This window comes from Alosa pseudoharengus, unplaced genomic scaffold (assembly GCF_046254945.1).
Source record: "Alosa pseudoharengus isolate Yale_2024_CS ecotype anadromous, Long Island Sound unplaced genomic scaffold, YU_APseudo_1.1 YU_APseudo_1.1_scf_8, whole genome shotgun sequence".
Classification (NCBI taxonomy): Eukaryota; Metazoa; Chordata; class Actinopteri; order Clupeiformes; family Clupeidae; genus Alosa; species Alosa pseudoharengus.
Window position 1 is genome coordinate 23,960,713 of NW_027468870.1, and position 72,089 is coordinate 24,032,801.

At 41.3% G+C, this 72,089-nt stretch overlaps 1 protein-coding gene across 2 annotated transcripts; it reads right to left on the reverse strand.

Annotated features, from left to right (window-relative positions):
- Positions 1-16,231: 16,231 nt before the first annotated feature.
- jakmip2 (janus kinase and microtubule interacting protein 2) lies at positions 16,232-44,162 on the reverse strand. Of its 2 annotated transcripts, XM_076273642.1 has the most exons (20): positions 44,034-44,162; positions 43,245-43,742; positions 41,202-41,411; positions 38,755-38,853; positions 38,246-38,392; positions 37,777-37,917; positions 35,854-35,910; positions 35,619-35,741; positions 35,369-35,497; positions 34,942-35,025; positions 29,634-29,696; positions 29,342-29,440; positions 29,047-29,145; positions 27,341-27,394; positions 27,154-27,219; positions 25,322-25,390; positions 20,807-20,884; positions 19,449-19,652; positions 17,008-17,073; positions 16,232-16,282 (listed from the first exon to the last, which is right to left on the reverse strand). In XM_076273642.1, exons 1-20 carry the CDS (start codon positions 44,160-44,162, stop codon positions 16,232-16,234), a joined length of 2,466 nt encoding a protein of 821 aa, XP_076129757.1. The 2 variants fall into 2 exon arrangements, with proteins under 2 accessions (XP_076129757.1, XP_076129758.1); XM_076273643.1 differs by lacking the exon at positions 29,634-29,696.
- Positions 44,163-72,089: the final 27,927 nt, after the last annotated feature.

A 72,089-nucleotide genomic window follows, 5' to 3' on the forward strand; every position in this document is an offset into this window, starting at 1 on the left:
TATTATTATTATTATTATTCCGCCATGGAAGTCAATGGCAGCCCATAGAACCGTCTGGTGAAAAGTTGTGAAATTTGGCACACTGATTAGGGACAGTCCCATGATTAATGTCACCAAGTTTCATGATGGCACCTCAAGCACTCTAGCGCCACCAACAGGCCAAAGTTGGACATGCGTTCACATACGTAACTTTTGACCCGTATGGCCGATTGTGAAAAATGAGGTATCGTTGGAATCCTTGGACCAAGCCGAGTTCAACGCACTCTATGACGTCAATTTCCGCCATGATGGATTTTCCGCCATTTTGGATTTAATCAAAAACACTAAAAAGTTTTCACATGTCACAAATTTTGTCCAATTGACACCAAACCTGACACACATGATCTTCAGACCAAGCCACACAAAAGATACTCCTTTTCGTCTTCGGAACTAAAACCGTTCGCCCGTAACAGCCAATCAAAATTTGCGGCGAAGCCGCCAAACAGGAAGTGAGCTCATATCTCAGCAACCCATTGATCTATCATAACCAAACTTTGTACATGGACTCAGGACCCAATCAGGGGGACGCTCAAGAAATCTGGTGACCTTTGACCTCTAGGGGGCGCTGTAATTTAGAAACATGTCTTTTGGCCTGTAGCTGCTGTTGTGCTTAGAATTAAAATGCACTTGTGGTGTCTGTAATACTGTTGGAGGTCCTTAGGCCGACCCAAACCAACTTGTGATGTCATCGTTATTGATTCGGCCGCCATATTGGATTTAATCAAAAACACGTACAAGTTTTCGCAGATCACAAATTTCAGCGGATCCTCACCAAAATTGGCAGAGACCATCTTCAGACCATGCCTTATCAGTGCATTGCTTTCTGGAACAATTGACAGTAGTATTCGGCTGTAACAGCCAATCGAAACTTGCGGCGAAGCCGCCAAACAGGAAGTGAGGTCATATCTCAGCAATCCTTGCATGTATCAAAGCGAAGCTTGGTACACCTATTAAGGACCCCATCAGGAGGACTCTTAAAAAATATGGTGACCTTTGACCTCTAGGGGGCGCTGATATTGCCAAAAATGCATTTTGGCCTGTAGTTGTTGATGTGTTTTATTGATCTTTTATTTTTTGATGTGAAACTGATGACAACATGTTCCATCCAGTTCATTCTAAAGCATGCGTGCAACGGCAGGGCGGGACGGGGTGGGACGGGCAGGGGTGATTAGGTGGGGGAGGGGCTGGCTGGGGGAGGCAGCAGCAATACTCAGCCCTGTTTCAGCCCTACAAAATCAGTTATGTTTTGATGTTACACTAGTTGAAAGGGTTGATCGCGGATGTCTGCTGAGTTCTATCTTGTCGCCATGGCTACTCCGGCCTATTCTGCTTGGCCCCCTCATTGCTGCTTGCAGCTATATTTGGGGGCCTAGCAGCGAAGCTGCGAAGGCACCCATTGAGTTAGTAGTTTTTCCTATTATTATTATTATTGGGGGCCAAGCAGCGAAGCTGCGAAGGCACCCATTGTGTTTCTATTTGTTCTTATTATTATTATTATTCCGCCATGGAAGTCAATGGCAGCCCATAGAACCGTCTGGTGAAAAGTTGTGAAATTTGGCACACTGATTAGGGACAGTCCCATGATTAATGTCACCAGGTTTCATGATGGCACCTCAAGCGCTCTAGCGCCACCAACGGGCCAAAGTTGGACGTGCGTTCACGCACGTAACTTTTGACCCGTATGGCCGATTGTCAAAAACGAGGTATCGTTGGAATCCTTGGACCAAGCCGAGTTCAACGCACCCTATGACGTCATTTTCCGCCATGATGGTTTTTCCGCCATTTTGGATTTCATCAAAAACACTAAAAAGTTTTCACAGGTCACAAATTTTGTCCAATCGACACCAAACCTGACACACATGATCTTCAGACCAAGCCTCACAAAAGATACTCCTTTTCGTCTTCGGAACTAAAACCGTTCGCCCGTAACAGCCAATCAAAATTTGCGGCGAAGCCGCCAAACAGGAAGTGAGCTCATATCTCAGCAACCCATTGATCTATCATAACCAAACTTTGTACATGGACTCAGGACCCAATCAGAGGGACGCTCAAGAAATCTGGTGACCTTTGACCTCTAGGGGGCGCTGTAATTTAGAAACATGTCTTTTGGCCTGTAGCTGCAGTTGTGGTTAGAATTAAAATGCACTAGTGGTGTCTGGTAATACTGTTGGAGGTCCTTAGGCCGACCCAAGCCAACTTGTGATGTCATCGTACTTGATTCGGCCGCCATATTGGATTTAATCAAAAACACGTACAAGTTTTCGCAGGTCACAAATTTCAGCGGATCCTCACCAAAATTGGCAGAGACCATCTTCAGACCATGCCTTATCAGTGCGTTGCTTTCTGGAACAATTGACAGAAGCGTTCGGCTGTAACAGCCAATCGAAATTTGCGGCGAAGCCGCCAAACAGGAAGTGAGCTCATATCTCAGCAACCCTTGCATGTATCAAAGCCAAACTGGGTGCATGGACTCAACACCCAATCAGGGGGACACTCAAGAAATCTGGTGACCTTTGACCTCTAGGGGGCGCTGTAATTAAGAAACATGCCTTTTGGCCTGTAGCTGCTGTTGTGCTTAGAATTAAAATGCACTAGTGGTTTCAGGTAATACTGTTGGACGTCCTTAGGCCAACCCAGGCCAACTTGTGATGTCATCATAATTGATTCGGCCGCCATATTGGATTTAATCAAAAACATCAAAACGTTTTCACAGGTCACAAATTTCATCTGATCTTCACCAAAATTGGCACAGACTATCTTCAGACCATAACTTATCAATATGTTGCTTTCTGGAACAATTGACAAAAGCATTCTTCCATAACAGCCAATCAAAAATGATGGCGAAGCCGCCAAACAGGAAGTGAGCTCATATCTCAGCAACCCTGCCATGTATCATAACCAAACTTACTACATAGATTCATGACCCCATTAGGAGGACGCACAAAACATTTGGTGACCTTTGACCTGTAGAGGTTGCTGCAATTTTGCATTTTGATCTGTAGTTGCTGATGTGTTTCATCGATCCTTTATTTTTTGATGTGAAACTGATGACAACATGTTCCATCCAGTTCATTCTAATGCGTGCGTGCAAGGGCGGGGAGGGGCAGGACGGGGTGGGATGGGCAGGGGTGATTAGATGGGGGGCTGGCTGGCGGAGGCGGTGGCAATTCTCAGCCCTGTTTCAGCCCTACAAAATCAGTTATGTTTTGATGTGACACTAGTTGAAAGTGTTGATCGCGGATGTCTGCTGAGTTCTATCTTGTCGCCGTGGCTACTCCAGCCTATTCTGCTTGGCCCCCTCATTGCTGCTTGCAGCTATATTTTTAATTATTTTGCTTTTGTTGGATACAATGTCTAAGATGTTTGCTGGGAGAAGAATTACAATGTGTTCATCTCTGTGCATCCACAAATGACTTACTTTGAATTTCAAATAAGCAGTGACAGTGGAGTGTCCTCATTGCCTATATAATATGGCTTTGCAAGGTCATACAATAAGCTAAGATGTTACATTCTGAGACATTACATATTCCCTGCAGCCCACCGGTTGTCTTTACTGTATCCAATAGCCCACATCCTCTCAGGTGAGAGGAGCGGTAACCAAGTGGATAGAGGCTTTACATTCGGAACAACCATGATGTCAGAGAGTAGAGAACACATGATGTGGCCATTTACACTTAGACTTAAGTGCTATATCCACCATAACCTGCAGATGGCTTCCATTGATTTTCAATGGAATACACGGGACTATGGCTCTTTCCCCCTAGGGTGCAGTTGAGTCAGGCACAAAAGAACAGAGTACTGCAAACATGCGGTTGGAGGTATGCACAGACAAGTCAGAACCTCTCCTTGTCCTCAACTACTGCACAGGGTCTGTTACACCTTGAAGTACATAAAAGACATCATCTTAAATCATCTTAATGTAATGCCATGATCAGTTGCATAATACATTTTAACACCAAGACTTTAGACATTGGTGTATACATTAAAGCAGAATCATAACAGAATGTTGGGTTAGAATGCGACAACAGTGCCAATCTGCTCAAATATATGTTTGCCTATGTCTATATCTTTATTTGTGTGTATCCCATTGAAACAAACTCTTTTAAACAAACTCACTGCAGAATTGCAAACTATGGCTGTTTTTCTGTCTTTGGGGAATGTATTGTCACGTATGCCTTCTTTCACTTGCTCTGAAGTCTGCATGCAATTAGCAAATCACACCAGTATATTTGAGTAAATTCACAATTAACAACAAGCTTTTACACTGCAACTTTATGCAGATAATTTTAGATCTCATATTTTCAATGATTTACAGAGATGAAGACCAAAGACCTTACAATAAATGATGTATACTCACATGGGTGCATACTGTTTGGCTCTCAGATACTGCAGAGACTTACATTCACCATTTCTATTGTATCAATAAAAACCTGAGATGGAAGGGAGGAGTTTTTCATAAAGTTTTAAACGGTTTATGGTAAGCTATTTTTTTCATTATGTGTCAGACTTTTTAATTATTCATTACACAGCTGCTTACAGTACATTACTGGCATGTCAGCAGTTTTAGAAATTTGGCAGAAGTATGGATTTGGGATTATAAAAAACATAATGTAGTGCAACACATATGGAGGATAGAAAGGAAAATATTTTACCACAGGCTGTATCAATCAATCTTGTGTTTCAAGAAGAGAGTTTTTCCAATGGATTATCAAGACCAAATGGTTTAATGACTTATATGTATGACTGCATCATTTGTTATCAGATTATTTTGTGGTTTCTCTACATTGTTAAGTTGTTTCTAGTCATATGTGTTTATTGTGTAATGACCACTAAACATAGAAAAGGATGCGTCGGTTCAACAGTGGTTGACAGTTACTTAATTGATATTTCAGTCTTAATGAATAAAAAAACAGAGCCATTCGCGGTAAAATGAGGACACTGACAGTAGCTTAAACTACTATCTTCATTATTGAAATAGATTTATTATTGAGGTGTCGGACTAATTTTGGACAAATGATTTATTCATGTTAACCTACTCCATTGTGCCACTTCAGTCCATAATGTAATCAATCACTCAAACAGCATTAATCTGCCCCGCCGATACCTTGGCAGCCTGGCCGTGCTTGCCTGCAACTTCCTGTTCTCCCTCACACATTCCCTATATTTACACTGTCGCCTCAGATTTGGAAAATGCTCTCAAGCCAATGTAACAGTCAATGACACTGCGCTTTTGTGCACACCCCAACCCTGAAGCTATGTTATTCACTTGTTCAGCACCCACCCTGTATTATACAGAACTCGCCAATGTCTAGAGGGACATGATTGCCCTCTATTGGCAGCATCTTGGTGGTACAAGTTGACATATGGAACCAATGCCCAATTAGCTGTAGCCTACTAATGCTGTAGAGTCCAAATAGATTGCATTGCAATTCCTCAAGGCTCATGTGATGCTATAGTAACATGTTCACTTTTCACTTAGATAGTTAACGTAATATGGTAAAATCTAAAATATACAAACAATTTAATATAAATAGAGACAAGTACGGTGGTTTTAGGTACTAAAGCCCCTCTCTGGCCACATTAGGGCCATTGAGTGTCTATTACACCGATACAAAAAAGAAAGACAGAAATGGGCGATGTGAGCAGAAAAGGGTTTGTGCAAGTTCGGTGATGTGTGGTTTTCAAGGTTACAGTTATATGGGGGTTATACTGTACATCTGGATGTCTACATGATGGGGGAATTGCAAAGTCTGGTTAACACCAGACCACTTCTTAAATCTCAATTCAGATTGAGAGGTTGTCTGGAAAGGTTTCATTGACTTACAACTGAAATTAAACTTAAATTGGTGCATTTGATTCTTACCAAATTGTTTCAGAAGTGCAGCAATCAAGTCTTTATTGTAAACTTTTTCAAATGCAGTGGTTTACTCACTTCCAAAAAAACAATACACATCCATATCCATACCCTATCTATCGCCACCAGCGCAGCCATTGGCTGTGTTGAATGCACTGCTCTATCTGTCATCATATAAAGACCGCCCCATGCCGGTTTCGTCTGGGTTCTCCTAGGCTATTACACTGTAGATGCATCCTACAAGTAAACCTTTACGTCCAATGACAAACATGCAGTTACAGCTATGGTTAACCATAGAGCTTGCAGGCAACAGTTGTTGGTGTAGCTGCAGGTGTGTGTTCTCAAAATGGCTGTCTATGTCCTTGTGCTTGTCCCATCAGTTTGCAAACAAGGATGTTTTGCTGTTGTTTGCGTGCCACAAGGAGCAGCCAGATAATCATGGCTGTGTGTCAGTGTTGTTGTGCGCTCCAGTACGGCACACACAATCATACTGAGGTTAGGGCCTGGAGCCCTGTAGAGGACAGACTCCATTGTCACACCAAGACATTTCCAAATGAAAACACAAACAGATGATTAGCCTCCATCTGCATTCTGATGAGTGGTGCTTACGGCCTGGAGCCTGGATTTAACAATGTGCTCTCATTTGTCTGGGAGCTCGACCAATTCCTATACAGAAAACTCCATTCTGCTTTGTTAGTGCAGTCTACCCCTCAGGTATGCTGATGAGAACCGCAGTGAAGCACTTTTGGAAATAAAGTACTGGCCATATTAACATAGCATTATTCAGCAACAATTGCTTTGTTTAAAGGACATAGTCCAAGTTAACTTTTGGTGAAACCTGACTAAATGCAAATTAGTAGTTAAAAAAAGTATGAGGTCATATGCTGAAATTACTGTCCAAAACATAGTATCATGCATGTTGTCAAACATTTCGAAAGAATTCGAGACATTGTGTAAACTTGGCCTACTGCCAACGTAATAACCCAATTTCCCACCAACGTAATAATTATTACGTTTGCAGGATGTTGGTGAGAAGGTTAAAAAAATACATTAACTTCCCACCAATGTAATAAATCACTGATTTAGTGATATTATATCTGTTTTTATCAGTTGTAAGGGTATAGTTTTCAATAATTGTCACCATCTAAACCATCTCATGACCATAAAACTTTATATCCCTCCCCATCCTTTACTTATACCTCAACCTATTATTCATCACCTTTACTAGGAGCCAAGCAAAGCTACATGGACACCCCTTGTGATCTTTTGTTATTATTTCATTTAAATAAATGTCAGAATTGCAGTCTGTGGCAGCCCTAGAACCATATAGTAAATTATTTTTAAATGTAGTATATTTATAGGGACAGGTCCCAGACTCTTCATGCAAAGTTAATTTGTCATCCATTGTGTTTTTGCCTTACACAACACCTTTAGTGGGGGCCAAGCAGTTTACTGCATAGGATATCATTGTCTTTCTACCTTTAGTTATTTTCATCATCTTTTTACTGGGGGCCAAGCAGAACCCATTGTGTTTCTGCCTTCTCTTACTAGGGGCCAAGAAGTAAAGCTAGAGTGTTTCTACTCTACTGACTTATGTTTTGTTAATAAATCGAGGTGTCCCAATATACAGAATTAATGGACAAGGCGGAGACTGAGGCAGAGCAGATCTTCTTGACTTTAAGGAGATAGGTAATTTACCCCCAGAGCTTGAAAGGCTAGATGATGGACATTAAGTAGAGAGGGTGAAGGGAATGGGGGGTTGGCTATGGCCTCCAGATTTCTTTTTGTGAGGGCCACCAAGTACCGCTAATAACTGTCGCTATACAATGTCCAAGTGGCAAGTTACAGGAACATAAAAAAAGAAGCCATTTTGACCTCATGATAAGTTGTGATTGTTGGTAGATGAAATGCTGAGATGGTGGGAGTCAGCTACAGTGCTTTGAATGGCAGGCACTGAAAAGAAGTTGCTGCAGTGGTCTTTGACCGCGCTTACAAAGTGGCGGTCACATAGGTTTAGTCAGAGGTTTTTTTTCTTACAGATTTTTTTCCCCTTAAATGAATGAATTTCTGTCAACGATTTCCGGGACACTTTGATTCGTTGCCCACCCGCTGTATCGGCCCCCCCAATAGGAGGTAAGCCCGACACAGTTTTCTGTGAATTTTCTGATTTTCTTAACATGTATTCTTTTGTATTCCTGATGTGAGGCACCCACTGATGTGAATGTAAGCCTAAAAGGTACCATGCAAAATAGTTGCCATTACACAAGTGCAAAAAGATTATGTTGCCAGCCTCCATTCACCATGTCATGAAGAACAATAAATAGGATTTAGCAATAAAATTAAACAGTATTGCCTCAGTACCTACTGTATGCTTGCCCTGTGATGAAGTAGTGTTGTCTTTTGAGACCCACCTTAATAATAACGGACTAGTAGGCCTACTGTCACCTACAACACACAATGCTAAGCTAGACATGAATCATTCACATGGTCAGCCAGTGCCTCATTAAAACCACAAAATTAGTTTTCTTTTTTTAAGTTAATGTATCAGCAGTGCTTGTTGGCAGACTGGGTATTTTGGGTTATTTGCTTCTATGGTAACAAACCTCTTTAAGCCTGTCAGAGTTTACTAATCTTTTTTTATTTATATTTTTTTGGCTTTTATGCCTTTATTGCGGACAGGACAGTGGAGAATGACAGGAAGTGAGTGGGAGAGAGAGAGTCGGGGTGGGATCCGGAAAGGACAACGGGGCGGGAATCGAACCCAGGACGCCGGCGTACGGTGCAGGTGCCCCAGCCAGTTGCGCCACGGCTGGGGCCCAGAGTTTACTAATCTAATGCATCTCCTTTTAAAAGATTTGCTGTCATAAGAGTAAATTTGTCATTATGGATTAATTTAAACTTGCATAATATGTTGATTGATTTTAATACACATACTATTCTGTCATGCACTTCCTTAATTCTCCAAATGTATTTGGTTCACAGGAGATATTGATCTTGTGGTATAATAATCTTGACCAATACAGACAATGAATTTAAATGCACTTGACATTTTTTATGCTTTGTATTGGCTAAAAAGATAGTGTAATAACCACAGTGATTTTAGAGGATACGTTTTAGAATGCTAGAATCTAAAATTGCCCTTTGCTGGAATTCTATGATTGTTTTCATAGAAGTAATTACTCAATAATCAACACAATTGTTATGTTAATCTAATTCATATCTCACCACATTAGGCCTACAATAAACAACCATTGATAAATTCACAATATATTTATTTAAAAGCCTTTGAAAACAGACCATGCCAAACATAATGCCCTTGGCATGTCTGAGCAGGGGTGTGCTGTTTCGGGGGATGGGGGGGTTAGGAAGATTCTGAGGGCCCAGCACTGACAGGGAGCCCCAAGAGAGCCCCCCGATAATACTATATTATCAGGGAGCCAAGAATTATTGTCTGTCATAGGGCCCAAATGATCTAGCAGCGCCCCTGTGTCTGAGACTGACCTCTCCTTCCCCGCACAAAGTGGACTCTACAGCTACAGACTCCCCTTTCATCTCACGATTGTGGCCTGTGGCAAATCCAATCCATGTCTGGATTCTCTATCCTAGCACAAAAGAACAGAAAGGAATATGTAGTATAGTGGCATTAGTGCTGGCCTGCCTTTTGTCTTCCCACAGGATAGCAAAAGTAACAAAGAGTATATCACGTCTGAAAAAAAGTGCCTCAACATTCTGTCTGTAATTATTTGTGCGCATTTATGTGGAATTACAAGTGGCTCTGGAAACAAATAAAGTCCAAACAGAATGAGGCTACAGCATTAATGTAGTACCATTGGATTAAACATACTTTAATCATTACTAGGCCACTAGATGGCACCAGCCATCCCCGGTGTTAGGCTGAATTTTTAACTTGACTCACTCCATCTGCCCACCTAATCATGTAATCAAGTATTTTCCCCATCATTCCCATTTAGCAGTTTGACATTTTCTTATCTTTCATGCCATGTCATGCTATGCCTTTCCAGGCCATGCTTGCCTTTTAAAGCAAGTTATTCAAGAGGCATGGCATCTGTAACTTATGGGCATGGCTAGGCACTATGTCATCATATCCAAAAAGCCACTTCCGTGTCCAACGCTAATATTCTAACGGTTATGGTGTCCCGTGTTGTAACAACAGAAACGATGTCAACAGCACCGCAACACTTTATACGCTTTTGACAAACTGATAAAACTGGCCATGGCAGCAACAAACATTTTGTTGAATATTTTTAAAAGCACATAATGCCACATAATAATTCTAATCATTCCATCATTTCCGTTTTGCTATTTGATTCTTTCCTGTCTTGGCTTTGCAATGGCATATTCATGTTCTCCAGTGGCCATCGCTTCGTCACCATCACCAAGGTCCAATCCGCCGCCTGCCCCGTCCTTGCCTACTCCCGAGTCCGATCCGTATCCTAGTTGATCCGGATGCCATTCCCGAGCCCAGTCCGAGTCGGGAACGCAGTCCCTAGTCCAGGCTGGATCCCAGCCCCAAGTCCAGTTTGGATCACTGTCCTACTCTGCTGCCAGGCAGCAACATCTCTGGTCAGCCCTGTCGCCCCGGCCATCCTCCTGAGCTGCCCCGATGGTCTGGCCTGCATTCCAGCCATCCTCTCAAGCCACCCAAATGTTCTGGCCGCGAACGACCAGAACAACCCAGAGGGTCTTGCCTACATCAGGTCTGTCCACCCGAGACACTACGACAGGTTGCCCCCTTGATGGGCCTCACCTCCAGACCCCCCAGGAGAGAATGGGGGCCTAGAATAATAGGGGTGAAGTTGGGATGGGAAGAACGGCAGGGTGTAAAAGGGCAAGAGGAAACGCTTTCGTTGCTTACCACAGTGAACACACCTGAGGTTCATGAAGTTGACCAGCTCAGGCTTTCATCACGTATGGCCATACCACACAGGGCAAAACCACTCCGGTCTGATCTCGGAAAGGGGGTAGAATGGTAGGGCCTAGAATTAGGGATATGGAGAGTGGAAGGCACTGCACAATACCCCAACATTTTGAGATTTCGCATGGATACTTCAAACTTTGACCCATGTACAATCCGTGTTGGACATCGCAGACCACGGCTGATGTAAAAACGTCATATCTGGAGCTGTCTGATCTCTGGATTGGGACCACTTTAAATCTGGAATTAATATATTTTTCCTACATGGCTGATGCTGTATTTTGAATAGCTTGTATGTCACTAACAACATACAATATGTAAACAGCATTGAAAGAACACTGTGAAGCATGACCAGAATTAAGACTTTATGATTAAATTTATTTATGCATCCACTTCTCTATGTGTGTGTGTGTGTGTGTGTGTTCAAGGATTCCACATTTGAGTGTCCAGTTCAGTTCTGTACTCTGGGTTCCATGGTTCAGTGTTGATTATGAATATAACCTGGAATTTAAAAGATGTTAGTCATTTTGCAAACTGTTATCCCGTTAAAAAAGTGTCTGACAGATTAGTGTCTCTGACACTATTTCAGCCAATCAACATGCTGCTTCAGGAGCAAGGATAGGGAGGGAAGTCATTTGATTGGCTGCTGAGTTAAAATATCAACAATCCTTTACCTCCATCACAAACTAATGACTATCCCATTAAATGCACTTCATGTGCACCTCACAAACAGACATTTGATTTGATTTCCTCAATTTGTATTACTACTAATTGAAATGAAATTGTGGATATATACAACTGGAATTCTTCCTGCATTAAAGATAAAAACTTGAGTTGACTGATAATTAATTTGCAGATATCTGCCATGAGATATTTTATTAGTTACAATTTTAATTATTGATGAAACCGTGGAATTTGGTGATGGCAATGTATGACTAATCAAAATGAAATTATGGATGCCTTCTATTTTAATTATGACCTCTCAAATTTAAATTGTCGATATTTTGGATATAACTTATAACTTGCATTGCAGATATCTTAAATTAGAATTGTTAGTAAAACTACACTATAGTAAGTAAAGGTCATTGTATTGTAGGATAAAACAGCTCGCCATATTGCTAAGGGACGGCATTAATGGACGAGGAGTTGTAAAGTATTGCTATGGGGTAGCAACACTGTTGGGAATGTCTTGACAGAAGTCAGAGAGAGAAATGTCTGTTGCATCCAAGATTGTTGGGGTGTAAAAGTTAACAAATCAAGTCAGGTCATGCCTGTAGAGTGTAGAGGTATTTGTAAAGTGTTTGTGTCAGGTTAGTTTGCTGAACCTAAAAAGACAACATACAAAGCCCAGACGTATTTACAAGACGGGACTGAGCTTTAAAGGGGCTTGAGCATTCAGTACAAACCAATCAGAGGAACCTCTAATGGCAGGCTACAGAACATTTCTTCATCAGTAACAAGTAGAAGTGTGTGTGTGTGTGTGTGTGTGTGTGTGTGTGTGTGTGTGTGTGTGTGTGTGTTGGGGGGGGGGGCATTGAGTTGGCATTGAGTTGGGCCATTACGGCCCATAGAGGAACTGGGGAAGAAAAGTAAGTTTGCAGCTGTCACCACAATAAATAGGGCAATTTATACTATAGACGGGTATAAACTGCTTTGCAATTCTATTGTTCAAGCTGCAGACAGAAGATCAGTACTCACAGAAATAAAGTCAAATAGAGGAAGATTTCAGACATGTACATATCAACAAACATAATTACATGTAATTTATATATGTATACATATATATAAATTACAAACCAATTGAGAGGGTATAAGTCTCAAATATTGAAATATTTCTACGCAATGATTTCCTGGGGTTGTCTTTTAAAAAAAAAAAAAAAAAAAAAACATCCATCAGATCTATTTGATTTCTTTAAAAAATAAAAGGACATGGGTGGTTCTCTGAAGCACCCTGTAGGCTCGGCTCGGTGGGTGTAGAGTTTGTTGTCCGACCACCCCTCTCCACCCCCCTGTCCCATCTGGCATGCTTCCCTGGCAGGCTGAGAGGCCTCCGCTCTGTCCTGTCTCTGGGGATGAAATGGGTGGTGGGGCGGAGGACCTGAGTCTGAGGGGGGGCCCCTGGACATTATTAGGGCTGGAGGGGTTGCATCGGTGTCTGTATGTGTCTTTTCCTCTATTTAGGGAGAGAGAGAGTGCATGGGAGAAATATGAGTAGAAGAGAGAGAAAGGAAGGGAGCAAGGAAGAAAGGAAGAAGAAGAAAGAAAGAATAAAGGAGGAAGAGAGAGAGGATCCAGTGTATTGGTCTGGTGTTGTATAACCTTCAACCTCTTTTCAGGTGGCAATGGTGTTCCCCTGCATGGCAGAGACTTTGGTTTCTGACTCTGTGTGAGCATTTGTGTGTGTGGTCATGTGTGTTTGTGTGTGTGTGTGTGTGTGTGTGTGTGTGTGTGTGTGTGTGTGTGTGTGTGTGTGTGTGTGTGTGTGTGCGCCTGTCTGTCTGTCTGTATGTCTATAAATATCAAACAGAGAGTGAGATAGAGAAAAAGAAAGAGGTTGAGAGGCTTCAAGCTGAAGGTCTGTTTCCAATAATTCCACAGTAGTTGCAGAAAAGTCCAGCACAGTCACACAGTGGAATCTCGTAGAAGGGTCCCAAATAAAAAATATCTCAGAGGGTCCAGGCTGAGTCCATTTGAACATACGCCACCTCCATCCACACACAATATTAAGAGTCATGAGTAAGGCCTGGGTCTTCACCGTGGAGATGCTGCTGCAAACATGATCTACGGGATGCCTGTTTGACTGTGAAAAGAAAAGACCTGGTGTAAGTTCTACCGGACAGTCAAAACACAAGACAACACCCACATCCAATGATGCACAAATGTTTCTATGTGTCAACATGCATGAATGAGCAGAGCTGATGTCATCAAGTGATGCAGTGTTCATCTAGCCTAGTTTCACCACACCCATACACCCCTTTTACCACACCTGTGAATAGACCCTTTCAAGAGAGTTCCATTATCAGCATCATAGCAGAGAATGTCTAATAAGGGGAGAACTGCCACTCTCGGAAAACTTCCGGTTTCTGAACTGGTTGCAGTTCCTTCTGTGGTTCCACATGAGGGCGCTCGTCCACGAGTGCAGAATGCATGGAGGTCTATGGAGCTGTACCCCTCAAAATCCACTTTTCTAGGGATATAATTTTTTTTTCAAGTAATTTGAGTATTGTATTCGAAAGGGGGGGCAAAGAAAATACACTTGGTTGAGTATTATATTTTTTAAAGTCACTTAATTGTTCTAAAAAGCCTTTCAAATGTGTCAATGACGTCATTCATTAGCACAATGCTAGCGTGTTATGTGCAACAACAACCCAACCTGTAAGAAATCAAAAGGACATAAGTACTCGTTCATTCAACTTTTGACCTATAACCCATGTTGAAGTTATACAAACTACAATCAAATCTGAGATTTGTCAACGACAATCAGGTGAAAGAGACAAATTTAGCCGTCTAGCTCCATTGACTCCCATTCATTCTGCACTCATGGCGATCGCCCCCAGTGGAACTCTGGTGGAAATGCATCCAACATTCGGTACAATGGGACTTAATACGGAGTGGCAAGGCTCTCCATAGACGGGCTCTGATCATAGTTGGCCCCACAAGGCTTCCGTTTTAACATTCCATATGTTATCTTAATGCAGAGGAAGTAGATTGGGAACCAAATAGAACGTTCAAGCATTGTTTTTGTTTTGATTGTTGAAAGGGTCTATAGGTTCTAGGAACCACATAGCCTGACGAGCCAGACCCACATCAAGATGTAGGGTCTGGGGCCTCACCATTCGCAGTGCTCAGTCCGAGGGGCGGGATAATCGGTTGTCTTTCAAATTCCCTCTGCACGCAATAGGATAGTGCTACAACTCATGAGTCTGATGCGTTTTCCCACCAGCGGAGCTAGTTGGCTAGTTCAAACTTTTGCCAACTTAAAAAAAAGCTTAACTCGTGTTACGCTGTTCGCCAACAGCAACATCCATCTTCTTTGTTTTCAAGTAGGGAATTCACGCCAAACCGTTGCAACCCTGCCATTAATCATTATGTTAAGCCCGCCTACCGACTCTATACACGATGTGATTGGCCTTATCGCAGTGGAATTTTTCCAGCTCGCAAGCCAACGGAGAGTTGCTAGACTACCCTCGCTAGGGTGCGTCTAGATTTCTAGGCTAGGAACCACAGCGGAATGTTTCCAATCGTAGCATCCTAATGGGCGTAAACTTAACCTTAACTTTGAAATCATTGGACCAGCCTAACCAATCGGAATGATCAGGGATTTCTAACATTACTTTGTACTTCAACACTAACCTTTTCAAACTGATAATAAACTGGCAGTTTTGGCAGTAAAGACACAATGTCTTTACATTTGCAATGTAGCCGGCTGCAATTCTTTCTTCCAGGTGGCTGCTGGCATCGCTACTACCGTTTCACTGCTTCATCTAGCTCTGCCACAGCCCCTTGTCATTTCAAAACTGTAACATCATCTCATCTGGTAACTGATTGGTTTACTATCTCAGCATCTGACGGAAACGACAACGAAACGTTGATAGGAAGAGCATTTCTAGACTGATATCTCAGTGGGAAATTGAACTGAGATGCCGGTGGGGAGATGAGCAGAGAGTAAGCAGACCACACAACTGAGCCAACATGAGTGTGTCTCTATTTAGGTTTGTCTCTGAAGAAGACGCATTGACGTCGAAACGTCATTTTGCACTAACAAAATTCACTAAAAGTTTGTGTGCTCCGGTCCCGCTCCCTGGTCCTAGATAGACCGTGGGTCTCCTTATTGACTGCTGCGTCCTGTTTCGTGAGCACTAACCAGGCTGAAGCGCAAGTGACCCCCTGCTACCTCTATTGTTTTAAATAGAACCCCACACACCCGAGCCAAACCCTTTCACTGCCATCGTGCTGATTGCCATTCATTTTCATTTTTGTTGGTGCTGCTCAATAAAATCCATTGTTTATTGAATGCTTGTCATTTGAAGATTTCGGCGATGGTGTGCGGGGCCAAGTGACAGAATTGGCGCACTCACTCATGTCGGCAGCGGAGCGTGGTCCACTTAAACTTAATGATGGTGTGTTTGTAATGTGGTGATGCAACAACGATGAAATGTCAGACACCAACTGTCATGATAACTAATAACAGGACAGGGCATCTGCTATTACATATTTATGAACTGGTTTTCTTGGTCCTATGAGACAGGGTTCAAGTCAAGTGTTCATACATTCATACTGTAGCTAGTGAGATTACTGAAAGAGTGAAAGACCAGTGACACAAAAGAACAGATAGAGTGGTGATACGGTTTAGATGTTCAGGAGATGTTTAGAGCGCATCTCAGAACTTACCTGAGCAGACATCAAGGCCAAAGGATAAAGGCAAGAGAAAAGAATAAAAACAAAAATAAAAACTGAAGAGAGAGAGGAAGCAGAAGAAGGGAAACAGAGATGGAAAGACAGATGAGAGAAAACAAGGAGGGGAAATAACACAGATGTGTTACACATTTGAAAGAGACACAGATATTACACATAATTAGTTAGGGGAAGAATAGTTTGAAGCAGTTATTAGCAGTGATACATTATTATTCCCTATTTACTTGAAATACGTTGTGTTTTTTTACAGTATTAAAGGAGAAATCCGGCAAGTTTTTGAGCTAGGTAAAACTGTTTTTTTTTCGTACCGACAGTTTTTGGTGACCTCGAGAAATGGAGAAATGGATCTATGTGAAAACTCGCTGGACTGCTCCTTTAATTCTAACAAACATTGGAATTTGATCCGTATATTCTCATAGTGGAGAGATGAGGTTGAATTAGATCACATAAACAATTAGAAAGCTAATCTATTCTTTTCTATTTCAGAATTCTATTGCAGAAAGTAGTTCAAATGCAGTTACTGTAGTTATGTACAACTTATTATGGGATCAACTAAAGTATGTTTAATGGTTTATATGGCGATCCTTATTCTTCCTATGGCAAATCTAGGCAAATTCCTAGGAGTGCTCATTGCTGCTATCAAGTGATCTTCACTGACTGGGAGTGAGTTCTTTGACAGTAATACCACTACTAACACTTCCCACTTCCTTCTACAGAAAGGAAGGACGCAGCAGGTGAGACCACTATCACTCCACCTTCTTACCTTTTCCTCAAGGTCTTTGATCTGTCTCCTCTGGATGTCTGTTTTATCCTCCAGATCACGTATCCTCTGTGAAAATTAGAGACATGGTATGCAACCTCAACTTGTCCATTGGCATGCATTATTTACATGTCAGTCCTTTCTACAGATGCTGTATGAGCTGGCTGGGTAGCAACCGCACTTTTCTTTGCAATATCTGTTGGAACTAGCTGTTTGGGAAGTATGTTGAGGCGCACAATACAATTTTATTCTTAGAATGATTTATTGTCATTCCTTTTTTATTTTTTCATCTAGTATTGAAAATGGTAAATGGAATGTATTTAGAGCGCTTTTTTCGACTCCTCCGAGCACCCAAAGCACATTACATTTGCTTTACATGCTTTACATTCACCCATTCACACACTCACACACTGATGTAGAATGCATAGTTTCTTAATCATAACCATAATCATGATATTCATAAATAGTTAAGAAATAATGCAAGGATCAACATCTCTGGTAAGGTTAAGATAGCACACTTATGAAGATCATAACAAGGGCTGTCAAACGATAAAAAAAAAAAAGTAATTAATGTCACATTTTGAAATATGGAACAGTAATAGAACAGCACAGCACTTGTTTTCACTTACACTTTACAGTAGCTCGCACACAGTGCACCACTGTCCATCTAACTCAAATGTATGATCCAATTAGCAATTAGGAAGTAATGTTCAGTGCAGTTGCAGCAAAATTTCCGCTCTGTCTATTGCAAATGACAGAGCTGTCATTCATCTTTTAGGCCTATTAGGGTATAGGGGTATACGTGTTTTGATAAACCGATTGTATATTCACTTGCAACTATATTAAACTAGGATATTCAGTGAATTTTGCTAGTTTTGACAGGAAATATCCTTAAAAGTTTGGGCATGATGGGAGAGAGAAAGGCTGGCGGCTGCAGGACAGGTTTCGCGTCTTCCGCGTCACGTCAGCCCTCCACAAAGGAGGTAGGTAAACAAAATGCGCTAGTTGTGTTAATATCTTTTAAAGCGCTGTGTATTTCAAAATGAATTGCTGCGATTAGCGTAATAAAACCGTAACTAACAGCCGCGGTTTATACATTGATTTTGCAAAATTTCTTCAGCTATGAGGTTAATACACAGGGGCAGTTCATATGGTATTAACATGGTTTTGTTTTTTTAACTAGCATAAAACACTGTTCTGCTGTTTATACACAATGCGGGTAATACACAGGAAATTACTGTAACTGTAATTTTGACAGCCCTAATCATAACACATCATAAAATGTGAAATGGTCAGACTGCTGAGGTTTAGGTAATCAATTTAGGTGATCAAATCCATATTAGTGGATTAACTGATTCTCTCAAACCGCCTACTTGCACACTTCAAATACTTAGTTTAAGAATTTAGTGCAGATATTGGGACAAAACTAACCATCAAAAAGTGGACCCTATGGAAGTAAGCGCTCAGTGCACACTAGCAGTGTCCTGACAGAAGTATGCGGTTTGAGACACAACCACACTCTCTCTCTCCTCTGTGTGACTCAGACACAATGGGTGAGTTAGGACGCCCTCTGTTGACAAATTAAAGAACTGCATTATTTGAGCATCGGATTTTTTTACACCAGTGTATCTAGCTTACAGCAGGGCTGCCTCATTATTACTTTCAGCTATTGTTTGAGTGTAGCAGAGGAGTTTTTTTTGGAACACAGTGCCTAATATAAAGTCACCTGACCATTTAGTAGCCAACATTAGTCGTGCTTGTCTTCAATCATACATGCTAGTCACTCTCTACAGTGATGGAATTGTGTATGTTTGTTTCGGTGACCTGGTTACCTAGCTACTGACTAGCTATTTAAAGCCATGGCGTACTGTAGCTTTAATGGAGAAAAGGTTTGGCATGGTAAGACTGGCCTGCTTGTGAGCCTACCAGTGCCTCCATGTTTCAGCCTTAGAACACCAGTTGGGATTTCCTTCGCGTTTAGGTCTGTTTTTGTTGGTTTTTGTTTTGGAGTTTTCCCCCACATTTTGTGAACACTGGAGATATGAGATTCACATGTGGGCTGGTCGTCCTGAGGAAACGACATCCAAGCACGAGTCCAGGACTTGGAGGTAAGCTGGTGTCCTCTTCCATTCCATCCACTATTAGTTTGCTCCTGAATTCCACGTTATCGCACACACCTAGGTTAGGGACTTGGGTCTGGGCAACACATTATGTCCCTAGACTTGTTGTGAGCTTGATGCCGGGCCTAACATAGTGCAGTGTCAGCAGGCTTCAACTTATATTTCTTTCGAATTAATATTCTTTCAATATGGATATTCCATAAACCGCATTTCTGAACTGAAGTGTCATGGCGACCCCCCATGTTTAGCTCAGCTCATACTGAGTGAATACATGTCTGAGAGCGTGTTTGTCTATGTGTGCCTATGTGTGTGTGTACTGTATACCTGATGTGCCTGGTGCAGCAGCTCCATGCGTTCCTGCAGCACCTGGCAGTCATACTCTCGGCTCTTGCGGAGCATCTGCCTGCGGAGCTTTTCCACGGCCGTGCGCAGCTCGTCCTTCTGCGTGTCCGTCAGCGGCTCGCCGTACTTGATCACCTTGTCCTGCTGCAGGGCATTGTACAGGGTGGCCTCCAGCTCCTGGATTTGCTTTGGGAGACAGGAACAGACAGGCAGGGTCAGCAGCACACACACACACACATATACACACACACACTGCACACACACGCACACCTGAGTACATCCACTGCACACACACGCACACCTGAGTAGCCTACATCCACTGCACACACACACACCTGAGTACATCCACTGCACACACATACACACACACACACAGGCACACTGCACACACAATGCACACACACGCACACCTGAGTAAATCCACTGCACACAGACCTGAGTAGCCTACATCCACTGCACACACACGCACACCTGAGTACATCCACTGCACACACATACACACACAGACACATGCGTACTCTACACACACATATGCACAAACACACAAATGAAAGATATAATGGATGGCACAGGATTCGGTGAGCAGAAGTTAATGCAGGTCAGGCAGAAAGCGTTACTACTCGAAGTGCAATTACCTTCTGCTACCCAAATGGCATGAAGTCCATTATCTCACTTATACCAATGTTGTAACACTTGAGCTGTGTTCATCTCTACATTTCGATAGCTAAAACTGTCTTGTTTGTAAAACTACTTTCTGCCACTTTCTTCCATGTATTTATCACATTCAGGCTAAATTACTGTAACTATGTTGGGGTAAGCAAGGCCTCTCTCTCGCCTGTAATTTGTCCAAAATGCTGCAGGTTTTCTTTTAAATGGTACCCATAAGCATGAGCACATCTTCCTCATTCTAGCCTCCCTTCACGGGCCCCTGGTACATTATAGGACTAACTTCAAGATCTTACTGTTAACTTTTGTATCAAGGCCAAACCTCTCATATCTGTTACAAAGCTATACCTCAGCAAGATCCCTCAGATCCTCAGATCAATTTCTGTTGATTGTCCCCAAATATCAAGGATATTGTATTTTTTTTTCAACTGTAGCCTCCAAACTTTGGAAGATTCTGCACCTCCATGTATCAGGTTGGCCCCTACTGAGACTCATAAACAAAGACACACATTTGACTCACACTGAACTTATGCAAACACACAAACACACACAGACACACAAAACCCCCCACTATATTTAATCGTATTCCAGTGTACCCCAAATCATCACTGAAGGGTTGAACATCCAGATAAAGAAGTGATACAAAGAGCGTATGGGGAAATGCACTGGTATACCATGTAAGCTTGGTCCAGAGCCTGCTTTCGGTAATCCAGCTCCTCTTCAAGGTAACCTTTCTGCTTGCAGAACATTTCCTAGGAAAGAACATCATTGTAAGTAAAAGCCCACCTACCCACTTCCCCCCAACCCTATGGCAAACACTATGTCATGCCTCAAGTGTCACCATTCCCAGCAAAACTATGTTATTCATGGACAGGTTTGCAAATTATTAGCAAGACACAACCCAGCCGCTGTGCATTCAGTGTGTGTTTATTCTACAACACATAACCCACATAATACGTTAACCCACATAATATGTTAAAGACTGATTCCTTCTTTCTCATTTCAGGAATCAGGATCTATCTGACCTGGTCGGCTCTTTGTACAGTGCTGCAGCTGACACGTCAATTAAACAATTTATTTTTAATTTGTATTTATTTTATTTATTAATTTGTTTCTTGTATGTCTTGTATGTCTTGGTGTCACGGGTACGCTGGCGACTACGCCGCTCCGTCCGGCATCTTTTGTGTTTGTTATTTCTTAAATGTATGTCTTGGTGTCACGGGTACGCTGGCGACTACGCCGCTCCGTCCGGCATCTATTGTCTTTGTTAGTCTATGTGTCAATGACAATGTCTTATATGTGAAGCGCTTTGGGTTGCACTCTGTGCATGTTAAATGCGCTATACAAATAAATCTGACTTGACTTGACTTGACGTCTTTATCAAGAATACGCCCACCCCCAAGTACTCAGAATTGGTTCAGTACCCTTATGGTGGTCAGAAAGGACTGTAGTTTGAATTTGCATACTGAGGCTGTGATTGGTGGACTGTAGATCCAAAGCCATGAAACTGACTGCTTATATTTCGCTCATGATATGTCTGGTAAAACATAGTACACATCGTACTGACATGTTAACAAGGTTAAAATAACTTGATTTTCTCTGAAGGTGGTCTCTAATGCAATGCTTGGTTGTTAGTAGGGAAACCTAAATAGTAGCAGTCTGGCAGAAGAACTGATCACCATCAAGCCCTCTTTTTCCCTGGTCAGCCTTTAACATAAGTGGAAAATGGACATATACACTGTAGGTTCAAAAGGTTACTGCGCCTCTGGAGTCTAACCCTTTGGAGTCAACAACAATAAGCTGTGAGGCTTTTCCTCACACTTTTCAAAAGTTTGCACATTTCAGACATTGAGGTTTGCAACAGCATCCGTAGGACAGCATAAAGACTCATCCTCTTATAGGTTCTACTAACATGGTACTTAGTTTACATTCATATGATCCTTAGTTTCAGTTTTTATAAACAGTGCATTCAAAACTTGAGGCTGTCAGGGCAACTTTAACATAAATGCACACCCCCTTTCCAGCAAATAAATGTCTTATTTGACCATTTCTGAAAGAATTGTGAATCAGAATAAATCCTGTGCGTGTTTCTTATTGTTCCTTGCTCTAGCACTCAGACCACCTAGAGCCAGGAAGCAAAGTGAGGTGTGAGAAACACTACATTTGTAGAATCAGTATGAGGCCAGGCCTCTGAGAAACATCCCAAGCAATGGGGAGTTCTAATTTAAAGAACAATAAAAGGTGACCAGACATATATAGTGTTGGAGGGTCAGCCCTTCCACCTATAAATCTTCAAACAGAGGTATAACAAGAGGCCACGTCCCCAGCCCCCTTTTGTTTGTAACATACTTAGGTCAAGACATTCCCGTTTCATTAGAGATACGAGTTAATCCTCTTGGTGAAGCTTGTGTCTCTCCCTTAATGCGCATCATTTAAAGAATAAAGCCTGTTTCCTGATTGACCATCATCCTGACTGATTTTTCAGATAACTGTGGGACTAGGAATATTACCATTAAATCTTTCAATTTTTTTCCACCATTTTAGAAGAATTTCAAGGTTCAAATTCATGTTAAAAAAAGGTGGATGGAAACCCAGCTATAGATATGAGTACAAAAATAAGAGAGAGAACATTTTATACCAAAGGCCATTCTGCCTATCAGACATAAACAAATAAAACAGTCAGTCAGAGGTTTTCCATTCAACACCTTTGCATACAGTATGTTAGGTGCATTCATGAAAAAATGGAAGTGCAAGTGTCTGTGCATTTCTACCTGCTGTGTCATGAAAATCAAAAAGCTCTCTCCTAATCAAAGAGGCAGTTATGTGGGTGCAGTGCATTCAAAACTTAACCACATTAATCTCAATAGAAATTTCAAGTTTTTGCCTGAAATTGCACTGTGCCTATTTACAAGGGCATTGTTCCCACCTCTTTTGGGGCCTAGTATCAAATGTTGGACCTCTATAGAAAGCTGAGAACCTGTAGTTTTCGTAGGAAACAGTCGAAATAACTTTGTGATGTAGTACAGGTACCGGGCCGCAGGACATTCCTAACCGGGCCGTAGCCTACGACATGAGTTTAAAAAAAAAATGCATGCAAACTAAACTAAATTTAATTCGCAATAATGTCACGTTTTTACATGGCATAGGCCTATATGCAGTTGTTTGATTGCACACATGTTTGCATTTTGCAAGGTCTATTTTCTTACGTCTGTCTGTCCCGCCTTCAACACTTTTACATACAGTATTGCCTTCAGCGCTGCGCAGCCTCAGGTCAGCTCACTTCACTTGATCAGTTCTTGGCGAACGGTAGTGTCACATGAAGTTAGCTAAACTGCTAGAATGAGCAACAAAAAAACAAGCATCTTTAGCAGGTCACTGGCCAGAGTGTTTGAGTTGCGAGAGCCGCTGCAGAGATTTCTTACAGAAAAAAAGTCACCGTTAGCTGCACATTTTAGTTATGAGGACTGGGTGTCAAAACTCGCTTACCTGTGTGACATATTCGGGTTGCTTAATGACCTCAACCTGTCACTCCAGGGGAGAATGACGACTGTCTTTAAACTGGCAGATAAAGTCGCTGCATTTAAAGCCAAGCTTAATTTGTGGGGACGACGAGTGGACCGGGGTGTATTTGATATGTTCCAAACAGTAGTGGGGGTTTTGGGAGAGACTGAGGTAGGGCCCTTTCTCTCGCAGCTGGTGCGCGATCACCTTGTTGCGCTTTCAAATGAGTTTGAGCGTTACTTCCCATCCTCCAAAGATCCACGGCAAACCAATGAGTGGGTCCGCAACCCATTTGTCAATATCCCGAATAGTCCTAACTTGTCAGCGCAGGAGGAAGAGCAGTTGATCGAAATTGCAAATGACGGTGGTCTTAAGAGTGTGTATAAGGAAACCCGTCTGGCGGGTTTTTGGATCAAAACCAAAGCAGAATATCCCGAGATAGCCGTAAAAGCGCTGAAAACGTTTCCCACCACGTATCTATGCGAGGCCGGGTTTTCGGCAATGACTGCAACTAAGACCAAATTGCACACTGAGGGTGTCCCTGTCTTCCATCACCCCCAGATGGAAGCTTCTTGTTGCAGGGCTCCCACTGATTATATTCGTAATGCACGTTTTTGTTCCCATATGTTGTTATGCATGTTCACACTTACAGATGTAGCTTCAAGTTGTTCAATATTCATAGTTCATATTGTTAAATTTTCACTTCTTCAAGTTCACGTTTTTCACAAGAGATCGTTACCTTCACTGTTCATACATAACTGGAGCTAGTTCTTTTCAAGTAATGCATGCACAACACATATGGAACATGGAACCCCCGAACCCCCCCCCCCCCACCCCCCCCACCCCCCGCCGGTCAGTGAAAAAAAAATAGGAATCAAACCGGTCCATTGTACATAAAAGGTTGGGGACCCCTGCTCTAGGTCACTTGATATCCCTTAGAAGCATAATCCTGGTCTCAAATGGAAGGTAACACTTTGAGGTTTCTTCTGGATTATTTAGATTGTATGTCAGGTGTTCTGATATAGACTGACTACACACAATATGGAATAATTACAAAAAAGTCTCTATTTTTGCATTTACTTTGTTAGTTCAATGAGTGTGTATGAGAGACTATACATGTGTAAAACTAATATTAGATAATACAACATGAAGATTCAATTTCTATGGATTCTTGTGAATATTTCAGTACCCAATATACTGCATCTACTTATTGTGCTGCAGCTACACTGCAGCCATTAGTCAGGGTAGCACCAAAAGCGGTGGAGGGGGAGGGGGGCATTTTAGATTCAAATTCAATTGAGACATAATAAGATTAATCTGAGAATGTAAAGCACTATACAGATTGTACATGAAAAAAGTCATTTTTGGATTCCCAAGAGCCAATGAGCCTTTGAAATGGTGTGTAACATTACTATGCTACATAGCAATATGGTGCATACAATTGATTTAGAATGTTGGGGGGAGGTGTGTGTGTGTGTGTGTGTGTGGGGGGGGGGGACTGTCCCGCCGGCGGGATACTGAAAGTTATTAAGGTGGTCCAGGTAGTCCATTATCTCTACCTACTGTTTGTGAATATTCCACAATGCCTGAAATAATGCTTCATTCATCGGCCTGCCATTCTGGGTAGTAAGTGGGCCACACTAAACTGAGTCAGTGAGTTTTAGAGACAACCCCAGAGCATGACTCACCATCTCCAGCTCCAAGTCCATCATTTTCTGGTGTAGTGCTGCCTCCGTTCCCTCAATCTGCTGTATCCACTAGGGGGCGACAGAGATTTAGTGTGAGAGAGGTTACAGTATGTGCTGATCATAGGCGTGCATACATAGACACTAGGTGGTGCTAAAGCACTAGGAAGTTTGCCCTTTATCAATGAAAATGCCCTTTTGAAACTTGTTTTTTTTTTTTTTAATTATTAATATTATTAAGAATTTACTGAGGTCGGTTTTGAAATGATCTTTTGAAAACCTGAGCCATTAAAAACGACTGAAACAATGCCCCAAAATGAGCCACCTCCTTGCGCACACCCGACCAGCCTATCTCTCTTCCTTTGTCACGTGAACTCGCGCGGTCGCGCGCAGGGCACGTCAGATGCGCAGCACCATAGAAGTTCAGTAAGCGTCTTCAGATAGCAGGCATGGTCGCTGACAGGCTGCTTCTCCCGTGCCCCATCAGCCAGGTAACATACAGATCAAGCAAAATCTTACAGTTTGCCCTCTAAGCCCAACATGTAATAATTTTGTTGTGCAGTAAAATGTTAACCTGGCCCTAGCCAGATGAATGTCGTTCCGCTTAGCTCCGCCTAGCTTCACTCACATCCATCTGGAACCTCTTCCATTGAGAGTGATTTCTCCAACCAACTTTATGGTTTAGCCAATCAGGACGCAGGGCGGAAGTTTCATAGATGTGACATAGCGTAGAAGCGACTGTGAGACTGTTATCAGCGTCACGGGTTGGCTTCGATGTGAGTGGTTGAAGTAGCACGTCAATAGATGACGGACAAGTGGCTTATTCAATCATATGCAAGCATTTTTTGATTAGGTCCAGCCTTCTGAAGCAACACTTCAATGGATCGGTTCCAGATGGATGAGTGGAGCTAGGCGGAGCGAAATTCATCTGGCTAGGGCCAGGTTAGTAAAATGTGTCATTCAGCACCAAACAAGCATTTTTGCCGACTGGTCACCTGATAAACTAGTCAGATGAAGCTAGATAAAGTTTTACGCTGTAGCCCAAATCAATGACAGATAACGTGACGACCACATACAAATAATTTCGTAGATTTTGCAAATGTATGTGTTAAGAAGAACGTTTTCTGTTGTAGGCCTATATGTTTTGTTAGGCAACATATTAACACATTCATTTGTCACAGAAGAAACGGAAAGTTCCCCATTACCTGTGAAAAATGCTTATCTGCATTCATGTAACAGTAACCCACTGCATCAGTCAGTAACCCACTGTAACTCCTCGTACTGTTTGGTCTCTATTGTCTTACAGATCGAGTAAAATCGTAGTTTGCCCTCTAAGCCCAACGTGTAATAATTTTGTTGTGCAGTAAAATGTCTCATACAGCATCAAACAACTAAGCATTTTTAGCCAACTGGTCACCTGATAAAGTTTTACGCTGTAGCCCAAGTCAATGACGGATAACGTGAGGACGACCACATAGGCTACAAATAATTTCGGTAGAGTTTGCAATTCCAAATCTATGTGTTAAGACGAACGTTTTCTGTTGTATAGGTTTTGTTAGGCAACATAAATTAACACATTTTGGTCTCTTTATTGTCTTAATTGTATATTGATTTACTAATTGCAGCACAAGTCAAATTTCATTCAACATGTGCGTGTAATTTTTTTTTATAATTAAGTGTTCCACGTGCGCTAAAAAGTGCCCCCCCTTCCCCCTCCTGAGCACCTGCCCCCCAAAATGTCTGTGCACGCCACTGGTGCTGATTGTCAGTAGTCTTACTCAATCTGTATGTTACACTTTAGACATACCCCCCCCCCCACTCACTCACTCACTCACCTTTTCAGCAAGAGAAAGCACCGTGCTTGCTTGAATAATGGCTACTTGCTCTTCATTTCGTAAGTTCTGAAAAGAACACACAAAAAACAATGCTAGAAAAACAATGGTCAAAAAAATCGTATTTATTAAATATAAAGTGAAAGAAACACAACTGTATGAAATATACTACAGTAATGTTCTGATTTACCCCATTGTCTCCCAGTATGTCTAGAAGTTTAATGAGATCAGGTATACACACATCCTGAAAAAGAAAAGAAGGACTTGAATCATGACCTGACAGACTGCAGATTAATAGCAATGCTTTCCGGAACATCTTTTTCGGGGATAGATGTTCACCTATAAATCTAAATTCAGCACACACAGTACATTTTCTTGAAAAGAACTGAGCACATCACTCCCCTACTTTAGTCCCTGCACTGGCTTCCAGTGAGTCACAGAATTGACTTTGAAGCACTACTGCTTGTTCATAAATCATTAAATGGGAGATGACATAACTAGCTATCAGACATACTTCAGCAGTTCAGGCATTCCAGATCTCTCAGGTCACAGGAACATATTTGTATGTAAGACCTGCTGTAAGAATTAAACATGGTGAAGGACCTTTTAGTTGCTATGTGGTTCAGATTTGGAACCAACTTTGGGATGAAAATGTTCCAACTGTTGCTAGTGTCAACTACTGTAGCTTTAACACATCAAAGGCACCCTCTGTTTATCACAAGCACTCTGTTTTATGACTTTTAATTAAATTAATTTAATTCAATTGTATGTACTTTACTTTTTGACCTATTCTTAAGCTCTTGACCTTTTATGTTTTTATTTACTATTACCATTCTTTGCTTGTGTAAACACATTGCATTGCCCCTGCGTATATATAATTGCCCCTGCGCTATTAGGGCTGTCAAAATAATGTGTTAATTCGATCGATTATTTACAGACAAAATAAAGTGTTAAAAAAGTTAACGCTGATTAATCACATTTCGTAGTGACTTTTGACCCAGTGCAGTCTGGCTACAGTGACTGAAGGAGGCAGACGAGAAAGCACTGCTTTGTCCTCCCTTAAAGAAATTTCAGGTTTCTGGCGAAGTTGACGCAAATTTGCGGCAAGGTCATATTTTCACATGCAAATTAGGTTTCTGGCAAACAGTTGCGGTTAACTTTTGGTAATGTCTCAGCAAATTTGCAGCAATGTCATTATGCAAATTAGGTTTGTCACCAGAAGTTCACTGGAAGTTTGCCATTATTGGCTAAGTGTGATGGAAAATCACTGGCGAACACATTTGCCACCAGTGGCAAACTTCGCATTGTTGCCAGAACTTTGCTGGAAGTTTGCCTTTAGCGGCCAACACTGGCAAACTTCTGGCGATATTTTCTAGTGAACTCATTTGTTTCCCACAAATCACCCACAAGTTTGCTGCAAATCTGCCGCAAACATTACATTTTTGTAAGGGCTGTGAATGAAACATTTAGCCTACATTTAAACAAACACCCAGACCAAACCTGTTGACAGGAGCATCATTCTCTACTATTTCTGCAGTAAGGAATTTCTGTTGCCTACCATAAGAGTTCGTCAAGTCTGAAGCATGACCTCAAAGCAAAGCAATCCGGAGGTACAAGTTAGCACAGCTGTTGATGATAATAATGCTAGCCGCCAGCCTTGTCAAAGTTAACTTGGCAAACTTTGTTTAGGCCTACTTAGCCTACCCTGGTCTACCCTTATTTCCATTCCAATAACTTCACACATTACATTTCCGTTCTTGTTTGTAGAACTACTTCTTTCTGCCACATATCAACTAATTTCTCAGCTTGCAGGACAAACTGCCGTTACCAGTTCTAAATGGATGGTTGCTATGACCAAAGGCCAGTCTTTAGTTCCATCTCTCCAAGGTGCTTTACCTTCACCCCCTCTTTCATACAGTAGATCTGGAGAGCGCTGACTCCTTCAGAGAATGGGTGGATCCGGAGGTTAAAAGGAGGAGACCTCCTCTCTCGTTCCTTTAATAAATAAATAAATACTAATTTCATCACCTTCAAATATCCATCAGATTACAAAGATGACCACCTCTCAGATTATATTATATTTAAACCTCATGTGCTTATAAATTCAGTAAAAAAGTGCAATGTCTCATGTTTAGTTATAAATTTAGTAAAAAAAGTATAATGTCTCATGTTTAGCTGGCAGAAAAAGCACCTCTAGCTCCAAGATACGGAACTCCAGGAGCTCATTCTGGTCTTTGGAGTCTTGCAGTTCCTGATGAAGTCGCCCAATCTCATTGTCTTGCTTTTCCACCTAAGGGGAAAACAGGTGTCGTAGCAATAGAATTACTAAAGCAGCACTTTTCACCTGTCTGAATGAAATCAAGAGATCAACTTGACAATTTCCCCCCATCTTGGGAAAGTAAAGGTTGTTTTGCAGAGTAAAGCTATTATATTAAATTAAGCCAACTAGGGGAGGTTAAAATATGCACATGAATTAGACAAACCTTTTCCAAGAGTTCTTGGTTCCGTCGCAGAAAGAGCTGTTTCTCTTCCACCCATTTTGAGTCCTGTGAATGGAAAACAGCAGATCATGGAAACTGGAGTCACAGAAACCCAACAGTGTCCCAACGGATAGGCATATCAAGGCATATCAAATCACATGTATGTGTGTGTACATATATATATGTATGTATGTACACACACATACATGTGTCATATGTTTATATATGCCTGTGTATATACACACATATATTGCATCATGTTTTACTTTCTCGTGTATCGCCAATAATATCAGTTCTTCAACAGCAACATTTTCTCAATGTTAGTGTAACGGTAGCCAGTATGCAGCTGTGCAGTAAGTATGCTGTGTAAACCTCCCTCTCGATGCCTTAAGAGTCGTGTTAGTGACAGAGCTAGCAGCCTGGGCTTTTATCTCAAATGCTAGCCTGCTCGACTCCTAATCCGAGGTGCAGCTGTTTGCGGTTCGAGACCGGGCGAGTGCAGGGCTGAGTCATGTGGTAAACACAACGCCGGTTACATTATCTTAGCGTAAACAATAGGGTCATTCCACATAAATTTAACCAGAGCCCACGCACTTAGGTCTCAAAAAATTCTGAAGAAATTACCTTTGTTACTCAGGAGACACACTGTAAAATTACTTTTTTTTTATTTTTATTTATTTATTTATTTATTTTTATTGGAATTTGTAAAATAGGTACATACAAAATTGTATTTGTAAAACAAATATATACAAAATATATGATTAAAGAGTTTATCTGCCCACCCCTCACCCAGCCCCCCCCCCCACATGCACCCACACCCCTATCTCCGTCCCCATCTGCCCATCATTATCCACCCACCCCAATACATCCACACCAATCCTCAGTCTCACCCATTCTGCTACACACACAAAAAGAAAGCAAACATATAAAATAGGACATATAACAACAAAAACAGATAGAATGAAAAAATATATATATATAGAGTAGTAGTGATAATAATAAAAAATTAAAAAAGAGGGGGGAGTGTGGGGGGGGGGGTAGTCTCATGTTATTGAGCGTAACTCTGCCAGATCAACTGTTTTCAGGCTGTACTGTTAAAGTTTCCATGTGAGTCAAGATTGGTGACCAGGTTTTGTGGAAGGTGCCAAGGGAACCTGCTAGGGAGAACCGCATTTTTTCAAGTTTAATGCATTGGAGTATCTCTTGGATCCACCTGTCGTGTGTTGGTGGGGAGGAATGTTTCCACTTCAGGAGAATGAGTCGCCTAGCTAAAAGTGTGGCAAAGGCCACAACCCGCTCTATAGGCAGTTCTGGCCTTGAAGGTATTCCGAAAAGGGCTGTAAGGGGGTGTGGGTCCACCTGGGACTTGAGAGCCTTACCAAGGGTGCTAAATATCTCTGTCCAAAACTCTGACAGTCTTGGACAGGACCAGAACATATGAACAAGGTCAGCTGGTGAGCTTTTACACCGATTGCAAGCATCACTTCTGTCTGGGTATATCCTTGCCAATTTTACATTTGTGAAGTGCGTCCTGTGCAGGATTTTACATTGTAATAAGCCATGCCTTGCGCATATAGAAGACGAATGAACCAGGCCTAGAATGTGTTCCCATTGTGTATCAGAAATTGTGGTTCCTAGGTCTTGCTCCCAAGTCTGTCTTAACGATATGGTTGGGTCTTGATGGGAGTCCACTGAGTTACAGATGGTTGAGATAAGACCTCTCCGATTGACATTCAAGGACAGTATAGAGTCTAGTTCTGAGTCAGGGGGACGTGTTGGAAACTGGGGAAAGTGGTTTTGCACATAATGTCTGATTTGGAAATACCTAAAAAGATGAGATTTTGGAAGATCAAATTTTGTTGATAAGTCAATAAAGGAGAAAAAAATGCCTTTGCTATACAGATCATTGATGGTGGTGAGACCTTTTTGCGGCCCACACATTGAATACCTTATCTGAGCAAGATGGTGGGAATAGATGGTTGTTCAAAATAGGTGCCACCGTAGAAGATCCCACCAAACCAAACTGTTTTCGAAATTGTGTCCATATTTTGATGGTATTCAGGACAATTAGATTTTTGGAGATATTTTTCGCAAGGGGTAGCTGGGAGGAGACCACTGAGTGTAGAGAGCAGCTGGTAGAGGACAGTTCTAAATGGACCCAGGGGATGTTAGTAATCTCTGGGCAAGCATTAACCCAATAGAGTAACTTATTTATGTTGCATGCCCAATAGTACCAGCAGAAATTTGGCAGTCCAAGGCCTCCTTTGGACTTCGGGAGCTGCAAAATTGACTTTTTAATGCGAGCAGGTTTATTACTCCACAGAAAGGAGACAATATGTTGGTCTAAGGCACGAACGAAGGATTTATTGACAATTACTGGGAGGTGTTGGAAAAGATAAAGGAATATGGGCAAAACTACCATTTTGACTAGGTTCACCCGGCCCATCATAGATATGGGAAGATTGGACCACCTACTGAAATCAGATTTACAAACGTCCATTAAAGAGAGTACGTTTTTAGAGAACATTGTGCTGAGTGAGGTAGTAATGAATACCCCCAGGTATACAAAACCATCAGGTACTGTTTTAAAAGGGAAATGTGAGGTGGGAAGCCTCTTAGCTATATCATTGATCAGGAATAGTTCACTCTTGTGAAGGTTTAGTTTGTACCCTGAGAGTTTACCTTACAATTCTAAAATGTTAAGAATAATCGGAATGGAGGATGTGGGATTGGAGATATATAATAAGAGATCGTCAGCAAAGAGGGAGAGTGTTTCTACTTCTCTTAATAAAAAATAAATCAAGAGCCTATGTTAAGTACAAATATGTCTTCTGAAGGCTTAAACAGAGCCAAGCCAAAAACTCAAATAACAGCTATGAACATGCAGGATCATCCAGACCAAACGTGACAATTTTGCTATATACTATTCCTATTTATGTACCAGAATGCAAAATTGGAGCCTCCTACATGGTTTAGTTCTTGCGCTATGGGCTTGTGAACTTTGACAAAAAAAAAAAGCCGAACAAAATCAACACCCCCCTCCCCCTGTAAAACTGGCTGTATCTTGGGTATCTTGGATCTTACATAAAAGTAATTTTACAGTGTGTCTCCTGGGTAACATAGGTACACCTGGTATTTTTTTCAGAATTTTTTGAGACCTAAGTGCGTGGGCTCTGGTTGAATTGACGTGGAATGACCCAATACTCATTCACTTATATGGGGTGCAGCTCTCAGTTGTCTCAGAAAACAATAATTTCTCTAATTTTATATCTTAGCAGAGGCTGTTATAATTAGCTAAGCTGTGGAAAACATAAAATAGGTAGGTAGTCTTATTGTTAAAACAAACCATTTTTGGAAAGAGTTTGCTTATGTTACTACTTGCCCACTTCTCTCAAAGGATTCCATTCAAACAACAGCCTCTGGTCTCTCTTCATAGACCCCATGGCCAATGTGCAAATGAATGATTATTTTCTTTTCAAAAAGCACACAGCTACAATACTGCTTAAAGTGCAGTACTGAAATACTGAGTTATGAATTCTCATGTGGCCTTTTTACTGTGAAATGCAAATAAACTGAACAATACAGTTTTCTTTTATTTTTTCAGAAACATACCTCAGAATTTATTGGATAAATATGTAAATATCAAAGAAAAGAAATTATGTAAATATAAATATAATACACTGTTTTCACATCTGCTGCCTTGGTATGAGCAGCAAAAGATTACAATGCATAATTTTGTAGGAGCCATTCGTAAGTATAGCTACTTAAGCAGTGTCCTGTTGGAACACATTCTTCAATCAAGAACAACAATTAGATTATCCAATTTTACCTGATATGTTACAACCTTTTGACTTGGTGTGTTACAATGTCCACTGACTGTTTCTGGAGTTAAAGAAATATGTTATCATAATCATGTCTGCTAGAATTGGAGGAAAATGCATCCCCCCTGCAGTCATATATGAAAGATTACATATTTAATGATAACCGTGTGAACAGTGTGGCTATTCACACATATTCTCTTATAAAACACCCTTGACTAATTGTAAATTTTTCCCCCCTTGCACAACACGGTTTGATGTTGTAGCTATTAAAGACCTTTCCTAGAAATTAAATTGTTCATGCTTGGCCTTTAAGACTTATATGAGACAGAAAGAGCCCAACAAAATTCTCTTCTCAGCTGGCCATGCCTAACCTGACTCTCGCCAGATGAATTTCGTTCCGCCTAGCTCATAGCCCACTCATCCATCTGGGACCAATCCATTGGAGTGTTGCTTCAGAAGGCTGGGCCTAATCAAAAAATGCTTGCATATGATTGAATAAGCCACTTGTCCGTCATCTATTGACGTGCTACTTCAACCACTCACATCGAAGCCAACCCGTGACGCTGATAAAAGTCTCACAGTCGCTTCTACGCTATGTCACATCTATGAAACTCCCGCCCTGCGTCCTGATTGGCTGTACCATAAAAAATCACTCTCAATAGAAGAGGTCCCAGATGAGAGTGAAGCTAGGCGGAGCTAAGCGGAACGAAATTCATCTGGTGAGAGTCAGGATCTTAAACACTACTTCCAGGCTATGGAACAGTTTTGGAACGCACATCTTACAAGCATGAATCACATTCATGTTCTCAGAAATTCATTAGGAAGAGATCAGCTAAACCTGCTCTTTGTGGTATAACTAAGTAAGGGATAATGTATAGAACGGCAGTAATTATTGGGAAAATAAGACCCGACAGGGCGAACCGGTCCCCGATGCGCAGCGGAGGGGTCTTGTTCCGCCCTGAAGGGACTTATTTTCCCAATAATGACCAGCGTTCTATACATTATCCCGCTTATTACATGGCTACTTGCCAAAACAAAATAATAAACTCCCCACGATATGACTTTAGCCTACATAGCCTAGCCTATTTGTTTGTTCATCGTGGCATTTGCTGAAACAAATAGTTCGCAACAACACACGCTGAACTTGAATCAAACATTCTTTAGAACACAGCTGATCAACCGTCTGCTTTCACTTTTGAATGAAGTTCCAGTCCTTGCGTAGTGATATGAAATACCTGAATTAGAAGCACAAACTCCGTTGCCATTGACAGCGGTCATTATTTTTTTCAGAGGTCCTTTCCTCGGAAATAATAACCGCTAGAACTTTGGGAAATCCCATTCAAGTCAATGGAGCGTTCTACTTGCCTTGTGAAGAGCCATGTAATAACGGCTGTTATGTGACCACCCTCCCTTCTTCCAACCCTTCTTTCTTGGTCACATGTCCCCGTCTCAGAGCCACAAGACAATAACACAAACGGTCTGGCCCTTACCTGTCCTTTGAGTGTGAGCTCCTTCTGCAGGTCCTCGATTTTGGCCTGGTAACGCTGCACATCTGCCTGAAGCTGCTCCTGAGCCTGAGAGAGACAGAGAGAGTGAGAGACACACAGAGAGAAAGGCTACCAATATTATACTACTGTATATTACATAATACAGACACAGAGCTTGTGATAGAAAAGTGTTTGAGATGAACTCCAGATGAAATGATTTAGTTCCACTACTTGCAGTAGCAGCCCAGAAGTGCTAGTATCCATGATTCTGAATCAGTAGAAGCAGACAGGTCTTATCATTCAAACCTTGACAGACTGGAACGGTACTGGAAGCCCGATTATTTACTATTCTTTGACAGTATTACAAAAGTGTCTTTTCTAGGCTGCAGTGTGTCTCAAGTGCGGGTGATGGATCAGGCTCTGTGTGTACCTTGGCCTCCATCTCCGCATCCAGCATGCCTCCCTTCTGCTCCTGCAGGAGAGCGTATGCGCGCTGAAGAGCCTGGTACTCCCGCGTCAGCTGACGGAAGCGCAACTCTGCCTCCTCACGAGCCAGACCCTGCACACACACACAAAGAGGGTAAGAACAATCACACCCTCGGAACAATTTAGGCTTAAAGAGGCAGGTTACATTTGTACACAACAGAAGAGATCCACAAGGCATTTGAACATATTCTAACCTCGTCCAAATCCTCGTCTGGAGTAGCAGGAGTCCTATCCATTCTCAAGGAAGCTACTGACGAGGTCTCTGAATCCATTGACTCCTCATCGTACCCAAAGAAGGTGTCCACAACAATGTGCCTCTGCATCGCAGAATCATTAAGTGAGGAAAGGCCCTTCTGACAGCAACAACAGCCTTACAAAAACATTTCACATTGGAGACATTTCACTGCCTTCTATTGCAATAACAGTTACCTTGATGGGTCTGGAACTTCGTTTATGTCTCTTTTTCCTCAGCAATTTCTCTCGGTCCTGTGAGACAGGGTGAATCAGTCAGACAAGGACAAAACATTACAAACATCACACAACACAATACTCAAAAGTACAGATGTAGCCTGTATGTACTGTTAATATGTAAAAAAATTAGATACGATTATGTTATCTGGCAGGCAATGATGATATCTGTCTTGGATATGAAAACTGCATGCTTTTGTACCAAATGTGCAAACTTACAGGACACTAGATATACCGTGGTGTGGTGCATACTGATTCAAGCAGTGAAAGAGTACCATTTGAATCCTTTACATTTTAAGAAAGGATTTGAAGAGGAGACAGAGGAAACATCTTTTGTTGTAGTGATCAATTGAGGGTGATTTGTTTTAAATTGGGGATATCGCTTTTACATTCCATTATGAATGAGCTGACAATGTTTCATGAAGATGGGCCATTTGTATTAGCTTAGCTACTGAATTTTATTGGCCAAATTTAGCCCAGAGATGATTCCAAAAGGGTAGATTACAATCTTAGCTGTTTTCCCGTTGAGAGAGAGAGAGTGCAAAACAGCATTATGTCCAATATTCCAATATGTGGTTTAATGTTATATTTTATACATTTTTTGCTATATTTTTCATTAGTACAGTAGGTCACTTTGACCCTGAAGTAGCGCTCCTACTGGTCTCTATATGATATCTGTACTGTGTGTTCCCAATCAGGGACAATGTAATTGTCATTACTGATTGCTTGTATGGAGTCAAATGCCATGTACTGTACATCATAGATTAGGGTAGCCTGGATGTCGTCTGACTCTGCCACAGTCCCAACGTCTTGGGGGATGCATTGGGGGGCTGGGCCCGTCCTGGCCGAGCTTGGCTGCACCAACCAACCCACCCCACTTCCCCAATCCCATGGTAGTTTCTGGGTTTGTTTGATTGCGCTAACGTTTCCTGTTTTTTTTTTTTCAGACCTAGTCGGAGAACATAGGGGAACTTCATGTTAACGCACCAGGGCCGAAGTTATCCGTAACTTTGGGATCTAACTCCCTTTTCCCTCTATCTGAAAATGGTTAGCAAATGAACGAGGACTTCGGTTTTGTCTGCAGAGTTATTTTTTGCATTTTTTTCAATATGACTCACTCAACAGCACGTCTCAACAGCACGTCTACTTTCTGCATATGCATCTCAGTTCTTAACACACATACCTCTCGCTTTCTCTCTCCATCCCTGCCTGCGCACGGGGCTCTCTCAAAGGAGCTGCACCAATTTACAACAGTAGGTTATGTTGTGTAGATACAGTTAAGCTACTTGGGTTTAAGTATGCAAATGACCGTGATTTCCTTCTCCCTAGGGGGTTATAAGATCTACACTCTATAGGCTACTCCAAACATCTAGATTTTCATATTAGAATGTTTTGTCAAGTGTAAGTTTGTAATTGTCTTTCTCATTGGTTTAAAGGATGTTACGCCCAAAGCACACCCATGACAGATTAAGAAACATAAGAACTACCCTATTGCACCCGGAACCCAGCTTTTGATCACAAAATCACGTCATTAAAATAATGATTGTGGACTAGCCATGCCTTTAATGTCTATAAACTTTGCACCCCTGACCATCCGTTTCTGATCGCCAATATAGGGCCCTACATTTTTACCAACACCATTCACAAAAAAGTAATGGCTAACTAGCTGTAGCTTGAATCATATGATTCACTTAGAATCAACCTTGTTTCATGTGAATTAGTTACCAAAAATTACCAACAATAGGTGAAAAAGAGATAAAATAACAAAAATGTTGACATACACCAGCAGTAGTGTAGCAGCAGTAATACAAGTCATATGACCTGCAATCAAATCACATCAAGAGTTCAAATTGTGCATAAAACACATTAAAAGCTTTCACTTACTCTTGTCAGTTCATCTATCATAGTCTGTTGTTCGAGAACCTGAAGCTTAAGGAACTCAATCTCCTGGTCATCGTGAGCCTGGTCAAGGTCGTTTAATGACTTCAGCTTCTTTAGTGGAGGATGAGAACTAATTTTCTCTTTCTGAGAAAGAGGGAACACAACAGTTATACATACAGTACATCAACAGCTAACACAGCCCCACAGATTTGTACAAACGTCCTTACAGAAGAACATTTGCATACTGCGTATTAATTATTATCTATAGTACACGCATCAGTCAATTTCAAAGCAGACTGCAATTATCAACTTCAAGGCACCTAACCCTAACCTTAACCCTAACCCTAACCCTTGCCTAACCCTAGTGCCTTCCATGTAGCGCTGCCTGGAAGACGACGTTGGGAGCTTAAACCACCAAACACCCATATGATTTGTATTAGCCTCAGGGGCATGAGGAGCACTCTCTCCTCACCATTTCCATGTTCTCCCTGGTCAAACCCTTCAGTTTCTCCTCCATTCGCTGTAAAGACTGAGTCAGCTCATCGTTCCTTTTATTCAACAGCTTGTTCTTCTCCAACATGGGTTTGCACTGCTTCTCTGACTCCCGCACACGTTTCAACTAATGAAAGAGGGACATAGAGAGAAAGAAAAAGAGAAAAATAAAGTCCATGCGTATAACATCATAAGCACTTGTAATGGCCTGAAAACTCAATTGTAATCAGTTTCTTTCATTTATGTCGTGCCATTAACAATCAACAATGACTTGACACTACATACACCCCTAGACACACCTAATTTGACTACATTTTGAAGCTCTGCATCTAGGCATACATAGGTATGTTTTATTTTACATTTTCACTTTTCTGGACAATTTGGAAGATCAAAAGTAGAACAAAAATAATCTGTGCATAACGATTAACTTAAGTGGACCAGCGCAGTCTTGGCCAGTACGACCAGTACATCTCCCACCAAAGTTCCTACCAGCTCATTCCTCTCCTCGCCCAGCAGTGTGTTGCGATCCTCCAGCTTCCGGATGGTCGAGTTCAGCTCAGCCACACGCCTTTGATTCCTTCTCATGTCCTACATACAAACACAGGCAGACAGGTTAGGGGTGTTATAACAACCCAACTTTTGCTTAAACACGATTCTACCCCCCCCCCCCCCCACACACACTTTTTGTCAGGAAAATCTAGAAATGCAGGATTATTTTACTTCCCTATTTCAAAATGCCCCCCTCACACACACACACTTTTAAAAAGCTTGATACGCCTCACATACACACACACACACACACATATCATACACATTTTTACATGTGTAGGTCAAAAGGTCTAGTTAAAATGTTCATGGTCATGGGACTCAGACACAGGAAAAAGTCCCTTCCTTCTTAGATGGCAGCATAACACTGTTATCTCTTGAGGAAGGAATTCTGATAACACAAATGTTGTGTAATGTTTTAAAACCCTTTTCTTCTGATAACTGGTAAATAGAAATCATGTGCAGATATCCGTCACAAATGAACTTAACTCATGAAATCATTTTGGATTATTGCAGCAGCATAAAGACACATCCCACAAGCCACTAAGTTTCACTGATTTGTTATGCACCAGCCACAAGCTCTGAAGCAAATCCCAAGCACATCTCCCAACCTCCCAGCAAAAAGGTAAGATTTATTTTACTTTATCACATATGACAGCGTTTATATATCTTTCAAATGAAAATGTCAGTGACAGTGACGGAGGCTAATAATTGAATTTAGTGGCAAAATTAGCCAATCGGACTGAAGCACTGAACAAAAAAGAAACTTCCTTACATTTGTATGTCTGAAACACTGCATAATCACATTTGATCTTATACAAAGCAGTGTTTCCCCTAGAAAATTTTCCAGCAGCGGTGCTGTTGATCGTAGGAAGCCCCCCCCCAAAAAAAAGAGAAAATTTTGAAAAATGATTCCTGAAATGGTGACTTCTGGTGGATTTTGTGAAAGAAATGGACAGATTGAGTTACAAATTATGACATAACCATCAACACAAGCATTTACAAAGCATGATTATTGCAGTACTTTAACAGGATTATTCATGTTTTTCTTTCACCTTTTTCATTTACATTATTAGTAATTAGCCACTGTACAACGGTACACTGTAGGCCACTGTACAAACTATTACTATTTAGAATATACAATGCTGTGCATAAGTTGACATTTATTTATATAATAACATTTGTTTATTTACGATACATGATACATTAAAAAATAATTGATGTCCTATTTTTTTTTTTTTTAATTAAGGCATTAAGACAAAAGGCAAAGTATGTTTTATTCCTCCCTTTAGTCAATTTCAGCATGGGTGTCTTAACTTTTGCACAGCACTGTATAAACTATATAGACTTCTCTTTCATGTCAGTGCTGTGCAAGTCGAATTGAGTGCCTGTCACTTTAATGCCGTGACGGCTTGCTTGATTCTCAAGGTTTTAAGCTAACTTAGTAGTGTTGTTGTGCATGGTGCATATGTGGATTAAATGAATTATGTTTCCCATGTCATTTGGTAAAATAAATGCTCAAAAACTCGAAGAAAATCTATCTTGGATTATAGCAGATAAGTGTCTTGTATCATATCTATAATTTTGGTGAGCTCTACAGGAATTACAAACTATCTCAGATGTAAATGGTTGCGTATCCTATTACTCAAATTCAATTAAACCCACCAGGCTAGCTAGACCTTAGTTTCACAGCCTAGGTATTAGCAACACTGCTTGAAATCATTGCCTGTATCACAAACAAAAACGAAACAATGCGTGGAATTTATCTGGGAATAGGTACTGAAGGTAGGGGCAGCTATCTCGCTGGCGTGTTTAATTTGGTTCCTTGGTTAACATGTAGGCTACGTTTTCTTGCACAAAAATGCGTCTGCTAATAAACTTAAACATAAACACAAACAAGCGTGATCTCCTGTGGAATCCTGACTGCGCCTTCAACGTAAGCCTACTATTATTTGTTGACATGAAACCTGAACGAACGGCAGCTGTTCCTGAAGTTCACTTGCGTCTTTTTTTTTTTTTTTTTAATTAGGCAACTTTTTTTTGCAGTGGCGCTTGATTTCCAGCAGCGGCGCTGCGCCGCTGATGAATACATTGTAGGGGAAACACTGCAAAGCCATGTTTCATATGCAGTACTAGACAGTTTGAGACCTTTGGGGCTTAGAATGGCTAAAATATAGCAGAAAGGGAGTGGATACATCAGATGAGGCATGATCCTCAGACTACACTCAGCTCATAGTGGCATCCTGACTTGTGGGAATGTAGAACAAAACCTTCATAAGCATTACATCAATTTGTGGCTTTGCACATCCTGTAACAACACAAAACAGCTACGAGTGAAGCTAAGGCTGCTTCCCAGATGATGTCTAGCTCGTATAGGCGTAGAGACTCACGGGGCTCCCGCAGTACTCGGCTCCGTCGCCTGCCCGCCCAGGGATCTCCCTTTTGGGGCTGCCCAGGTTGCACTCAGCCTCCTTCACCAGAAAGAGCTGCTCGTCCAGGGCATCCTTCTGTAGCTGCAGCTTCTGTAGGAAGCCTGTGGCTGTCTCCAGTTCCTTCTCTAGGGCGAAGACGGTGCGGTCCTTTGCTTTGATCTCATCCACCTAAACCAAGAGCAACATCCATATTTGGACAATCGGATTAAAATGCATTCATCATCCATACCATTTACGATTTAAAAACACTGATGAAATCTAAAAGTTGATTGCTGAGGTACTGGATTTGAAAGTGACAAAGTGGTTAAGTAATATAAGAAGCTATGTGTTGATGCTTGAGTAACAGCTGAACTAAATGTCTCATGCAATGAAATGGAATGGTAGGTTTTTGCAGCAGAAAAACTTTGTTACCGTAAAACCTCAAATTATGGCCGGGATTCTATTTATAGCCGGCCTCTGATAATAGCCAGGGTCGTGGTCGATTCGTACAAATAAAGGCCGGCCCCCAAATACAAGCCGGGGTAATAATGGCCTATCAGTAGGGCTATCAGTCCACGAGCACTAGAATACATTGTTTCGATTTAACGCAATGAAATAAAAGAGCTCTTTTTAATATTTTATATTAAAATAAATATTTTATATTGTTGGTTGGTTTAATAGTAGCCAATGAAAAGTCATTGTACACTATGGGTCTCCAACACGTTGCTCTCAAGATACCAGTCGCTTGCTGCCCACTTCTGATCTTGCCAGAGGCTGAAGCAGTTATTAGGCTTACTACATTTAAACACAATTTTTGCCGCGCTAAAGCTAGTGCACAGAGCCCATTCACTGTAATGTAAGTGTCTTGGACAAAAATGTCTCCACCATTATTATGAGGCTAAACATTATGTGGCTACTTTTGCTGTGCGGTGTCACACCAAATCCCTTTTCATTAAATTAAGCTTTTCAACGACAAACGGCATTTGTTTGTTGGGGGAAGATGGATAATAATATATGTTTGTACATTATGCGGTAAGTGGTGAGGGTTCCGTTCACTGACACAAAAAGGCTGCCAAGGGGAGCCGCATCAACAATAGTGTTCCAGGTTCTAAATAAACTAAAAAAAGAGCACTGCTAGAGTTACTTTTGTCAGAGTGCTATTCAAGAGTTTGAAAACTGCTAATACAAACAACTCATACCAACTGTCGGGGAAAGCTTTCCTTCCCATTGAATAGTGTGTGTGTGAATTGACTAAAACCTCAAGGAAACGTCAAGAAAAATGTACTACTTGTACTACATTTTTTTGCATATCTGGGCTTGTCAACCAGATAGCCGTATATGTCGGGCTAATGAATGTCTGGCCACTTGCTAACGTCGTCTACCAATTGGTCTACCAATTCTGTCAGCTCAGGGTCAGGCAGACAATCGCTATTCACTAAGTCTAATTTATTAAGGATACGGCCCTTGGGTAACAATGACTGTGCATACCTTGACAGCACAAGCCTTCTTAGTGTTTCAAAAATAGTGATTTTGATGCGATCATAGTAGTGCCCCTAGCACTCCCATTCAAAAGGCCATTTGACCCTAAAACCCGAAAATATGGTCAATCTTAAAAGCGGCGCTTACTTCGTAATTATGCTTTTAAACGAAAGTTTGACTCGGGTATATTCAGAAAAAGACCCTAGGTTGCATTTGGAGAGAGTTTTACTTTAAGGGAGGGAGTCTAATGGACACAGCACTGATACTGGCTGTCATCAAAGCCGGCTTATGTCAGCCACATGACAGCGAGTAATAGATGCTGGACCGAAAAAGTGTAGACCCTCACATCTCCCTTTGGGGATCAATAGAGTATATATCTATCTATCTGACATGCCAAAGTGTCCTAACATCCAATGACCAGCCGATATGTAAGTTGTGTCCATAAACCACACTTGGGGTTGGGACATCTAAAGGATCACTGCTGTGGAGGTGCCTGGCTCCAGTGGGGTCAAAAGGCAGAAGCACTGTTAAGGGCTGTCGTACCAGCCTGCGTATGTCTCTCTCGCAGTCCCACTTGATCTTGGTGATCTGCTCCTGGTGCATCTGGTGCTCCGAGCGCAGGTCTCCCGCCTTCATCTTGTCCGCCTGGATGATGGTGCTGAGCGCCTCGTCCGTCTGCTTCTTGGAGGACTTGAGCTCGGCGATCTCCTGCAGGAGCTTGACGCGCTCCTGGTCAAAGAAGCGCCGCGCCTCCTCCTTGGCCTCCAGCGTGAGGGCTGTGCGCACCTTCTCGCCGCTGCCGTCGCGCAGTGCGCTCATGGCCGTCTTGAGCCGCTGGATCTCCCCATCCTTGATCTTGCCGTGGCGCAGCAGCTCCTGCTCGTGCTGGCGCACCAGGCTCTCCCGCAGCGCCTGCAGCTCCTTCATCTTCTCTTCGTGCCACTTGGCCCGCTGCTCGGTCAGTGCCACTGTGTGCCGGTGCTGCTCCTGCTCGCGGATGCGCTTGGCCTCCTGCACTTTCTCACGCTCCAGCTTAGTCACCTGTGGTGGGAGAAAGGCACAGACGACGTGCGACAATGATTTTTATATTTATAAGTAGTTTATGTTCTGTTATGTGTTCTTGGGATAACCAACGCCAGATTGGATGCCAAAAACAGAGTACCTTCCCAGGCAGATAAAGTCCAAATAAATTTTACTCAAAAGGTGTCTGAGTTATTGCTCCAAGTCTATTCATGATCACTGTCACTTCAAACCTCTCTGTTATAAGTACATACACTAAATACAACAAACATGTCTACATTTTATGTGTAATTCAAGGCATGAAAGGCCTACCTTGCATTTTTCCTGATGCAATTCGATTTGAATGTCCGTCAGTTTCGACCTGAGGTCTTCATTGGCAGCCTGTAGGGCAGAGATTAGTGCTTCGGGCTTTTCGCCCTTAGTACGGGCCTTCTTCGCCATGACAATGAGTTGCTACAATTCCTCCTCAGACACGTTCATTTAATCCACTTCCACTGCTTCAAAGAATTAAGTTTCCAATTTTTCCTCTTCTTCATATTCCTTGGGGACAGTAGACCTATGACATGGAAGAAAAAAAAGGAAAAAAGTTTTTAGAATTTTGACTGCACAGCACTTTCACCTTTTATTTTTCATTTTTATTTTTGTATTGTTTTTATTTTTGATAGGACAGTGAGAGACTGACAGGAAATTAATGGGAGAGAGAGACACGGTGGGATCGGGAAATGACCCGGGTCAGACTTGAACCTGGGGCCCCGTGGGCTCTTGGACCCGTATAGGGCTGGGACAACTAGTCGACGTAATCGATGACGTCGACGCAAAATATGAGCGTCGATTCGTCGAGCAACGTGTGCTGCTAAATATTTTTAATTTTACACCTTCAGTGTTTTCCATACGTTGACTAATCTGTGGCTGGGCACCACGAAATCAAAACCGGCCACCACACATTGATGTTCTATGTTGTAGGCCTGCTATTTAAATTAAAGATAAGATAAAATAATTTCATTGAGCTGCACTTGCCACTTACTCACACAGCCTTTCCTCGCCCCGCCCGCTCTCTCTCGTAACGAGCCCGCTGCTCCTCCTCTGCATGTGCATTTAACAAAAATTCACGATTGTTGATCGTGACCAAATTTGTTCAAAACCGCTGCATTAAACTTAAAGTAAACTCTGCTAAGGTCTTATCACAACATAGTACATTGAGGAGAATAAACGTAAAAGTTAAGTTACAGTATGCAATCAAGCAGTAGCCTTATCTCAAAGCTAACGTTAGAATACTGTTTGGATGTCAAGTTTAGCATGCTTACTTGCAGCTGAAGTACGAACTGTTATTTGAACTACGTTATGAATTGCATCCACACATGATTCCCACACGAACGTCTTAAAATGACTAACTGAAACTTTATTGAATGCTACCTCTGACTAAGAATACATTACTTTGCACTTGTAGTTACTTGCACTTCAGTCTTTTATTTTGGAATCTTAAGAGCAATAAACATATATTGCAATGTTAAATAATTCATGTTTTTTCATTCAGATATGTAAATAAACATGTATAAGTTGCTATTAGTGAATTAATGGGGAGATAATCGAATCGAAATCGAATCGGACTGAAAAAATGAATCGTTAGATTAATCGATGCATCGAAAAAATAATCGCTAGATTAATCGTTTAAAAAATAATAGTTTATCCCAGCCCTAGACCCGTATATGGTACGGGCGCTGTAGCCAGTTGTGCCACAGCACCCCCTACACAGAACTTTCAAACTTTTCACCAGTACACTATAAGCTACCCATGTAGTTCTGCAGACAACAGCTCAAAAAATGGATCCGCTGGAATAGACCTGGCCCAGGTCTGATACAGAGCAGCGCCGGGATCTATTCAGGAAGTCAGCCACAATGTGGGATTAGCACGTCCACCACACCACCAGTCATCAGAGTGAGTGTCCTCTGTGATCGGCAGCGACGTTGTGTCTGTTAGCTGGACCTTCGACCTTCCCCAGCAGTTGCCTCGCCACACACCTATCATTGCTAATGGTCTTTGACTGAATCAGACCCAGACCAGCCAAGAGAGTGCAGACATTGTGCTGATATCATCAATCTTAAGAACAATGAAAAAAACAGTAAGACCCAAGATCAGGCATAGGATTTTACTCACTAAGTAGGAGCTGTCTTCAGCTTGATGTGAAATCAATACAAGTTATTTTGGTGTGTGCTTCTCTGAGGATGTCCGTAAACACAAAGATGCTCTTAAAGGGGATTTATGAAACTTCACCAAGTATTGCTTTGACTATGAAACTGCTGGCTGGGGGCGCTGCTGTGCTGGTGAGATGCAGACGTGATTTTCAGCAGCTCCCAACAGGTGGAATTTCATTCGATCAAAAATGACCATTTAGCCAATGTTTTACTTTGGAAATAGCTGAGGGACTTTTATAACATATCTCGAAACAACAATTTAAAGTTTTCAGTCCCAAGAATGTCGGGTACAGGCAAACTTAAGCCAAAACCGTTGCGTGGAGCTTCTGCTAACTTGGTTAAGCGCAACGGCTCTTCCAGATTTCCAATGTTACTATTGGGCATGTAACATCCGTCCCATGTTGCATTGGCTATATGAGGACCCTGGTGCTGATGCACTTTCTTGGCAGTCTATTGAGTCTAAGTCATGTAAACAATCATCATTGGCAGCTCTTGTATATGCACCTCTCTCATCTTCGTACGCAGCTCACACAACAAATTTGCTAGTGAAAACGTCTCTGAAAATATGGACTCAGATAAGGAGACATTTTGGTTGGCAGTCCATTTCATTTAAATCCCCCGTCTATGGCAATCATTATTTTAAACCATCTGTTATGGATAAAGCTTTCCTTATATGGCACAATGCAGGCATTAAGCAATTTCAAGATTTATATTTCAACGGCACTTTTGTCTCTTTCCAATATCTTTGTGATACCTTTAATATCCCTAGAACTCATTTCTTTCGCTTTCTTCAAATCCGTAACTTCATTAGGAATATCTCTCCAATATTTCCAAGACAACCTTCTAGTACTTCCTATGATCATATACTATGTAAGCCTTTGTCATTCAAAGGTATTATATCAGCCTCTTATGGTATACTGATGCCACTTTCACCCTCCAACATTTCTGATTTAAAATCTCAGTGGGAAGGTGAACTTGGGGAACCAATTTCTGAAGAATCATGGGAGACTGCCCTGGGCAGAGTTCATAGTTCATCAATCTGTGCCAGACATGGGTTCTTACAATTCAAGGTTTAGCACCGCGCCCACTGGACTAAACTCAGACTTTCTAGAAGGTTTCCTGATGTAGACCCATTATGTGATCGTTGTAAGTGCAATCCAGCATCACATACCCACATGTTCTGGTCTTGTACAAAGCTAGCTCAGTATTGGGCATCCATCTTTGACATCATTTCAGATTTCCTAGGACAACCAATTTCACCATGTCCTTTGGTTGGGTTATTTGGGGTGGTCCCTGATCATTTGGGTCTAACTAGGGCACAATCAAACAGTGTTGCTTTCTTAACACTCCTGGCCAGGCGGCTGATTTTGATCAAATGGAAAGACTGTAAACCCCCAACATTTACACATTGGATCAAGGATGTTCTTTACTTCCTGAAACTTGAAAAAATAAGATATTCTTTGAAAGGATCAGCAAAAAAAAACTACAATAAAACATGGGGACCTTTTCTAGACTATGTCAAGACACACACCACTCTCACCTTAGAATAAGTAGAGAATAAGTATACTTCACAGCATAAGGTTGCAACTAGTCATAATCATAACAGCTTTTAATAAGTGGTCACCCCCTCCCTTTTTTTTTTTATTTTTTTTTTTATTGGGTTCGTTATTATTATTGTTTTGTCTCTATTTGTCTATCTGTCAGACTGTTTCATTATACTTTACACTGTCTTTTTGTGTCTATTGTATTTTTTTGTTGTGGTGTTTGTTTTGTAATTGTATGTCGATTACTACATTTAATGTTAAAAAATGTCTCAGATTTGTTCAAATTGTAATGTCCAAACTGAACAGAAATAAAAAGAATGATAAAAAAAAAAAAAAGAAACTGCTGGCTGTAGCCACTTGAGCTTGGTAAAACCGATTGTTTTGTTTTTTTCGTACAAACAGTACTCTGTGACCTCGAGAAATCTATGTGAAAACTCAACGGATTTCTCCGTACATTCGGCACACATCTGTATTGATTACAGTAACGTCCTGTACGTACAGTAAATGGTTTGGTACGTATACATGCGTATACATGTACCTTTACACTCTACTTACATCAGATCTGGAAATAGATGGTTTAGACTGAGGTGAGTTAGAGACGGGCTAGAATAAAAGGATGAAGGTGCTCTGTGTTACTGATCTAAAATGAGAGATCACCTAAGCTACACTGACGTGAGTTAGCGCAGGGAAGTGCGAGAGCACGTGTGCGAACAGTCTCTCCAACAGCCTGCCGAGCTGCAGGTGGTATGGGGCCCTGGGGGAGGGACTGCCAACATGACCAGGCGTCGCCTTGGCAACGGTGTACTGCAGCAATCTCCTGCATGCCCGCACACACACACACACTGCACATACATATGCTATCTTGCCAGCCAACAAAGACTATGGGCTGTGGTGTAGAGAGGAATATGGAGTTCTTGTCCAGTGTCATGTCTGCCCAATTAAGTCAACTGAGCATCAGCCAGAGACATCCTGCTGCTTCACACACAGTTAAAGTTGTTTCTGACCTTCTTAGGTAACTAGTGAGGCACAAAATGTTCACTAGTTAACTAGTGAAGACAGAAATGCACACTAGTTGAACACTTTTTGTGCCTTGCTAGTTAACTAGTGAGGCACAACAATTGTTACTAGTTGACTAGTGAATGCCAAATGCCAGCTAGTTAACTAGTTGGAGTCTTTTACCTTTACTAGTTAACTAGTGAGGCTACAAAATGTTTATTATTAAACTATTTCAAGCCAAACTTAACAAAGAATGATAATGAGGAGGTGGGGAGAAGTATGCTGAAGTTTCCTTTTGGCTCTCCAGCAAGAACTCAAAATTTAGTGAGGTGCAATAAGAGTCAATTGTTAACAAGTAAGTACCAAATCTCTAGTTAACTAGTCAACTATTTGAGTATTTCTTCATCTGAACCGTATTTATTCACCCTTGCGCTGACTGCTTCATTTGTATGCAAGTGAACCATTGTGCACTAGTGGCGCATGCTGTACACATACAAGCCTTTTGAGTATTTATTCATCTAACAGTTTTGAACACTGACCAATCAAAATTTTTGCCCCACCTGCTTCATTTCCATGCAAGTACAGTATTGTACAGTCATCTAGTCGACTAGTGAACTAGTGGCGCATACATTCAAGCCTTTTGATTTTTTATTTTTTTTTTCATTTCACTAGTTTACTAGTTGGAGTCACTCTTTTTTAAATTAATTAGCTAAAGCCTTTTGGCCTTACTAGTCAAATAGTAAGTCTGAAAATGCTCATTAGCTAACTAGTAAAAGCCAATATGCTCACTAGTTAACTAGTAAGAATGTATTTTGCCTTACTAGTTGAATAGCGAGGCCAAATGTGTTTACTAGTTAACCAGTAAATGCAAAATTGGGTACTTTACTTTACTAAAAACTAGCTACTTATTGAACTAGTAAGGTCCAAAAAGAGCAACTAGTGAGCGTTACATGTGCACTACTTAACTAGTGAAATGTTTAGCTGTCATGTGCATTAACTAGTGAAAATGTTAGCGCCTTACTAGTTAACTAGTGTGCCCGGGTCGTCAATTAGTGTATGGTTTTAGGTGTCACTAGTTAACTCGTAAGCACAATGTGCGTAACTAGTTAACTTGTAAGCACAACGTGTGTAGCTACTTAACTAGTAAGGTCCAAAACACCTTCACAAGTTAATTAGTAGAGACTTTGGTCCTTACTCGTTAACAAGTGACTCTTCTTGCACCACACTAGCTAACAGGTAGGGTCCAAATTGCCCTCACTAGTTAACTAGTGGACATTTTGCCCCTTAATAGTCACCTAGTTATGCTTCTTGCACCTCACTAGTGAACTTGAGAAGGTTGAAATTACCCTTACTAGTTAACTGGTGGGCATTTTGGGCTGCACTCGTGAACTAATGACTGTCTTGCCTTGCCTAACCTAGTTAACTAGTGAGCAGTTTTGCCTTGACTTGTTAACATGTAAGCTGCACACTGAAGCCACTAGTTAACTAGTTATAGTTTCTCAGGCCAACATGGTAACAACATGCAAATGCAGTGGGTGGGGATAATGGCCATTTTCTGTGTCTTGAATTGGTTGGTATGTTTTATTTTGAACTGGGAAGCCAACAGGAAGCCTCAGTGTGCAGTGCACCCCGCCTCCTCATTAGCATTCTGTGCAACTAGTTAACTAGTGACAATTCTTCTACATCTTCACTAGTTCACTAGTGTGGACAAAGGAGGCTTCAACTATTTAACTAGTGAACATTCTGGCTTGAACTAGTTAACTAGTATACACTTTATGTCTCACTTGTTAACATTTACTAGTTAACTTATAAGCATTTATGGCTCTGACTAGTTAACTAGTAAGGCCAAATATGTGGTCACTAGTTAACTACTGCACATTTTGACCCTCACTAGCTAACTAGTAGAAGCATTTTGGCTCTCACTAGTTAACTAGTGCAAAAAATGTGGTTCACTAGTCAACTAGTGTCACTAGTATTGTAGCTTGATATCAAGATGTCGGAATAAATGTTAATTCGGCTTGCCATACATGCCCGCACACACACACAGGCTCTTTAGTCAATCATCTCTCTGCAATCAGAGCGGAGTCACAGGTTATAATGTGATGCAATCGTGTGAGATGATTATATCTGTAACATTGCAGATTGGGAAGAACAACACCACGTGCACAACTAAGACTCTAAGCTGAAACTGTAAGCTTACAATGTCAACCAAGTTCTTACAATATTGTGTGCTAGAGCTTGGAGATGTTTCAGGCATGATGGTCTACGCTTTCCATATCATAGTAGTAGTCTTATAGCTAAATTCTGAACTAAATCCTCAATGATTCTCTGCTGTTTACTTAGGTTACAGTGAGGTTGAAATATAAAATAGTAATTAACATGGTCCATATGTCATGCCGACAAAAGATGGAGGGTATTGAGCTTTGAGAAGACAGAGAACCAGTTCTGAAAAGAATGACATGTCTCTGCAAGTAGCTATTTTGTGAAATCCAAAGGCTATCTTTCCTAATCTCCCTCATCTCTTTTTCATCTAACAGAGATGAGAACATTCACCATTAACCTTTCTTAAAACACAGGGATCCACAGAACAATCCCCCTCATTCATATCACATGTAAACAAGTTCACAAACAACAACCTGACACTTGGCTAGTCCAGTGTAATTACAGTCCATGTGACTCCACAGTGTGAGGAGGTCTGAAGGAGAGACTGTTGGCATGTCTTCTGTGACTAAACAGCTGGCTGCCACTGCAATCAGCTGAGGTCCTATCTGGGACCACAGTAAAGATTTGGCTTGAAGGGAAAAACGTTCACGTTCCTCAGACGCTGAAATTCACTTCATTCAGAAGTATGTAGTCAGATATATTATTACTGCATATCATATACTGTGATCATTTTTCTATATTGTGAGAATACTCAAGAAACATAGTTGTGTGATGTTTTTGCATATCGTAGTGTGAAATTTGCACGTTTTTCCATATTCAAAAAAGTGCCCATGTGCATTGTTTTGCAAAGCTGTAAGCACAATCTGTTTTTTAATTGGACACAATTATCAAGATGTATTATAGCATGATGTGTTAATGCAGTATAAATATATCTACACACTTCATAAGATTTTACCATATGATTGTACCATATCATGTTGTATATTTCCATTTTTCCTCAGCATATCGAGATCAGAGTTTTTTAGCCATAATAGCCCAGCTCTAAATTAATTATTTCTTTTCCGTGGGGAGTGTCTGCACAATGTCTGCCTATTTATGCACAGTGACACAATTATCCAATGATACAATACCCCCAATATAAATAAATCCACATTTCCCTAGATTTTCTTTTAGCATGTCACCTTGAAACACCAATACATGGAGGACTTGTACATTAGTGGGCAAATACTGTCTGCTTGGTCCTTTCTTCATCTTGTGTCATGGTGAAGTGCTATTCATCTCCTCTACTGTGAATGATCTCTTATCAAACAAATTGCTGACACACTCTTGCTACTTTATCCAGCTGAACATCCCCACGACTATGATTAACAGTTGACTGGACTGAGGAGGCACAACACAATGGATTAATCTCCTTAACTCATTGTTGATCCAAATCGCAAATTGCCCGTGGCCATCCTCACCCCAATAGAGCAGATCTATTTATTCAACATCAGTCCTCCTAGCTAGCCAACCACCAGGCAGACACAACTGTCAGCATTGTGAGATGGATCAATTACCACACAACTATGTCAATTGTGACCACATAAAGTATGTCAATGGTGACCACAACTATGTCAATGGACCAGAAGGGGTTGGTTTTCCAGTGTGACCTTGCCGCTAGGACTGCACAGTAGCAGAATTGCGACGGCCAGATGATGTGCTCGGAGAGTTGCTACCACTGAGAACAAGCGCTCTCATTTAAATCCTGTAACGCTAATGCTTGTTGCCATAGTAGTGCTTCCCTTATGCACTTACAAGGCACCCTGGTACATGGTAAAATGCCTAGATTAATCAAATTCCCCTTTTCTCTGTGTTGTATACAATCATCTGTCTCTGTTATTATAGTTAAAACGTTGGCTTCTAGTAAAACAAAATATAATTATAAAACAAAGCATAGTAGAGCATAAAATAAAGGCAATATGCTTTGCAAACTAATAGCCTCAGACACCATTAAGGTAACACTGTGTCTGCACTTTGACTAAAAATTCACATGCACTCAAGCTCAACAAGAGCCACTCCATGTGTTGAACTCAGCCGAGCTCTTAATATTTCATTACAGGAAAAACAGGTCTCTCACGCTACACATGATTCATTCAATGGTGGTCCTGCAGCTCAGCTGGCTGTAACATCTACAAAACCCAGGCCATGAGTTCTAGATCCAAAACAGGACAAGTAATAATATCATACATTACAGGGTTCCCACTCTAAGTCAAATGTAAAATTCCATGACTTTTCCCTGACAAAAAAAAAACAAAACGGAATTTCCATGGCCTACTATATAATGAATGATACAGACCAAAGCTTTCAGAGCAGCTGCGTAGCATTCAAGAATATTTTACTTTTTTAGAGCAGGAGATGAATAAATGGGCATTAAATACACAAAGTTGGACTAACCACAACTACTCAAGCAAGCAGTAAAGCTAATAAGATATACACCAGTTCTGCATGGACAAATATTTGTCCTAATGTATTTTGGCAAGTCAATTTTAAACTGATACAGTAAAATTCCCTGATATTCCATGACTTTGTCCTAAAAAATATAAAATTCCCTGGCTTTCCATGTCTGGACTTTCCAAAATTCCAAGATATTCCAGACATTCCATGACCCATGGGAACTCTGACATTACCTATTACTATACCTTTACAGTAGGCTACTATAAGAAACTATGGGTAAAGGGCACCTGCTAAATTATTAAATGCAAATGTAGACTCACTGCAGTCACAAGTGGTCACACACCACATAATATTCTCCAATAATTCCTCTACAGATCCTCACGTTCATGTCATATCCTCCCCTCAAACTTCTTCCAATCATAGGATGCTTTTTAGTCTGGAATAATTGCATCTGCTGTCCTAATTCTAACTAATCCAAACTGATGGTACAGGACACAGTGCCAAAGTGGAACCTTTTTATATAAAAGAAAATATTGTGTTGTCAGACACTGTGACCTCAGATCATCTTCTGTGAAACCATAATCCACAGAGGACATGTAGAACAACACTGTGCACTCTCTGCATCAGTGTTTTGGCAACAGGAAAAGAAAAAATAAGCACACTTGGCTACTGTAGACCCTGTCTGGCTCCCCTTGTGCACAAAATGAATGGCCAAAGTCAAGTGGCTGCCCTATGTTGATAAGTGACACTGTGTATCTCAAGGGGTTATGTTCCCACACAAGCTGCAATGACTCACAGGGAGAGCACCGGAGGCAGGGATTTTGCAGGTTCAAAGTTACTTTTTTTAAGACCTTTTTAAATACTGTACCACTATGAATAACATATATTTATTTCATGGTCACATTGGCAAACAAGAACAAAGGATTTGTAAGAAAATCTGAATTGCTATGCAGAGTAATTGAATTAAGTAGTATAAGTATAAGTATAAGTATATACTCTTTTGATCCCGTGAGGGAAATTTGGTCTCTGCATTTATCCCAATCCATGAATTAGTGAAACACAATCAGCCACTGACGTTTCGGGCGTTAGCGATGTTTCGGGCGTTAGCGATGTTTCGGCGTTAGCCCTTCATCAGACAAACGCCAGAAACGTTGCATTAAATTAATCATTCATTGGGAGCTATTGATGTAGCGGACTTTTTTTCATTCATTCAGTATTGCCCATTTTGTCCAGCACCCAACTTTAAAATTTGGATGTACATGCTTTATTGTTTTTTTTACAGTGATTCCTTTTAATCTGACCCATAATAGCTGATGCTCCAGATGCTCAACTCATCTAAAGAAAGCCAGTAGTATTGCTTCTAATAACCTGTTTGTAATGATCAGTTGACCATTAAAATTATAGTCAGATTTGCAAACACAATATGCCATTGGAACACAGGACAGATGGAATAATGGACCTTGGTACACTCATTTAGTGTTGATATTGCATAAAAAGTATCCATTTCCTAGTAAAATAGCAATTTACAACATTAACATTGTTTAAATTGAATTTCTAATTGATTTGGTGTTATTTCAATGGCCAAAAATTTTGCTTTTCCCTCGAACACAAGGAAAGTAGTGTGTGTCTGGAACATGTGGAGAAATTGATAGAGCAGACAACTTTGTAGCCTGTCAGTTATCAGTTACACATTGGCTTCATTTGTAGTTTTAATGCAGTGTGATATATTTAGACCTTTGAGAAAAAGAGCAACATGAGCCCATATAAACTATATAGACACCCTTACACACCTTAAAACACCCTTACACAACTTGTAAGTGTCTCTGGGCAGCAGGGCTGGAGTGGGGCCACTTTTGAGCCCGGGAGTTTCAGGCCCAAGACCGGCCCACTTTTTTAGTAGTGGTGGAAATTGGATAAATAAGGCAACATTTCAGCTCTTACTATCCTGCAGTTTTTATTATAGGCTAATATTCCACTAAGTATAAGTATAAGTATATATACTTTTTTGATCCCGTGAGGGAAATTTGGTCTCTGCATTTAACCCAATCGGTGAATTAGTGAAACACAAACAGCCCGGCGCAGTGAGCTGCCTGCTACAACGGCGGCGTTCGGGGAGCAGTGAGGGGTTAGGTGCCTTGCTCAAGGGCACTTCAGCCGCGGCCCACTGGTCGGGGCTCGAACCGCCAACCCTCCGGTTACAAGTCCAGAGTGCAATTACTTCGAACGTTTCAGTGTTTCACAAAGCCTCACTTTGCCCATCCCTACTCATAGATATTAGAAAGCTACTGTATATACCGCATTGGGCTCCAGAACGTACGTAAATAGCGCCGACATCTTGGTGGGGGCAACAATCACTGGAGGCCAATGGAGAAACGTGACTCATGTGACTGGAAATTAGACAGGTGTCTCTGATTGTTGGCAAGTGTTGCCCATAGGCAGTAAAGGCAAAGATTGTTAACAATCTTTGGTAAAGGTGTTGCCCAGCAATATGGCGGCCGCGTTTACATATGCCACATAATAGAACTCGACGTACTGTACAAGGTAGCTTTCTAATATCTATGGTGTGGCTGACTGTTGGCAAACAGCTTTTAGTTGCACAATACCGCCACCTTGTTGATGGAATACAGAATTATCAACTTTGGGTGCTCAATAACCCATTAGGGTAAATTAGATTGTGCTTTAATCAAAAAAGAATGAAGAAATACATTTCCATAGACATGCCCCAAGTATTAACCACAGGGCTGCATAAATGTTGGTGTATAAACCATACCTTATACTATAATTTACAGTATACAACAGGCTGCAGACTGCCTGTGCAGAAATGGCCCCTCTTTCCCAGCTTGGCTACTGTAACCTGAAGGCTTCAGAAGCACACTGCCTCCGTGACCCAGTTTTGTGCCCAGTGAAGTAACATCATTCTCCCTGCTACTCTTACTCTGTGAGCCAGTAGACACAATGCTGGGAGTGTATGTGTGAGGGGGGGGGGATAAGCCATTATTGCTCACAGCAACTACACACACACGCACACAAACACACACATACACTCACAGAGACTTTAGGAAGTCATACACCTACTGTATTACACCAACATGTATAAAAAACCTACATCCTACAAATGTATGAGCCTACATTATCCAAAGTGTAGGTATGTATGAGCCTACATTATCCAGAGTATGTACTGTATATGAGCCTACATTATCCAAAGAGTATGTACTGTATGTATGAGCTATTGTCCAAAGTCAATGAGCTTGGTTAAAATAAACACACAAACTAGCATGCTCAGTGACTAATTTTATTAGCTGTGATATGGATTTTGTGTGAATCGTAGAGCCATCTACATGAATACAGAAATGGAAGTTTATCAGTGAAGCCATCACATGTTTGTTTAATTTAGGATGTTCCTTCCTATCTTCTCTAGACCCAAGAAATAATCCTTTGGACACAATATTTGGGCTATATATTATGCAATGGATGATGGTCGATGTCAGCCATTTAGAGTGGCATGCCCATGCCAAAGATAGCCCCTGCTTTAATCAGGTTTGGTAGCTCAGCATGTGGGTTATCCTGTCTGACTGTTTGTGCTGGTCTGTCACAGTCATCCGATTACAACTCTGAGTTTTTTTTTTTCTTTTTGCTTACCCATGAACAGCATTTCTAATCCCACTGCGCAGTGATTAGAAATGGTTCAAAGAACGAAAATGAAAACGAACAAAATTGTCGGATGAATATAACCGAAAATGGGAACAAAACCAATTTCACTTAGTACAGCGGCTAAGCACCGGAATCGTTCAGTTTTTGCAGAAAGCATGAAACTTGGCACAGTTATACTACTACCCCTAGTGATCAAAAATTGAAATGGACCCCAACTCATAGTGCCCCCTAGTGGCCAAGTGCAGGGTTTAGTCACACAGTCGAAACTTCACACATAGCCTAAACGCACCCCAGTTTTTGACTCAGTGTCAGAATGTATGGCTACTTCCTTAAAATCCAACATGTCTGCCATTTTAATTATGCATGATTGTCTCATTATGTATTTCATAATGCTGAAAGATGGCTATAGACACGTCATATTATGTGTTAAAAGCAGCATAGCATTATAAATGTAGAAAAAAGGGCATATTTTGGTGGCCATATTTGAAGTCAAGATAGGGACCACTAGGGGGCGCTATGTGTTGGGGTCCATTTCAATTTTTGATCACTAGGGGTAGTACTATACCTGTACCAAGTTTCGTGCTTTCTGCAAAAACTGAACGATTCAGGTAAAAATCTGGCCTTAGCCGCTGTACTAACTTGTTCTGGAGTGAAAACGCTATTTTCAATTTTAGATAACCGGTTAATAATGGTATTTATCGTTCCAATTAACCTTTCTTTGAAAATTACTATCTAACCACCTTTTCCAAACATGTAGCATAAATTACTGAAACATTGTGTAAAATAACATACCAGAGAAAGAAAATATCTAGGCCTAGTGTCATGCAGTTGGTAGCATCACGCATAGGTTAGGCTATTACAGGGCTTAAAACAAGGACATTTTCTATGCCATTTTTTTTAAAGATCTAATATTATCAATGAATTAATATTATAAATTAATTATATAATAACCTGCTTTCAAATCTCACCCACACCTGAATAGGCAGTGTTTTAACTTAGCCTTGATACCTACTTTGATTCAAGCTTTGAGGCTGCTGTGCAGAAAAAAGCTTATGCTATTGCACCTGCCATAAATCAATTTGTCAATTTGTATGTCATTTTTAAAGGCAGAGAAAAAGCAAGGAGATTCCTGAACTGCTCCAGGATTTATTGTAAAAAAAAACTGTTTTTTAGGTATGAAAGTATTTATTTTCTTGAGCTTTGTTTCTGTTAAACTGCTGTCACTGTTTTTGTGATTCAGCTCAAACTTATATGATTTAAATGAGTGATATGTTCACTTTAAGCTAGTATGGTTAGCATGTGTCAAGGTCCCCTTTTTTAGCTAGCACATGAGGTTTTATCATGGCTGACAGGAAAGTTGTTGCAACTGTCCCCGTACAGTCCCGTACAATGCATAAATATGATAATATAAAATATATATTTTTAAAAACATGTTTTACATGACAATAGTCTAAATAATCGTTAACTGCCTCCCAAATTGTTCCATTCTTCCTATGTCACTAAAGTCCTACTGTATTTTATATCAATTTCAATATTTGACATCTGCACATAAGGCCTACCGATCTAGACAAATCTATAATTGTCAGCTAATCAAAGCTGGTGAATAAATAACACTGTAATATTATTATAACTCACATAACTTGTATTAACATACAAAAATAATAATTTTGCTGCACTGACATTTATTGTAATATATTGTATTTTTAACATGTTGCAAAATCCTCTAAATCTATCTGACCACTTTTCTTTTAAATTCATATTTTTTATCAGGCTCCTATAGGTTTTTGCCTTCAAATTGATATTTCAGACCAGAAGGAAAGTGGTATTTAGCAGGTTTTTGAAGCAAAATTATTTGATTAACGTATGTGTGGAGAGCATCATCACCATCGTTATCTCATTTTTGACGGAGGTGGCATTTAGAGTTTTGCATCTGAACTGTTCATATGTGAAAATGTTTTTTGCATAGGGTAGTATGCTATTTTCAAAAATTGGAATGACCCTGTCTCATTCCAACAAAGCATGCATACTGTGCACGGCATACTGTTAGGCTAGGCCTACTATTGGTCATTTTATTATTTTGAGGAATGTATAAGACTCTTTTCGGATGTTCCTAAGAAACTTGGTGCCATGGATGGTGAACATGATGCCTAGTGGGTCTTTCCCAGATTACATCCATCTCTAAGCTTAGCCCTGCTCTCTCTGCAAAATCATTATCATAGCATTTTTAGTGGCCTACAATCTATGCTTTTTTATACAAAACTGCATGCAGGGTGTTACAACTGATAGCGTAGGCCTCGTGTATCCTACAGTGGTGGTGGCATACAGGCATACCTGTTTATTAGGCTTACTCTCAGAAATGTTCTGGGTCTAGATGAGCAGCTTACAGTTGGTCTAATTGTAGGCCATACAGTAGCCTAGGCCTACACATTGTTGTAGGCTAAAGCAATAATTGTTGGTAGTAGCCTATGCATCTAAAAGTGCTCTATTATGCATAATATACAGCATATCTGCTTTCATCATTGTAAGACTACACAAACCTGCAATTTACCCCTATTCCATGTTTGCCCTGTCTTAGATTAGAGAATCAGTGGCCGAGAGCGCCGAAGAAATAGCCTATTATAGAACACATGATGTGTTGACCGGAAATATCAGTCGGCGCATATTACTAGGGCTACGGAATAGCGCATCATCCGCTGCCTTTTGATCGGCAAATCTACAATAGATCAGAGATGATTCAGACAATTCAGTGAGAAGCTCACGAATAGAGGTCAAGGGAAAAAAGCAATAGGCAAATTCAGCCCACACAAACAAAAGAAGAGAAATTGGTTGAACTGTGAACATGCACAAGTTGCCAAAATGCTTTACCGACGAATAGCATATTATCTGCAGCATAGGCCTTTAAATTAAATAATACTACCGCCATTGGCTTCACACACTGTTCAACACACATCTGGTTTAACATCGCCTTAGCCTAATAGCCTAAACGGTTGACCAGGATTTGTCCACAAGTAGTGTAGCCTATAGCTCCATTTTCATGCGACCCATAATAATAGGCTACCTGCAGTAGACTATGACAGACAGATCAGACAGATGCTGTTGTCTAAATCCACCGATTGAGTAGCCTAGCCTTCATGTTTATGTGGCCTAGAGCGATAACACAACCGAGCAGCGACAAGAAAAAAAACGTCATCTTCACAGATGACTGCGATGAGTAAACCAACCGAATTGTTACGATGGGTATTGGGCTGGCCAACATTAGCCTACCAGCAACAGCTTTCCGTAGCCCTACAGCTTTGATTTATATTACCAGGCCAAAATGTTATCTGAACATGGTATCTCCTATAGACCACACTCGACCATAGCGGCATTGCTTGGCTAGCTAGAAGCTTAAAACTGCTACAGTTAGGCCACCCTGAAGAAGAGAAGCAGTAGCCTAACGTAAGCCTAGGCTATTTAGTGCCCGGTTTCAACAACACTAAACAAGAAACGAAACAACAGATACTTACCGTGTAATTAATTTCCAGCGCGAATCAAAGCCTTCCAGTCCCAAATCATTCACCATGGTCCTACATTTTTCCTCTTCCTCGCAGCATCAGCAACCATCCAATGCACTGAGATCTGTGATGCTCCCACACCCCGCCCTCATCGTTATGAGAAAATGATCTCACTAAATTCGCCGAGAACTGCAGTATATCCACCTAACCAAAAGCTACCGCTGTAGGCTTTTCTTTCTCAACAACACAATGTGGCCTTCCTCTTCTGTATCAACTCCTCGAAGGATTGTGTCTTTTGACTGCAGCAGAAGAAATGTGTGAAATCTGAAATATAATAGTCGGATAAAGGAGGACAACTCGACTTTCACTGTGCTTGGACGCCATAGGCTATGCTGTAGGCTAAGGGCACCAAGCTGTCATAGCGGTGAAAGGAGAGGGGACTTCAAATTAGTTAGCCTAATTGTTGTCCTCCTATGCACTATGAACTTTATCTGAAATGAGAGGATAAAGGTGTCAAGTAAGTTGTGACAATTAGAAGCCTGAAGCTTAGGCTACAATTCCAAATATTACCTATGAGGGGCGCCAATGCTTGATAAACTCAAGGAGGTGCAGATGGAGTGTTAGTTTGTTGGCTTTATTCTGCCTACGACTTTATCAGTAGCCTAGAAATCTAGAAATTACATTTGCTGCCAGGGCTAGTCTAGCAACTCTCCGTTGGCTTGTGAGCTCGAAAAATTAAACTTCTATCAGGCCAATCAAATCGTGTAATCGTTAGGCGGGCTTAACCAGGGTTGCCAACTTTGGGTGTTTGGCTGGAGTGAGATTTTGTGAAGTCATAGTGCGTGTGCGTTATTTTTTCCCCTAAACCTAATTTTAAAAATGTCTGTCCCCTGGCTCTTTTGTTATGTATAATCCCTGATTTAGGCCTATGTAAAAAAAAACTAATAGAATGGAAAGGTTTCTTCAAAATGTACAATTCATTTATTGATTGCACTTGAAAACAACCGGTGTTTTTACCATGGCATGGGAGGATTATGAGCCTCTGCGCCCCTGGGCACGACATGAAAAGGGCCGCCCTGCCCACCTGAAAAAGGTAGTAGCTCAGCAATTCTAGGGGGGGTCCGGGGGCATGCCCCCCGGTAGATTTCTTTAAAAAAAAATAACCCCTTAAATGATGACCTCTGGCGAGTTTTGTGGACAGAAATGGACAGATTGAGACTTACAAATATGAATGTGTGTATGAGTGTACGTATGTATCAGGGATGGAAATAAAATATTTTTTTCCACCTACCATTGTGGCTGGCGGATTCCAAAATCTACCAGCCACTCAACTTTTTTACCAGCCACTAGAGATGTATGAACATTTGATGAAAAAACATGACCAAAATGATCACGGTTATTGGTATTATTGCGATATGATGTGCTGTGCTGACTTTTATCTAAACCTACCATCAATGTTGGACAGAACTCATAATTGGCCTGTCCTTCATGCACAGTAGCAACAAAACTAAAGGTCAACAGAACAGCACTAGTGTCATAAAAGTGGTGTGGTCCCTTTAAGACATAATCCACTGAGTTCTGGAGCCATCCAACTCTATACTCCTATATCATCTAATTTTAATATTATATCTAGGCTATATTTAACATTTATTATGACTGCCGCGCAGCGAAGCGGTGGTCATATAGGTTTAGTCAGATTTTTCTTTTTTTTTTTTTCACATGTCCAAATTTCCGTCAAGGATTCCCGGGACACTGTAAGACCGGGGTACACGAAACTTGGTGGGCATGTAACCCCACATGGATAGCATGGAACCTCCTGTTTTCGTTTTGATCTGTAGCCCCCCCGCTGGACTGGACCCCCCGAAAGGAGGGTAGGGCAGACACAGTTTTCTGTGAATATCTCGAGAACCGTAGGGTTTAGGAGGACCATTTTTTTTTTGTATGTTGATCTCAAAGGGCCATGTCAACCCATTCCATAACCACTCATTTCATGTATAGTGCCACCTAGTTAAACACAAAAAAGTAAAAATGAGGTGTTGTAATCGCAGGTATCTGTGACCTAACATAGTCAAAACTGCACGAAATTGGAAGTGTAGGATCATTATGACCCATTCCATATGCACACATGTGCATAAACAGATACACACGCACACACATACATTCACAGTAATCCTACGTATGACACATACTCAGACAGTAGACATATATACGCATGCATGCACATGCACACACACAGGCACATAAACAGGCAAACACACATGCACATGCACGCACACACACCCACCCACACACACATAAACATAAACATGTACACGCACACATGCACTGTAAAAAATAACTTGCCTTTAGTACTGCCAAATAACTTTTCTGACTAAACAGAACTCAAATAATCAAATACTGTAGTAAAACTCATTATAACAAGTTTTCTCAACTAATTTGGGAATTTCACCTAACAAACTTAAGAAACTGAGTTGACTCAACTTGTATAATTAAGTATCTATAAGAGAGAAGTTTCCCAAAGTTCACTGAACTTTTTAGTCAAGTTGGCGCAAGCGCATTGTTTCCTAACGTATCAAGGCGACCTGTGGGCTGCAGCTTGAATTTGTCAGGAGAACAGAAGCCAGACACCTTCCCTACCTCTATCCAGCGTGGAGCAAATGACAACAGCATTGTCAAAGGTAAGTAAGGCATTTAGTTTTATCCAATATCCAATTGTTATGATAGTCAGTCTTTCTCGGTGTCGTGTTGCTTTAGCTAAGCTGATCTGACTGCCCACATTCCGTTAGCAGCTATCACTAGCTAACGTTAGTGATGTCTAGTTATGACTGTGAATGGTAGAAGCTTGCAATGTTCTGGGAAGACATAACCGATAATGCTGAACAAGGATGTTCCTTTCCTTGTTTCAGGAACAACTTTGTGTAAAATGGATGTCAGCAAGGAACGTTATTGGAAATAGTGTGGTGTTGTTGAAATAGTAGCTATTAGGCTAAGCTAGCCTGCTAGCTAATCTTAGTGGCTAAATTCCACAACTAGTGATAGCCATACAGCTCAATTAGCTGCTACAGCTCAATTATCAAGGCAATGCAATAGTAGAATTGTCTGGTTAGCTATTTCCCTGTTTTGCTGAAAACATGTATGTTCCTAAAATATTAACCTTTATAGAAAGACCTTTGTATTGGATGCCAGCGAGGATAGCTATCTCACTGTGGAGTAAGTTAAATCCCTGATTAAACCTCACTCCCGCCCAAAGTTTTTAGCAATGTCTTGCAACTGCTGCCACTCGATCTGCAGAGGTGCTGCATATAGGTTGAAAAAAAATGAAATGGCAATGTAATTTTTAATGCAACATATGTCAATAGAATGCAGGCACATAAAACAATGGCAACCCGACATTCGCCGATCGCGCTCCCTTAACAAATGGTTGATCAGAGCCAACAAATGGACAAGTTATAGCTTCATCACTACGTAAATGTCCTCCAAGATGTTTAAAAAAGTCCACTGCACTACAAACCTATATAAAAAATAATAATTTTCTACTCTTGTTTGTTGTTGCAGACTCTTCTGTTGCTATGCAATGTAAGGAGTGTCCTTTTTTTCACCCGGAGAGACCCTCCTGACCCATTACAGGCTTCATCACAGTCACCAGGGAAAAAGCTGGCTCTGCCTCCACCCCCAGTGCGTGTGCATCTTTAAGGTAAGCTTACATTAAATTTTAATTTGGCAGGGTACCATGCAAAAGACAAATCACCTCAGTTGTCAATAGTGTACATTCCAATGTGATTGCAGTGCAGTGGACTTTTTTAAACATCTTGGAGGACATTTACGTCGTGGTGAAGCTATAACTTGTCCATTTGTAGGCTGCGACCATAGCATTGGCAATGTACAAAACTTTGCGACACACAAAAGTAGGAAGCACAAACACTTCATAATTAGGGAACTCGGAAATGCAGTAGGTGCACCAGTTAATGATGAACTCAACGTGTTTTAAAATGTATGCAAATTATTGCATATTTAATTAGATACTGCCTAATTTGCATATGTAAACACTAAAATACAGAAAACTTGTAATACTTTTTTTTCTCATATTAATGTAAGTAATACATTAATATGAGTATAAGTAATACAACTGGGAAAGTTTCATAGTGATATCTGTTAGTTAAAAATGTTACCCTATTCACCTGTAGTGTCTAGCCTTAAGTAAAAAAAGAATTAAGAAGACCTCTGAGCTGCACCGGCGTTCCTCTCCTTCTCTTTACATTTTCTGGCCTGGTTGCACCAGATGGTTGCTAAAAGGCAGCGGAGAACTTTTAATTTATGTTTTGCAAATTTAGTGATGTAGTTCTGTGCTTTTCCACCAAGGATGCAGATGCTGAGGAGGACTAGAGGCATGAAAATTGGAATCTTGACCGTCATTGAAGACGACCATGCCATGAAAGCACCGGACACTGTCACCAATATCACCATCGTCCTGGAAGAGACTGTTGTTCTACAGGACATCAAGGATCTTCCATCTGCACTGGCCTACCTATGCGGACTCCTGCATGACATGGGGTGCCAATACTTATGACCCCTGTATTTTAAGGAAGAACATTTATTTATTTATGATACATTATTCATTCACAAAGAAAATTGGTGTTCTTATATGTTGGATATTCCCTCATTTTTTAACTTAAGGCATTAAGATCAATTTCCAAAAGATGATTTAATATTCTTCTTTTTAGTCAGCGTTTGCAAAGGTGCCAATAATTCTGGAGGGTACTGTAGGTCAGGGGTGTTCACACTGGCTAAAAATAAAAACATAGTTTGATCTATTTGGATTTTTGAGTTGTTATTTAGACTTGTTTTTGGTTAGAGTCAATGTATTAGTTGGCATTAATATATATTTTCAAGTTGGGAGCATTTGTTGATTCAACTTGATTATTTAAGTTCTTTACTTGCAAGTAGAACTTACTCAAAAAAGCTAGTGAAATGTGTTGACTTGTTTTTTTAAGTTGGAAGAACTTTTGATTCAACTTGAATTTTTGAGTTGCCAACCTAATGTAAGTCCACCTTACTTAAAATACTAAGTTGGCATTACTAGATATTTCAAGTTAAAAGCACTTGATTTTTGAGTTGCTAACCTACTGTAAGTCCACCTTACTCAAATTACTCAGTTGGCTTTACTAGATATTTCAAGTTGGGAGCATTTGTTGATTTAACTTGATTATTTGAGTTCTTCACTGTCAAGTTGAAATTACTCAAAAAAGCTAGTGAAATGTGTTGACTTGTTTTTTTAAGTAAACGCAGATAGTTTTTTTTTACAGTGTGCACACAATTCAAGAATTTCTTAGAATTATGAACAGGCAAGATGGGGGTGGGGTTGTATAAAATGTATATTACATGTGAAATCTATGAACTAATCATGTTCTGGTACTTGTTGTCTAGCAGATACCAGTGAGAATTGAGTGTGCATAATGCAATTCAGTGAGACAGTTAGAATCATATATGCCTTTCAGCGTGACTTATTTTTGTGGAAAACATGTGTTGGACTGGGCGGCGGTCATATTTTGTACCACTCTGCGGTACATCTAGTTTTCTATTTGGCCTGTTATGAAATCATGCATTGCCCAATTTAAGCACACTTTTTTAAGACACTTAAATACATGCATGCTTAGCATTTTGTGAAAATAAAAATTATGGCTACATAGACAAACTCTGATTTCAATATTTACAGATATATAGGTATTTAAGCACAGCTCAGTTTTAAGACACTTAAAGCCCAAAGTTGGAGACAATATAGAAATTTGGCCTACTCTGGAACTAACAGGGGATTGCATTACACCTTTGTGTTCGGTAAACTCTGCTGTTTATTCTGGTTTACAGTTTGTAGTTGAACGAAAAGTGTGTGAGATATTCCACCTAGCAGCTATATGAATTGAGATTAGCACAGAGTTGTAGAGTAATATTATTTCTTGAAAGTTAATTTTCTCGCGAACCGTTTATCACAGCAAATAGCGGCTATAGCACCATATAAAAGACGAGAAAACGTTACTTAATGGGATATCTGTGTGATGACTAGGCTAGCCTACTTTGTGAGTAGGCTAGTTCAACAGAGAAGAATAGGCGGCCACACTTCACGTCCGTCTGCCTCATAGGTCTAAATAGCAACGTGTTCTGTGAAGGTGTCGCGATTAAAATAGTCAGCGAATCAACAGAAAACTGCGCTGTAAACGTTGTAGATATTAGACCTAGCCTAATACCTGCTGTTGGTGTAAAGACATATATGTATGTCTTAAACTCTCCTGTTATTTAGAAACAATGCTGTGGTCTATAATCTAGTCATCAACAAAAAATGAACGGATTGCAAAAAAATAAAAATAAGAATGTATTTGGCGTGACATTTCTTGCGTGTGCGTGAGAGCGTGAGATTGGGGCTGAAAGCGTGAGTGTCACGCCAGATGCGTGAGAGTTCAACCCTGGCTTAACATAATGATTGATGGCAGAGTTGCAACGGTTTGGCTTGCCTGCTACTTGAAAACAAATAAGATGGATGTTGCTGTGTTGGCGAACAGTGTGACACGAGTTAAGCTTTTATTAAGTTGGCAAAAGTTTGAACTAGTCAACTAGCTCCGCTGGTAAGAAACGCATGGGACTCTTAAGGCTCCCACACACAGCTGCGTTCCGTCAACGCATGCCAGGGGGTGTTCCCGACGGTAGCTATGCAAATTACTTGAAGTAAAACCGTAATGTGATTGGTTGGTGCCGTCCGTAGATTGGCTTGATTGGCCGGTGCCGTCTGTCGGTGCAGCAACAGCTGAACTCCTCAACGCGAGAGGCGGGAGAAACGCGACGCGACGGACCCACAATTCAGTTCTGCGTGCGTTGCGTTGCTGGAGACGCATCCCATTCACTTTAAATGGGTTAACGTGATCCGTTGCCGAACTGAATTGTGGGTCCGTTGCGTCTCTCCCGCCGCTCGCGTTGAGGAGTTCAGCTGTTGTTGCACCGACAGACGGCACCGGCCAATCTACGGACGGCACCAACCAATCACATTACGGTTTTACTTCAAGTCATTTGCATAGCTACCGTCGGGAACACCCACTGGCATGCGTTGACGGAACGCAGCTGTGTGTGGGAGCCATTAGCGCTGTCCTATTGCGTGCAAAGGGAATTTGAAAGACAACCGATTATTATTAACAGTGAGTGCCCAGACCTACATTTTAATGTGGGTCTGGTTCGTCAGGCTACTTCATTAGCTCAACTCAACGTGACTATATCCTCACAGCACGAATTGCTTCAGTTTTCAGGAGTTAGGACGGAGTGACCTGGCGTAGACTAAAAAGACTAGGAAAAGACTATTTTATTTTTCTACATTTCATTGTGTCATGCCATGTGTTTTGTTTGCATTTCAGTTCAAAAAGTTTATTGTCATGTAGGCTACTCATAAAAGGAATTATAAGTAATGAAATTCCTTGTGTTCAAGAGCCAGCTTAACTTTAAAGAATAAATTAGTTATGGCTGTAGGCCTACAAAATCCTAACCTGGAAAATCGTTAGGTTATCTACATAACCCCGGTTCTCTGATAACAGAGTGAGGTATCTCACTATGGGAGACACCCTCTGGCGTGACCGACCACGGAAGCACCAATTACACCACGTCTGTCGCAGACAGACCAATCACAGCTGTGATACGGAGGGCGCCCTCCATATAGAGCTGCACAGTCCCACCCACAGCCGATGCCGGATGTAAAAATGCAATGCAATTTCTCCATTGACAATTGCGGTATAAGCTATAAAAACTTAACTGCAAGCGGTAGACTTAAAACCAGCTACGGCTGTACTAAGCGATTGTATATGCTCCTATACACCAAGAGTTCATGGGGCACTAACCTTGTTTTGAGATAAATGCCTTTTATTTGCGATCTCTTGGATAAATACTTCATTACCCACAATCCTGAACAATCCCACAGTGATGCCTCTGATTGGTGGAAAGGCCGTTATGGTCATAGTTTGAAACTTTTTCAGCGAAAAATATTGACAAAGATGGCGGAGTCTTTTACTGCCTATGGCGAAAATCTTAATGTGATTAAAAACTTTCTTGACGAATATTGGTACTTGTATCAACAATAATTGGGGTTTATACATCACACAAACTTAGTCAGGGCCAATACACTATCAAATAGACCACTGTAAATGTTAGTTTAAACACTCAAACTTTTCAGGTAGCCGACAGGCTAACCTTTACCATTTCCGACATTGTATGTCATTAACTTACATAATGCAGCTAACATTAGCCTACATGCTGCAACACAGGTATGAAATATATTATGTTTTAGTGAGTGTCCAAAGAGGTGAAAGCCACTTTAAATCGGGTCACATTATTGACTGTTGTGTGTCCGAGAGTCAGTTTGTGGTTTTGTAAGGGCCAGCATGAGGGACAAGACCTACAAAGTTGTGGTGAGTTAAGCAGGGAGGTTGGTAACGTTAATGCTGCTAGCAGTGCTAGTTAACATTAGCTAGGCTACTGTAGCCTTCATACTGTATGATTCATAGCAATCATTAACCTAGGAATACTTCGTGCATTTAATGAACATTTTGTGTAATAATTCACGGCAAATTAATAAACTGAATATGGTGGTCCAAGAGCAGACCATGCACCAGTCCATGCATCAGCCCGAGCAGTGATGACAGCATAGGATGAGTCAGGTAACGTTACGAAGCACTGCCACGTTAACCGCTTTCACACACACACACGATATAAAATACACGATGATAAATATAAAATTCAATATCAAAACACTATTATTTACACGATTACTCCTGAAATAACTGCACATTCACTATAAAAAAATCACTGTTTGGAGGAAAGGGTTCGCGTGCTGTCGGCGGTTGGAAATGGCAAAATAAATCGCGCCGATTTTGCCTATATTATTCAGTGAGGCGCGGTGGTTTATGGGATGAGTAGTTCCTTCGCTCGGAAATAAAAATATGTACACAGTCTTGTACCTTTGACTTTTTTTTGGATTTTCTCTTCGTTTTTTCACTCGAAATGATATGTTGTATGCTTATGAGTTATGCCGTAGCTGGTTAGCCTAAGACATGCTGTAAAACTCTTTTTCCAAACGTCAATGGTACAAATGAATGGGAATCTTACATCTGGCACCTAACCGCATTTTGGCTGTGGGCGGGACTGTGCAGCTCTATATATACTACAGTATCCGCAGCTACTCGTCATTCATAGCATGCGCTCTTCCCCGTGCGTAAATGCAAGAAGGGAAGTGTGGTGAGATACCTCACTCTGTTATCAGAGAACCGGGGTTATGTAAATAACCTAACGTTCTCTTTTAAACATTCGCTCGGTATCTCACTATGGGAGATATAGCCAACTCCCGGATTGCATGCTCGAGTTCGCAACAGACGTGACATGGCAACTTATAACACACATTGAACACTATTTGAGTTTGGTGTCCAAGTCAGACCAAACGGGCACCAACACTGAGGACTGCGTGAGCCAGTGAGGGCGCAGTAACATCCAGTCTATAAAATCTCATAAACGTATTGGGATTTTCCCAGCAAGCTGCAGCGCAAATATCACGGACTGATATTCCTCTGAACAGCGGCCAGGACGTAGAAATACCCCTTGTAGAATGCGCTCTGAGGCGCACCGGGAGCGGCACGCCCCTCGCCTCATAAGCCAAACCAATAGCCTCCACCATCCAGTGAGACAAACGCTGGGATGAAATGGGGAGCCCCTGATGTGAAGTAGTTCATGACACGAACAGCTGATTACTTTTCCTAAGTATCTTTGTTCTGTCCACGTAAATCGTAAGGCACAGACTGGGCACAGGCAATGGAGCCTCGCCTCCTCTTCTGAAGAGAAGGGGGGCGGGTGAAACGCGTCCAGGTCAAAAGAATTACACCTATGATTCAACGACCTTCAGAACGAAAGCGGGGTTGGGTTGTAAAGCCACTTTTTTGAATGAAGGGCTAAATTGCAAGCAAGAAGGATGCACTGACAGGGCCCGTAATTCACTCACTCGCTTAGCTGACACAAGCGCCAGTAGGAGGACAGTCTTGAGCGTAAGAAGCTTCAACTCGATTCCGTCCTTCGGTTCAAAAGGCGGATGAGAGAGCGCCTCCAGGACCTCGGACAGGTCCCAGGACGGGAAAAGACGTTTTGTCACTGGGCGTAAACGGCGTGCCCCCTTCATAAAGCGACACACCAGAGGGTGTTTGCCCGCCGACGCTTTGTCGAACCCCACATGTCAGGCGGAGATGGCTGATAAATACACTTTAATCGTGGAGAAGGCCTTACCCTTGTCCAACAATAACTGTAGAAAACACAGCACATTAACAACATCGCATTGGAAGGGCACGATTTGTTTGTCATCACACCACTTTTCAAACACACGCCATTTATTATCATATAGGGCGCGTGTGCAGGGTGCTCGAGCGCTTTGAATGGTGGCGATCACATTATCGGGGAGACCAACCGCATTCAAGTTGAACCGCTCAGGGGCCAGACCCAAAGAGCTAGCCGGTCGGGCTGGGGATGAAATATTTGACCTCGCGCTTGGGAGAGAAGGTCCCGGCGCAGAGGAAGCTGCCATGGCTCTCCGTAGAGGAGTTGCGTTATCTCTGATAGCCACATCCTCCCTGGCCAAAGGGGGGCTATGAGAAGCAGTGACAGGCCGTGCTCTCTTACCCTGGCGAGCGTGGGTGAGATGAGACTCATCGGTGGAAACGCGTAAAGCAGCACGTTTGGCCACGGGTGAGCCAGAGCGTCCACACCCAAGGGAGCATCTGTGTCTGTTAGAGAGAAGTAGAGGGGACAGCGCTAATATCCAATGCTTAAAAAGTCTCTTATTCTCAATAGCCCCAACGGAATGACAGCCAGGGTCGAAGCCATCAGACCTGCTAAACGAAGACAGGTTCTGAATGGGACATGCCCTCTTGTGTGGAATTGAGACAGACATTGCCGAAATGACTCGACGCGTCTCTGTGACAGTATAGCGCGATAGGAGATAGAATTTATCTGGACCCCCAGATATTCTATCCTCTGGCAGGGTGTCAAACAACTCTTTGTGAGATTGATGTTGAAGCCCAAATTTCTGAGGTGGGAGACGAGACGAGCCGTGTCTCGCTCCGATTGCTCTCTGGTTGAACAGCATAGAAGGTAATCGTCTATAAATGCTGATATCCTGAGCCCCGAGTGTCTCAGTGGAGCTAGAGCAGCCTCGATGCATTTACTTAATACACCTGGGCCCAGATGTATTAAGTACGACGGAGTATTAGGGCCACACATGAAGGAAAAAATATTTTTGCCATGACGAGATTAAACTCGCCATGTCGACATTAAACTCGACATTTCGAGAATAAAGTTGAAATGTAATGTCGACTTTAATCTCAATGTATCGACTTTAAAGTCGCCATGTCGACATTAAACTCGACATTTCGAGAATAAAGTTGAAATATCATGTCGACTTTAGTCTCGACGTGTCGACATTAAACTCAACATTTTGAGAATAAAGTTAGTTTGGAGAGAGAACGACCGCTCGGGACGATTGAAAGGGAGGACGAATTAAACATTCCAGTTTTATTCAACTGCAACAATGATTAGATAGGCCTATATCGAGTTCTAGAGTTACAGGCGATAAATGCGATGGTCAAAAGTAGCCTAAACGTCATTAGCGGTTTATTTATTTATTGTAGGCCTATTATTAAAGAGTGTTTTTCATCTAAAGGTTCAACTTCATGCTTATGCACTAGACTAGGCATAGGCTAGCCTACTAGGCGCTCTCCCCAATCCTAGAATTTCACATTGTTTGTTTGTAATGGATGCAAAACAGCCTATTGCTGAATGTCTAGGGACGAATGAAGCTGTCCTCCTCCCGACCACCCCATGTACTAGTAGCCT

What these genes read in the sequence shown, in the direction of transcription:
- jakmip2 (XM_076273642.1), bottom strand. Translation starts at nt 44,162, where the DNA reads ATGGCGAAGAAGGCCCGTACTAAGGGCGAAAAGCCCGAAGCACTAATC. An exon ending in CCGAGTACTGCGGGAGCCCC is followed by an intron (nt 38,854 to 41,201) that starts GTGAGTCTCTAC and finishes GTTTGTATGTAG; the next exon opens with GACATGAGAAGGAATCAAAG. An exon ending in CTCTGGACCAAGCTTACATG is followed by an intron (nt 19,653 to 20,806) that starts GTATACCAGTGC and finishes TGTCTCCCAAAG; the next exon opens with CAAATCCAGGAGCTGGAGGC.